This window comes from Pollicipes pollicipes, unplaced genomic scaffold, assembly GCF_011947565.3.
Source record: "Pollicipes pollicipes isolate AB1234 unplaced genomic scaffold, Ppol_2.1 Scaffold_4219;HRSCAF=4965_pilon_pilon_pilon, whole genome shotgun sequence".
NCBI classification, from domain to species: domain Eukaryota; kingdom Metazoa; phylum Arthropoda; class Thecostraca; order Pollicipedomorpha; family Pollicipedidae; genus Pollicipes; species Pollicipes pollicipes.
In genome coordinates, this window is record NW_023596448.1 from 541,726 (window position 1) to 613,814 (window position 72,089).

At 49.1% G+C, this 72,089-nt stretch overlaps 1 protein-coding gene across 1 annotated transcript; it reads right to left on the reverse strand.

Moving 5' to 3' along the window:
• Positions 1 to 24,246: 24,246 nt before the first annotated feature.
• LOC119095648 (uncharacterized) lies at positions 24,247 to 34,164 on the reverse strand. The gene is made up of 4 exons (XM_037218514.1): positions 33,832 to 34,164; positions 26,271 to 26,426; positions 25,347 to 25,445; positions 24,247 to 24,861 (listed from the first exon to the last, which is right to left on the reverse strand). The coding sequence occupies exons 1-4, from the start codon at positions 34,162 to 34,164 to the stop codon at positions 24,247 to 24,249; spliced, it is 1,203 nt and encodes a 400-aa protein (XP_037074409.1).
• Between the last annotated feature and the right edge of the window lie 37,925 nt (positions 34,165 to 72,089).

Below are 72,089 nucleotides of genomic sequence, written 5' to 3' on the forward strand. Positions count from 1 at the left end.
ATCCAGGTTTTTGTTTTGTTCTGGCTGCAAGGTAACTATGACAATAACACAAAGATATCCTTGTCCCTAGTTAACAACTAAGCTATGTCCGGCAATATTTTTTTAGGGGGTCACCATCAGCGGACTATTATCAACCCTGTGCCCCTTGACAAGGCTCTGGCTACACTCCTTACTACGTACAAAAGTAAATCGAGCCGGATATGTTGAATGAGGGGCAATTGGACCAATTCATGCCTGAGGCAAGCAGCTTTCCGGAAGCCTTTCCTCTGGTGATGTGGTGCTGGGAAGATGGTTGGAAAAGATACTGCTGTAGGTTTCCAACAAATGTTCACTATGGTTCAGTACTACGTAAAATTGTTGATCCATAAAAATGCAGCAAACCAGCGATACGATCAATTCGCAGTCAATCGTGGAAGGTGGGGGGGGGGGGGGGGGGGGGGGGGAGGGACAGATGGGCCAGAGCAGTGGCTGATGGTGGCGGACGGGACCAGTGTTCAGATAAGGAACATATGAGAGAATAACATTCATTCTGTGGCTTGGTTTCTCAAAGGAGAATCTCCAGTTTTACTGTTTTCGTCACATTATTTTTAGCAGTTTGTACTCGAAACTTCCGAATTTGTTTCCGCCTAAAATACTGCGAAAAATCTTATCTCTAGAAAAGTAGCCCACGACATCTAGGCACATGAAAGTTCAAACGCACTATGTGCCATCGATTCACATTCAAAATTCTGGCCAGCCTATGTCGACGTCGTATTTCAGTGTTCTAGAATTGCCGACTTCGGATGTCATGCAACACCCTATGAGGAGGAATTTTTCACTCCTTTTCTCAATAATTGGGGAATTTTTCACTCCTACCTGGCATTGTATAACCACACATACCAAACCCATATTTCCCTTTCAGAGGTTGCAAGATATCTTTCAAAACCGAGCTCACTTGAAAACAACAAGCATATACAAGGCCCCACAGAACATGGACACCTATTGCTATATCCTGTCTCGCCTATATATGAATGAAGCCTATGTATGCACAGAGCGAGGGCACCAGGTAACTTCAAGCTCGAGAGTCCCAACTACCCCAGCCGCTTGCATACATCAAGTTTGGTTTGTTTAGAAAATGCACCACAGTCTGCAGCTGTGTGCCAAATGCAAGGTTTTACACATCCTCAACCTTTTGGGTCACATAACACAATACCACACCAGCAAAGCAAACCCTAGTTCACACACCAAGAAAGCCTGGTAGATAATTTTACTCCACGCATTTTTGTTACCGGAAGAAACTTGACCATTAAACTGCAGCACTCGCGAAATGTAGGAGTGAAAAATTCAAGGAATGCCTTCTAAGTGAAATCGAAAGCCGAATATCACAATCTGGGCGCTCATTTTTACACATTTTTGGTAAAATAAGTTGATTGCAAAATTTGACCAAAAAGATCTAAGCTCCACATTTATCTAACTACTTGAGTTTTTCTTATTCTTATACCAGTTTCATATAACTTCATTTTTCCTTCCTTTCCCATTATCTGCAGACACCATCTATAGCTAAAAATGTTGACCGATTTCTCTGCAAAGTTGTCCAGCTGCAAACTAGAACATATTTTATACATAGACTGGATTAATTCGCCAGCCGCCCTAACATGTTTGATATGCACCGAAAAGTGAATAATGAATACGGAAGGAAGCAATTTGAAACACGAAGCCTATTTTTACCGGTTTTTTTTTGTTCTGTTAAACCCCTAGTTTTTTTGTTTCATGGTGTGGCTCAATAATGATAAATCTAAGCCATTCCAGTTCCACTAGCTCGCCACGTTCAAAATGTGGAGCCAACGTCATGAGCTTAAAATCATCAAGCACGAATGGCCAAGCCTAAACGCATGCCGTTGCTGCAGCTGAAAACGCAAGCAGCAAAACTAGTTTTGTGGCTATCTATAACCAAGTCTTGTTATGTTTGGAGCAGACATAATTTTTGTGGGGCATACCCACTATTGCCCTTGACAGAAGCTAAGCATGACAATCGAAATAACTTGTTCAGCATATTTGAGGGGTTTTGATTTGTGTGTTGTCAACGTTGTCCGGTGTCAACAAGATGACACAAGTGAATTGAAACAAAACACAATATGAAACCAGCCATTAGCCTTATCATGTTTTTATCACCAGTACGGTCGTCAAGAAACTGGTGAGGTGAGTTGAGATGATGTTGAACATGTAGGTTTCTTTAAATTAGGTTAAGTTGGTAAAATGTATGACAAGTGGCGTAGGAAATTCGCAACAATAAGTGACTGACAACTGCCGTTGTGATTCAAATGGGTTAGATGGGATGAGGTAAGGGATGAGATAAAGCCTCTTTAGGCTATGCTTAGTAAGGTTACTTGCATGGAAAAACATTGGTATTTTACAGGAAATAGTGCAATAATGATGTATTTCCTAGCCCTATCTACATAGCAGCCTGAGCTATGTCTGTTGTGTTTTGATTTGGCGATGTACAGGAATCCGGGGCTTTTTTGTTTCAGTGTTTTAAGCTCGTTGATTTTTTTGTTGTTCTTTTTGTTCTTGAAATTCGTTCCTTTGTTTAATGAAAAAAAATGTGGAAGGACAATGCAAAGTGCAGCATCAAAACATTGGTGTAGCCTAGTTTTTGGTGGTTATCACACTTTCATGAAATAGCTATCTTTTAATGTTTTCCGTTTCACCGTTATGGCCTAAGGCTTAAAAAAACAAAAACATTTTTGTCATGTTCATGATAAAGCATCCATGCCAACTCAAAATGTATGTCTTTGTTTGTTGAAGCATTTCGACTGACATAAGTTCTACCTTTTGTTGATTTAACTTTTCACCCCGTACGGTTTTTTGCGATGGAATTCTTCATTTCAACTCTAGTTCAAAAGCCAAATAAAAAAACAATTAACAAAAAGTCAAAGCACACCGAAGGCATCTGGCCAGGATTTCGCAGGGAGGGCTAAGATGGGTGGGCGGGGGGGGGGGGGGGGAGGATGAAGTACCCAACGCATTAAGCTAGTTGGAATAAGCCATTGATCGGCTCTGTAACTTCGCAAAAGGAGTATAGGCCGGGTTCCAGCTTTTGATCGAAAAAGGACCCCTCGCGCAATGAAAGTGCAGCGACGTAGTTTAATGGTTGGGGGCTGAACAGTTAATAATAACCCAACCTAGGGGAACTGTAGTCCAAGTGGGGGAGATGCTGAACCCTTTCCCCAACTGAATATGAAACCGCTTGCTTGGGTAAGTGTCTTAAAAGAGCATTCCTCTTACGAGCGGTGCCACAGATTTTGAGCTATGGAAGAACTTTTTAGGTGGTTTTTAACCTTAAGGTATTTTAGCTTTTAGGTATCGTCTATTTCGAATATCATCACTTGGCATCCGCAGATTCTTTTCAACCGCATAGCCAGTCCTAAAGGCATGACATTTTTGGTGTGGCAAGGGTGGCCTGATGAAAGTTGGAGGTCAGCTGTAAGCAGTTGTTGTAGCTGTCGGATGGTTTTGGAAATACATTAGGTTCAATATTGCCGTCTCAAGCCTTATAATCTTGCTTGAAATATCAGTCATTTTCGAACTACCTAAGGCCAACTGGAGTTTTGGGGTGTATGCTGGTTCCAACGCCATAGTGCTGTTTTAATGGCTCCTGACCATGCAGCACTCCTCCAAAAATGTCATCCCGGATGACATATATGTCATATGTTTAAAGTAAACTAACGGTTTGATGTTCGATTTTTGATCAGGCTCTGATTCCCACACCCCAAGACGTAGACGCCAAATTTCGTTCCAGATTCGGGCCTATTGATGTGCCTTCAGCTTGCATTAAGAGCACGTCTGATCACATGCTAACATTGTTGTTCCCCAAAGCAAGCTTGATAATTTTCAGCGCATTTTCTGTCGGACTTGTTGGCGATGGGCCCTCATCTAGAGGCAAGTGGCACGCCGCAAGCCCTCCTGCAAAGGTACACTGGGGTAAAGTTAACACCCGACCATGTAATAGAGGATCGACATGCACTTACTATGAAGCCCGTTTAGTTGTCGCAATTCTTCGCCTTTGAAGAAAGTGTGGTGCATCACGGATGAAGGATTTCTCGTTTTCCACATGACCTGGCAGTTCCTCTTCCACACGTTTAGCCAGGCGCTTCGTCGCGTAGTCTCCGACACTGGCGATGGTCAGAAGTGACAACGCCTTCCTGTGTGGTTTTGGATTTCTTCGGAGGTTGCCCGATCGAGGATTGGTTGCCACCATATCGCGCGTCTGGTGCCTTCCTATATAATCTTCTCTGAGCATCTTGTTGGCAAGGTGTTTCACTTTTGCTTGCACTTATAAGCTTGATCCGCGACTGCGCTCTGATAACTTAAGCTACCTCTCAATTCTACCTAAACATGCTCACTTCGGCCCTCTTGATCAATTATCACTATTTCGGGATCTGTATCCGTGGGCTGTGTAACTATTGATTGTTCTTCAATTACGTCACGAGGGGCTAATTTTTCTATTCTAAGCAGGCTATTGTAGGCTTTTTGACATGTTCTTTTGATTTCTCTTGTGACTCCTCCAGATCTATCTACTTTTATGCTAAAGAAGTGATGTGTGTGTGTGTGTGTGTGTGTGTGTGTGTGTGTGTGTGTGTGTGTGTGTGTGTGTGTGTGTGTGTGTGTGTGTGTGTGTGTGTGTGTGTGTGTGTGTGTGTGTGTGTGTGTGTGTGTGTGTGTGTGTGTGTGTGTGTGTGTGTGTGTGTCCGCCACTTCATTGGAATTACGAGTAAGTTAAACGGCAGGGACTTTTGCATAAAATGTTCACACGATTAGGCCTGCTGGCAGAGCGCAACTGAGTGACGTCAAAATTCTGCATCTCGCAAAAATGAGCGTGTGGTGAGCGAATAAATGCGCAAGAATCCTCATATGTTTAACACGGGCGACGCCAATTTTGCGACGACCGGCCGACGGCCAACACGCTTCGTTTCCCGGAGCCATATTTCGATAACAAAGGGTCGTAGCGACATAATGCTTACACAGCCAGATAGACTATCGCATAGGCAATCGGACTGGTATAAGTTTAAGGAGTCCCGTGGCACGTGGCACGTGTACATGAAGTGAGCATATTAAATCAGCCGTTTTTAAACGATTTCTACGTTTTGGGTCACATCTTGGCACCCAGTGGAAGGAGATGCGTGACTTTTGTTTCAAAACATTCACAATTGAAGCGTATACAATTTCATCCCGCATTTCAAGTTTGTGCCACGCTTTGTTACGCTGCAATTTGTAAGGCAAATTGCAAACGGCCAGGTTTTAAAAATCGGCAAAGATTTCAAGCCACAATCGTCAAAACTATTCGCGATTTAGCGTGAGAAACTACCTCAGCATGTTGTCCAATTTATTCACTCACTTTACCAGTATTTTATATCCTATCTCTACGGTGGTTTGCTCCGAAAGGAGCCTAGACTAATGGGTTGCACGGCGGCTTCTTACGCCGCGGCGGAACAGCACTGTCCGGTGTCTCGGTCGGCGCCGGCGGTTGCTTCAAGGTTAAACGGTCGTCTGATCGCGTGACTGGCTACCGTAATTCACTGCCTCCGACCGATTATGCCATCTCGCACCGACATCTCGACAGCGGTGGATCGGAGCAGCCCGGAAGTGGTGGGAAAAGATGTGCCATGCAAAGTGATATGGTCACACGTATCACGTGGCACGCGCTCAAAGGTGGATTTAGCTCTCTTCCACGGGTTTGCATGTTATGTGCCAAATCTCGGCGTCCAGGAAACGGACACACTTCGGAGTGGCACGCTTTGGTAAGGAATGGAAGCGGTAAGATGACAGTGATTGGTCACACGTGCTACGTGCCATGGCCTCCACGTGTTGAAACATAGATTTGGATATTCTTGAGTATTTGCACGCTTTTGCGATATCGCGGCACCCAGGGCATGAAGCGAGCCGAGAGTGTCATGTTTCGATAGGCAGTCTGACGGGTAACCACATGACGTAAGATGTGATGCCATACGTGCCACGCTCCATGTGCACACTAGCTGTGAAGACCCACCCCGGTGATATCGACGGTTTTTACGTTTTGCGTCACATTTCCGCACTCAGAGCATATAGTCACACGGGACTGGTATGCCGCGGTAAGGAATGAAATGGCCTGTCGTGCGTCTCCACGTGTACGTACGCAGGGGTTACGTGTCACACCCACGCGCTCCGGAAAGACTGAAGCTCGTATTTTTGACAGGTTTTACAGTTTTGTGGCACGTCGCAGCACCCAAAGCACGGAGCCACTGTGGAATGGCATGCATTAATAGGGATTCGGAGAGATAATCACGTCGCATGAATTGTCATGTCGCGCGTGCTGTGTGTAACGCGCGCACGTGCCAGCAGGATAGATTTGGCTGTTACCGGCCGCTTTTCACATTTCGGGCCACATCTCGGCAACCAGGGCACCTAGAACCGAGATTTAAACTAAAAATGGTAGATAATTGAAATTTCTGCCTTGTTTCATTCGTGCAGCGAAGCAAGCGTGCAAACACTTGTATAGATCTAACCAGGCGTACCTTCCCTCCGGTGCGTACACCTGGATTTTTGTATTTTATCTCTTGGTTCCAGCATTAGTATTCTCACCGACTTCGTCCGCCTCCCCTGCCAGTACTCCCGCAGCCGTGTCGAAAGCTCCCACTATTTTAGCCCGGCGAGCATGTTCGTAGTTGATGGCTTTTCGTCGGGACAAAATTCAAGGTAGTGCTCAATAGGGATAATTCAGCTGATGTTAATTTCCTCCTGGATAGATAAGTGGCATCCGCCAACTCTTGGTGCCATTGATGCTGGTGCTTCCGTTGCTGCCGTCGCTGCTGGTGCTCCTGGTGCATTCGTTGCCACTGATGCCTCGGCTGCTCGTGTCCCTGCTCCCGTTTCCGGTTCTGCTCACACCCTTGCTGCTGCTGCTGCCGCTACTGTTGTTCGCGCTGTTACTGGTGCTGCTGCTGGTGCCGCTGGCAATACTATATATATATATATATATATATATATATATATATATATATATATTATATATATATATATAGATGTTTCCGCAAGAAAGCTTTTGATTTTGTTGTATTTGAAGGGAGTATTGACAGAGACCAATGCTTGAGTTTCTTACTCACAGTTGAATAGATCATGCGCCTGTGGGGTTTCCAGGTCCGGTTAGTTTTAGTTTATCCCAGAGCATGTTGTATTTGAGGCCGGTTTTGGGAAAAAGAGACGTTGACTGTTTGCAGCTCATTACTGATACACCTATGGGTCGGGCAGTGCTGATAATCTGTGACATCGCTTCATTATTTATAGGCAGTACGCTCACTTACACGATACAGATGGTTTCGAGCTCCCTAACCGCTCTGGTCATTGACATGTGATATTAAGCGTGAAAACTGCATATAACACGGCGGAGTCATGAGGCTACTATTATGTGTGATAATCTCCAGGCAGGACTCACGCTTTGCCATGGCGATTGTCCACTTTCGTCTTCGTCGGCGTCGATTGGCATCGTGTTGCTGCAACGTATGACTGTGGCAATATCAACCTGTCTCAGAGGCTAGTTCTTCAGCATTTCCGCCAGAAAATTGTAGGTTCTTATTGTTGATCGAAGGGGGGGGGGGGCATAGAATGGTGCGATGTTGAAACGTTGCAGGCATATGACGACCCTTATTAAAGTACCCTGAAAATACAACGTCGCAGCGTCCAAAGAATTGCACTTCTCGCTGCTGGAAACCTCATGGCGACACGGTCAGTGACTACAAAGACAGAAGGAAAGTGTCTGTTTGAGCCGAGTCGCTGAGACCGCAGAGCTGCCGGTCAGCTGGCGCTCTGACTGACGCAGTCTCCTTCTGAGAGACGCTCTCTCGTTCTGAGAGACGCCCTCTCGTTCTGAGAGACGCCCTCTCCTTCTGAGAGACGCTCTCTCGTTCTGAGAGACGCTCCCTCGTTTGCGATAAGCCGCCCGGTGATGACGCTCAGCAGACATGCTGACCGTGAGGCGGAAAGTTGGTGAAGTGGCTTTCCCGCGTGAGCTCTGCTTTCCACGTTCTGCCCCGTCGTGACCGTCACTGAAGGACAGTGCGGTGCAGTCTAGCATGTCAGGGACGCCACCGGCTGGAACGTGGGCGCTTTTGGACCACCCTCACCGTCGTCGCCGTCGTCGTAATCAGGTCTCTACGACGCAGTCAGCTGCTGAGGCTACATGGGGCCGCATGCTTCTTACCCTGGCGGGAAGAGCGGGCGCCGTGGGAGGCGAACCCCGTACCTCTTGATCCTCAGAGGTACGGGGTTCGTTGTAGTTCACTCGCAACAGCAGGAAGCCTGCGCTTGTCATGCTCTTCCGAGACGAGGACAGAGTCAGAGAAAGGGGCGGGGAACTCTCTGCATGTCCCGCTGCCGTCATGGCCTCAAATTGGGGTCAGAGACGCGCTGGTGGAGGGACGTGCGCTGAATGGTTTGGAGTTTCTCCAGAGTGTACCTGAGAAGGATCGCATACAGTTCTTAGCCAGCATACAGTTCGCAGAAGGATCGTATAAAGTTCTCAAGGATCTCAAGAATAGTTCGCAAGGATCGCATACAGTTCTCAGAAACATACGTTAGGAGGCCGAGGTAGCATACATGAACGCGGTTAGTGGCGACCAGGCCGTGCTGTTGGAGTACACTGCATGGCCATGACCTACTGCTTGGTTCCAAAACCAAAGGATGAATCAGCTCGGTTTTAACACAGAAATGACCTCCGCACGCTCCGCTTCGGTTAACCTCGGCAACCTTCGCCGGTCTTGTCGTTTGGAGACGGCGAAGCTGGTACGATACCCTTGTCGATGCCACGTCCTGTGTGCTTAGTCAAAGCGGTCCCGCAATAGATTCACAACTATGACGGAGGCTGTTTTACTTTATGTCTGATGGTTGGCCCAGGAGCATGTCACAAGCCAAATGTGTTAGAGCAGATGTTCCATATTGGACGATATTGAAGAAGCGTCAGATATGATGCAATAAGTCAGTTGTCTCTGTTGGTCTATTTGTATTCGGAAAAGAGTGCTCTAGACAACACAGTTTCTACTTGGTAAATACGCTCCTCAATACATTACTGTTTGGCTGCGTCTTCGCACCTTACGCGACATTAATTGAAAGCCAATTCACGGCCGTTATATCTGGATATCTTGCTCACGAACGCCATATATGAACGATTCAGCAAATCCATGTTTCATTGGCATTGATCACCGTATGGCCAAAAGAGTGGCAGAATTCGGATGACGTTATTATGGTGTCATGAATGCCTGGGTGACCGTGAAATAATCGGCACGAAATAGTATGCACATCTTTACTCCGTGTAGCTCAGAAACTAGAGGGGGTTGTGTCTCAAGAAGGGCGGGGCAGTTAACTGTACCGATTGATCTTCAATATTGCTGTTTCATTTCAAACCCCCCATACAAATGTGGAACACTTCCCTTAAGCGAAGTCAGGTCGTTTGTGTGCAGTATCTGAGTAATTTGTCATGCCATAGGTGTAAAGCTGGCTAGAATCGAAGAATGTCCCCACTCGATCTAAGTAAGGAAGGCCTCAGCCCCAGGCTGTTTACAATATAAGTTCAGAGTTACAGTGCTGTGTTCTCGGCCTTTCATTTACCAGGAGTGACTGGTTAAACAGTGTTGTCGAATAAGTGATGATCGTATTTGCAATGCTCAGTGCTCAAATCCCCTAACAAGAACATTGAAAATCAAAGCAATATCTGCTATGCAACGCCGTTTAATGGATGCCTCATGGCATAATGAAGGTCGATAACTGAAAACAAGAAATCTGACCTCGCCATGGCATTACTTACAAGGAGAAACCCGAGGTCATCTGAAGCCATTAAGGGATGTTTCATGACCTGGACGTCAGATAGCCTTTGGTGTGATTTCTAACGCCAATTTTAAGATTTTATCTAACGTGACTCACCCTTTGAATGGTCTTTGCAAAGGCCACTGGCATTATATAGCCACTGTTCATTATAAAGCGACCCGGCCCTTCTACAATAGATCAGGCAGGTATCTGCGCGCAGCGCCGCCCCGTCTGACCGAGCGCACTTTCGCTCCACACGGCCGAGCGCCTCCTCGTCTCACGCGGCCCAGCGCCTCCTCGTCCCACGCGGCCGAACGCCTCCTCGTCCCACGCGGCCCAGCGCCTCCTCGCCCCACACGGCCGAACGCCTCCTCGTCCCACGTGGCCTAGCGCCTCCTCGCCCCACGCGGCCGAACGCCTCCTCGTCCCACGCGGCCCAGCGCCTCCTCGTCCCACGCGGCTCAGCGCCTCCTCGTCCCACACGGCCCAGCGCCTCCTCGCGCAGCCTCGTGGCGCTTGGCCCCCCAATGTCCCCCAGCGGTTGCGGATTTTCACTGGCTTGCTGTGCCGACCTCATGATTTAAGTTGCTGAGACAATTCAGTGTGGCGCTTCTGGTCCCAGGCGTCGAGTCTGGCTCGGTGTATGCGTTGCGTTGCGTTGCGTTGCGTTGCGTTGCGTACAGGCGCGTCAAAAGCTGGCTCGGCGGCCAAAACAAATGAATAATAAAATGAATTAAAAAGGCAGTTAGAAATCTTCCTGCGGCATCTAGCTGACCCTGACTTTCAGCTCGGTGTGACTGAGGACAGGTGGGTTGCTTAACCGGTTGTGAGTCGAACATTTCACAATGTTTTCGACCATACCATGTAGAAGGCTCCACTATGATCAAGTTTACCTGAACGAACCAGGAGACGAACAAAGCCAAAGCCGACGGACAGCAACGTCACCGCTTCCCAGTGGCCATTGGTGCTACTCATTCCAGTCATGCTCTAATGCAGAACTAACAGAACACGAGCTGCACCCGGACGACTATGTGAACAGAAATCCACTCGCACAACGTGCAAGCAGCCTGTGTTGGACGGAAACCCCGAACCCCGTGGTTTCTCATTTTAACCACTTACTAAAACACTCAAAGGGAGCCTGGGTAGTGCTGAGGTAATTTTGTGTGCTTAAGGAACATTTTAATGTCAGATGGGCTCAAGATGGCTACAAATCCCCCCCACGGCTTTAAGTCATGGGCGACCGGGATGGCCATATGGGACCTATTGAGCCAGCGGTGTATTTGCCACCGTCTGAATTTCTATCCCGATATTTTTCCTCGTTCAGTACGGCCATTTTCTTCATGATGCGCAAGCCAATGAAAACCCCAACATGGAGCACATGTTTCTTCCCTACTCCCTCTTCGAAACTCTGGATACTCGCACACATTTCAGGTCTCCCAAAGTCCAGGATTCCAAATCTCATACATAACAACCATAGGATCTTCATCCATGGATAGCCAGCTTCTACCCATATGCTGTTAGATATACAAGATAATCAGCAGCCTCTGCAGCTGTTTGACATATGGTGTTTCCTTGTTTTGTACAAATAAATGCCAGCATTATCTGACAAAATCACAGACACGTAAAACATGAGTTACGCATGCTGAAATTCAAACAGGATTACAGTGTTCACATCTCATCACAACCGCATAATTTAGGTTAGTTTTGGTACATTATTAATAACACAGTACATTGTGACTAACACAACATGGCTTTTATTAACATCATCAGTCCATAAAACGCCGTCGCTAAGTTCTAGGGAAGAGATGTTGAACTAAGAATCCAGCGGCTCTAGGTACGAGTCCCAGAGCGGGCGCATTGTTTGGCCCGACCGAAATGGGCAGGTCAACTAGCAGCTGTTCAACGAGGCTTTATCCAGGCCACGGGCGGCCGCAGCCCTGAGCCGCGCAGCCTCACAGCGTGGCTGGCGAGTTCAGGGCGCACGCAATAAGCTACACTTAGCTGGCATGCTGACCTAGAGCCCCATGCAAACCGTTCGGAACATCTTTTATCCACCCGCATTCAGTGCTATCAGTGTAGATCAGAACAGGTTACCCCAGTCAGCTGCCACTAAAACAGGTCTCTATGTACCTCACCCAAAATTTTGTCACATACAGCTGCCACAAAAAAGTGAATTACATTGAATTTGGTAATAGCTTCACATCAGACTGCTAGTTCCTTCTGAACTAGCAGTCTTATGTGAACTATCAGTCTGAACTATCTTTGCCTTCGCCCTAATAGCGGGAAATTGATGTGCCCCCCCCCCCTTTCCTTCCCTCTAAGATTTTCTGTAGATATCATCGCGAAATATTGTGCACTCGCGCCCAAATTGGTTGTAGCCTATGAGGCAGCCATTGCGCATGCTTTGAGATAAAAACGCGCTCTCAGCGTTTATCGTTCATGGGAAGCGACGGTCTTTTTAGAAGCGCTACAAGATGACCTACGCCGGGCGAGTGGGAGGCGGCAACGCACGATTTCGCAGACTGCACGCAGAGGGCTGACACTGTTATATTAACGGAGCCCTACTGCATGGATATAGACTCAACTCAGACCAAACTATATACCATTGTGCTCAAAATTAAGCAAGGTATACGCCCCGTCATTTTGCATGTCGCTACGCAGCATGCTTTCGTACATATGAACATACCAAGCTGAAATAGTCGGATTTTCAAGAAAGTTTTTACTTTGATCTGGTCTACTAGGGTCGATTAGCAGCATAACACTTATCGCAATCGCAAAATGTTATTGAGAGCAATCTAATTTCGTTCATTAGTTTGTTTTTTTCATTACCAACATTCTTAAACTGACACCAATTTAATCCGCAAGCCAAAATGGCCCTTAGCACACCAGCCTGTCATATTTGTCATGCTTGATACAGAAGTGTCGATTCAAATTCTTCTCGGGGCCCCTGACCCACCCCAATGCAGATTTGAAACCCCTCAGTTTTGGTCCCCCACAATTTCTCTACCTGGAAGTTTGCAAACGAAAAAAATGAGGAAAGCTGGCAATAATATGAAGCCGATGTTCTCAGTAATGAAATGCTATGCACTCGCATTGATGCAAATGTCATGCGCCTAGGCGCAAAGAAAATATGCATATGAATGAGCACTGCACAGCAAACAAGTCCCAGAGCTACGCCTGTTACAAAAGAGGTGATATCATCAGCAAATGGACACAGCTGCACTCACAGAGAGCTAAGAGTCAGTTTGTATTCAACTCCTTTGACGATTGGACCTAAACGTCACAAATCACCTTCAATTTGATACATTCCTCTTGCTTCAGGGAGATGGCAAAAGAACGTGCGCTCCCATCATTTCCGACATAAACTACACCACTTCACTCCTCCCTGACTGTTCAATGCCTATATTCTTGGCTAATATATCGATTTCTGTTATCCAAGACTGATATTATCAAAGGTTGAGCTGGGAATAATTGTCATTTCGGTGTTAACACAAGTTCGGGTGGAGGCCAAATTGACATACCTAGGGTTTTTCCAAACTGATTTCCGAACGGCGCGGCGTAGCCGCGCCAAATGTTGCATAGCTGTAGGCGATTCAATATCAGATCGTTTGGTATCAATAACTTAGATATACATTGTAAGGTCGCTGACCTACGGCAGGTCAAAGTCAGGTCATCGATTCTGCGAAGTCAATTTCTGGGAACGGAGTGTTAGACGAGGCCATACATCTCTGAAATGCTTTCTTCGGCGACACAGCAACTGAATGAGCAGTTTCACTGACCTATGGTCAGTTTTGAAAGCCAGACGAAGGCCAAAACCAACCTGTTTTATTACCCTAGGGCTCGCTGCATGGAGTAGTTTCCTGTGCTCATTTCGAAATTATTGATGGCAGGAACCGCATTATGATCTCCCATGGAGTTCTTAAAGGTCAGAACAGTTCACTGGACCAAAATTACCCAGGTCAACATTTTGTTTTCGGAAACATACTGCCTAGCGTAATCTTTGTCTCAAATTTCAATTCAAAACTCAAAGAAGTGTTGTATGAGTTTGTTCGCGATGAACTTTGAAAGGTCAGACAAGTTCATTGACCTTAAATGAGCGACCTTTTACTTAGAACATGCATCTAGGTTCTATGAGCACTGGAGACCAGCCTGGAGATTGACCTTGTTTGACCTTACTTGACCCAAAGGTCATGATCAAGGAACCTCAAACTTTGACCTAAGTGAGTTCAAGTACAGATTAACATACCCCGTAATTTTGGTGTCCCTCCTGCCTCCTGAGATCTCAGAGGAGTCAAATTGACCCCCACCCGAGCGAACGGTATTCAACCGGCTAGCCGGGTGCGTGTGAACAAAACAGGACTTAAATCATTGCATGTTAACCAGGGGAATAGTTTTCAACGTTGAGCGGGAGCTGAGCGGTGAAAAGTTATGCAGGATACCCCCAATAGGAGGATGTTTGCCCGGATTGGCACACGTTTTCAATCTTTTCTTCTTTTTTTTGGGTGGTGCGGGAGGCTGGAGCCCTGATGTGGATAGGAAAGAAGCACATCTCTGATATGAAGATATGCGTGACTGGTAATCATCCTTGATCAGGAACAAAGTAAGAATGCAACAAAATTCGGTTTTGAACCATTGTCCCCTCCTCCTGACGTTCCCTTTCACGAGTAGTGTCAGCCTCCAAAACCGAATCCACGGATCTTTTCAAAGAAGGAAGGGCTGGGTGCTTGCAACTGCTACAATGAGTCTATAGCCTTGTCTGTCTTGATAGATAATTACAAAGTCTAGATAATTACAAACCAATGCCTACCTTGATGGGGTCATTTCGCCTACCTTCCTTGAACTGACAATGCCTCTCGTCGCTGAGGACAGGATACTGAAAAGCGGTATTGCCAAATGCGTCCACAAGGCCCCAAAACTAAACTTAGGTAGGTAGTCATGAAATTGCAATGCAAATGCTGGCAGGGCACTGCGCATCACATGAAGTGAAGCATGCTCTTGCGGTCAGATGAATCCCCATTTCTAGACCTTTAGCATTTTGAACTGCCTGGTTTGGGACACTCAGAGTGGGCTGGTAAAAACAGCAAATCTGCCGACCGGCCAAAGCATGAGGAATACACTGAATCGTCACCGATCTGTCACCGAATCGAGCGACCAACTAAAAATCCTGGGAAATCAATGGCTTGTATTCAATGTCGAGCTGCACGTATGACTGAGAGCAGGGACAACACTGCTGCAGGCTAGCTGTCGAGACTGCGACAGGACAAGGACGCTAACGTAATGCTGGTGCGGCTGCTGGCACCCACCGCTGCCATCTAATGATAGCACCAGACCTGGCGACAAAGAACAGAACTGCATCAACCCTGCCGAAGCAGCTCTCTCACGTGCGTAACACGTCGGACTCCCCAGCTCAGGACTTGTGAGAAAACAACACGAGAAGCTCATGTATCACAAAATCATACCTTGTACTACAACAGCGTGGCCATTCAGAGGTAGTCATTGACCGTCTCTACTGGAAATGACCCCCAATGCATTCACTACCGTGCAATGTTAGACACACTGCCTCCAATTACAGGCTACCAAATGTTGAGCTGGACTCAATTTCTAATACATGATTGCACACCGAGTAGACTCCTAGTATTTTACAGCGATTTGCCCACTGGGCTCGCTTCTCATTCGCTTCCATAACCCTGGATATGGTCGGCCTTTGGTCAACGATGTAAAGCGGTATGCTTGTCTCGAACCCAAACTGTTGCAATCAGCACGACAGCAGTATTACAGCAGCATTACAGCAGCATGTAAAGGAGCATGCCATATGAGATTTAACATCGGATGGATCGATCATCTGTGCCATCCATGACCAGCCGCGCTAGGTCGATGCCTGCGCGAGCAATACCCTTATGGTGTACGTGAAACAACGCCAACTTATATTCATCGCACTGCAAGCTGACACCAGTGCCGGTGCCAGCTAGTCTTCGCCTGACCTACACTGGCGCCAACGGGTTTACACGATTGTGCCGGTGCCAGCCAGTCTTTGCCTGACCTACACCGGCGCCCACGGGTTTACACGATTGCGCCGATGCCAGCCGGTCTTTGCATGACTTGCGCCGGCGCCCACGGGTTTACACGATGGTGCCGGTGTCAGCCAGTCTTTGCCTGACCTACGCCGGCGCCCACGGGTTTACACGATTGTACCGGTGTCAGCCAGTCTTTGCCTGACCTACACCGGCGCCCACGGGTTTACACGATTGTGCCGATGCCAGCCAGTCTTTGCATGACTTGCGCCGGCGCCCACGGGTTTACACGATGGTGCCGGTGTCAGCCAGTCTTTGCCTGACCTACGCCGGCGCCCACGGGCTTACACGATTGTGCCGATGTCAGCCAGTCTTTGCCTGACCTACACCGGCGCCCGCGAGTTTACACGATTGCGCCGGTGCGTGGGCGCTGCCGGTCGTTTCTCAACGGAGACATTAAACCTTTGTCTCGTTTTTTTTAACTATGTGCAAAACCAGAAGACGCTGAGTCGAACTGCGTAATCTCGGTTCCAGCGGATGCTCAGACACTAGCCGTTTGCGGACGGATGGGATCGTGGCTTGAAGCCAGCATGCAAGGACGGCGAGGTTGAGGATGCTCGCAGCAGCCAAGGCCAAGGCCTGTGACGGAAGGATGCCCTGATTTTGGCATAGGATGACGTTCTCTCGTGTGTTATTGGCACAGGTGAAAACATGGTGCGACTCATCTAATGCAATGACATCACCCATTGCACTAGATGAGTGGTGTCAGCGTAGTGACGTCACTCACGGAATGTAGTGGAGAAATGACGACCGGCTGCCTGTTGCCGAAGGAATGGAAATCACTGTGACTCATGGATCCGTAGAAGTGAAAGAAAAAGGATTAAACTATTACGACAGGCTATGAAATCTTTGTGCTGCATATTGTCAGCTTGTCTTCAGAATGATGCGCCAAGGAGCCAAACAGCAAATCGATATGCAAGTACCTGCCATAGACTGATAATGCGTTTTATGTTTGTCCACACATATTGAGCACACCATCATGGCAAGTGTCATTTTTGACAGACTGTTATGTGCTCCATAGACTGAAGATGCGCATGATGTTTATCCACATACCTTAGACATAGCGTCATGTTTAAATGTGATCACTTTCGCAGATTTGGGCTGATGCCAGTGTTGGTGTGCAATGTTTGTTTCGCTTAAGGATGAGCCCTATCTACAGCTGGATCCATAGGCGAAGCCATCGAGTTCAGAGGGATCTCAGCCTGCCTAGCGTTGTCATCGCCATTGGCCACCATAGGATCGGGGCAGATGGGTTGAGAAAAATAATGTTATTTTATTCTGGCTGTAAGCTCTATTATTGGCAGGCGGTGCCGGGTAGTGTAAAAACTTTGGTTATCGAACACAGTGCCTTACAATTGCCGGGTTTGGGTGTGAAGCAACACTCTATGAGGAGGAACTCGTCACTCCTTTTCCTCATAATTTATGTGATCTTTTCACTCCTACCTGATATTGCCTAACCACACATACCAAGCCATATTTCCCTCTCAGAGGCTTTAAGGTGTCATCCAAAACCGATCTCACTTGCAGCCATCAAGCATAAACAAGGTTACACGGAGCCTGGGCACCTATGGCTATATCCTGCCTCACCTACATCTGAATCATGCCTATGTACGTACAACACAAGGATACCAGGTACCTTCAAGCCCGAGAGCCCCAGCGACTCCAGCCTCTTGCATGCATCAAGTTTTGTTTGTTTACAAAATGCATCACAATCTTCAGCTGTGTGCCAGATTCCAGCAATTAGCAAGCTGCATAGCAATTAGAATATGAGGTAGATATTGGTTTTAGCAAACGTACCATTCCATTTCAAATGTGAAGCCAGCGTCAGAAACTTTGCGTCATTAGACATTACTAACCAAACCTTAATGGATGCCTTTCTGCAGCTGAAAAGACAAGTACCAAAACTTGTTTTGTGGTCATCTACAAACCATGTTTGGAGGAGAGACACTGTTTTGTGGAGCATACGCACCATTGCCATTAACAGTGGCTTACCATGACAATCAGGATAAGCTGTTCAAAGTGATTTTAGCAGTTTTGACTTGTGTTTTGTTGATTGGTGTTAACCAGCTGACACAAATGAATTGAACCAAAACGGAAGTTGAAACCAACCAAAAATAAAGCTTTATCATGTTTTTATCTCAAGTTCTGCTGTCAAGAAACAGGTGGGATGAGTTAAGGTGATGTTTAGCATATGGGATACCCCAAGTTAGGTTAAATTGGTTTATTACATGACAATTTGTAGTAGGAATTTTGCAAGAATCAGTGACTCATAAATGCTGCTGTGATTTAAATTGGTTAGACAGGCTGAGATAGTCAGGTTTCTTCAGGTTAGGCTTAGTTGGGTTACTTTCATGGAAATAGCATTGGTATTTTGCCAGAAGTAGTGACGTGTTATTTATACTTCCTGACCCTATCTTAACGGAAACCAGAGGTACGGCTGTGGTGTTTGATTCAGTGATGTGCTGATATGCGGGAGTCTAGGGTTTTCTGTTTGAATGCTCTCTGCTTGTTGAATTTTGATGTTGTTTTTGTTGCTGAATTCCTTTGCTTTGTTTTGTGTTAAAAATCCTGTGAAAGAGAAGTTCAAAATGCAGCGTCAAAGCATTGGTGTAACATTGTATTTTATGTTCATTACACTTTTATGAAATTACTATTCTTTGATGTATTCTGTTTCACTGTATTGACCTAAGATGTTAAAAAACATGCTTGTCGTGTTTCTAATATTACATCCGCGCCAACCTGAAACGCAAGTCTTTGTTTGATGGAGCATCTTTCACTGACTCGTTAGTCTCAACTTGTGTAACTAGAATTTTTCACTCCTGTACGGTTTATTGCGATGGATTTTTCACTCCCACTCTAGTTCAAAAGCGATTCTAGCTCACTGGTTCAACCCCCCCCCCCAAGTTCTAAACTGCTTTGTCTACATTCGCTGCAAACCTTTTTGGGCGCATTATTTTTGGGTCTCAAGGTTAAAAACAGACATGATATGATTTGTCATACTCTGATTTTCTGCTCTCTGACAAACCATGGTTGTCGCCTACTGGGAGCCTCAATTTAGTTTCGTATAATTTCGACACCCCAACCCAACGCAAGCTCGTAGAGAGTGAAACTCTAGGCATAGCGTGAAAAAGCAGAACTGTTCCTAAGGTGCCGAACGGTCTTTCGTTGAGAAAAATTATCCGTATTCCTATCGAGTGCACAATTAATGAGCTTTTGACTTTCTCACGCACTATGCATTCCACAAAACATCGGTCTTCCCTGTGTTTTGGCGGCGAGAAAGCTGCGCGAGTGCGACAGACACGATAAAATACAACGCGTGTGTTTCTTTATGCACAGTGCTCTTATGCTGGTGGTGAATGATTAATGGGGGTCCTCGTGATAGTAGTTCTTCAGTTGCCTCGCAAGGTATAGGTCAGTTTCGGCGGCGTTTTACTGTCCTGCACCGTACTGCAAACCACTAAATGCCAGTGCGATGATCTTTTACGGGCTTTCACTGCAAGGGTAGATGTGTAAGGACTGAGTAGTCAGGTGTAGTGTATAAGACTGAGTAAAGTCAGGTGTATGTGTAGGGACTGCGTGAAGTTGGGTGTAGATGTGAAAGGACAGAGTGAAGTCAGGGATGTCGTGTATAAGGACTGGGTGAAGTTAGGTGCAGTGCGTTCTGAGTGAAGTTAGGTGTAGTGTGTAAGGACTGGGTGAAGTCAGGTGTAGTTTGTAACGACTGCAGTTTCATGATGTAAGGAGCGCAGCTTGCATTTTCAATGGGGGGGGGGGGGGGGAGGGTGAGCTTCAGCTCCCACCAGCGTTGAAAGCAAAGTTTGCCAAATCCAGGAAGACAATTGCATGTTAATGTAATGTAGCGAAAAGGTTTATTGATTTTTCACTGCTTAACCCTCCCCCTCCTACTTTCATTAATTTGGTAAAGCTGCGCCCCTGCTTGACATGATGCTTTCACTATGGTTGGAAAACTTCTGTACGGTGTCATGAAATGCTACCTTTCCTACGGTTTTGTACTCAAGTGAACTTGGTATTGTGAAACTGTGATTGCGTCAAATGCGCAATATTATCACCCCAGCACAAACTTACTTAAGGATAAAACTTTGTCTCGAGTAAAATTTATACTTAACTTAGGTTTAATATTGGGATAGCTTATTATTTTCTATTGTGGGCAGCCTAGGAAGTATCAATTACAGATATCAGTTTGTCAAACCCCGCTGGTGCACATGATTCCTATGTCTCACAGCTCAAAAAGAGTGCTCCACATTTGAAGATATGGAAGCAAGCACCAGATATGACGAAATAAGCTGACGTATAGCTATAGGTATGCAAGTGGAAAGGCTGCTCAAGACAACACAATATCTCTGTTAAGGAAATATGCTCATCAATACGTTATTGTTTGATTACGTCATCGTACCTTGCGCAGCACTGACTGAGAGCCAACTGATCGCCCTTTTATTTGAAAATCGTACACATGAGCACCAGATGTGAACAACTCGACAATTATATTTTTCTTGGCGTTGATCGCCACGTGACCAGTGGAATGACAGGGTTTCGTTGGCGTTATTATGGCGTCATTGATGCAGGCATGAGATATGAAGCCTTGAAAAGGCATCATATATGATGACATTTATATACTCTCCACGAAGAAGCCTGTACGTGTTCGCGGACGTGTAGCCCAGGAATTAAATGGATTTAGGTCGTAAGAAGGGCAGGGCTGTTAACCGCACCGAATGATCCTCACGGTGGCTATTTCGGGTTAGGACCCGATACAAATGTGGAACACTTTCTTTAACACGCACCCGGGTGGCCGGCTGGATACCCTTCGCTCGGGTGGGGAAGGGTCAAATTCACACCGCTGAGATCTTCGGAACTAAGAAAACCAGAAACACCAAATTCACGGAGTGTTTTGACCTGTGAGTAAGTTCATCTAGGTCAAAGTTTGAGGTTCCTAGGTCATGATCTTCGGGCCAAATGCCAGGTTGTTCTCCAAAGTGCTTCCGGAACCTAGATCACCGTTTCTGAGCAAAAGGTCGCATGTTCTTTAAGGTCGGTGATCTTTGGGTCAAATGCCAGGTTGGTCTCCAAAGCGCTTCCAGAACCTAGATAACTGTTTCTGAGCAAAAGGTCGCATGTTCTTTAAGGGCAGTGATTTTTTAACCTTTTGAAGGTCATAGTGACCAAAATCATAGCAGATTGTTCTGAGTTTTGCATTTAAATAAGCGACAAAGATTACGCTAGGCAGTGTGTTTCTAAAAACAAAATGTTGACCTGAATCATTTTCGGTCAATGATCTATTCTGACCTCTAATAAGTCAGTGGAAAATGTATAATACGGCTCCTGCTATCAATAAATTTGAAATGAACGCCAGAAACTATCTCATACAGCAAGCCCTGGAGTAATAAAACAGGTTGGTTATGTCCTTGGTCTGCCTTCATACCTGACCTTAGGTCACCGTAATTTGCTCATTCAATACTTATGTCGCCCTAAGAAAGCATTTCAGAGATGCATGGCTTCGTCTAACACTCCGTTGTTGCATCGGATTAAACGATTCCCGAGAAGTGGACTTCGCTGGGGCCACAGCCTGATTTTGACCTGTCATAGGTCAGCGACCTTACAAGGTACATGCAAATTTGTATGTCAAACGATTCGCTATTTAATTGTCTACAGCTATGTAAAATTTGGTGCGGCTACGCCGCGCCGTTCAGAAACCATTCTGGAAAGACCTTCGGGGGTTCAATTTGACCCCCACGCGAGCGCGTATTAAGCAAAGTCAGATCGTTTGTGCGCAGCGATTACCTGAGCGATACCTGAGCGATTTATCATGTCATAGCTGTGAAGCTGGTTAAAGTCTAAGCATGTCCCTACTTGATTGTTTTAGCTTCGAACTTGAAACTCCCCAGCCCCTAGTTGTTCAGCATGAGTTCAGGGCTATGATACTGCTTTTCGGACTCAGCACCCTTTAATGGACGTGTTCACATTTCTATGTGGTTTTGAAGTAAACCTGCTATCTTGAAGATCAATCAATGCAGTTCATAGCTCTGCTTTTCCTTAGATCTAAACCGTAATGTTTGGGGAACAAGGCCTTAAAGATGTGCAGACTTTTTCAAAATTACCCATGCATCCATGCCGTCATAATAACTTCATTCAAATTCTGCCATCCAACTGGTCATGTGGCGTTCAAGGTCAATATAAATACATTTGTCGAGTTGTTCCTATCTGGCGCTTATCAGCCGGACTTTCAGATACAACTGCCGTCAGCTGGCCCTTAGCCTATGGTGCAGGCTACGCAAGATTAATCGTTAATCACGTTTTGTACTACACAATACAAACGCTTTAATTCTTTCGAGTTACTGCAGAAATAAGACTTGTAATCAAATCACTCAAGAAAAACACTATAACCTGGTATATCAATGTAAGTAAGCACCTCAGCCTCACGGGGAAAAAATATGTAAAAACACCACCAGCAAGGGCCAAAACACGAGCAACTAACGATATTGAGTTCAGCACACATCCGGAGCCGCCGCGGGCCACCTCTCAGGAGATCGAAGAACTATCAGTGAGTGTTATCCTACACATGCTCCAGCACGCAGTCAGACTATGGCGTGTTGAGGAGCATGCATAGTACATAGAGAAATTTAGTTGTCTAGAGTAGTCTATTCCACTTGAAAGTATAAAAATGTTCATTGGTGAACAAATACTTTTAAGCAAATTACTGTAAGCCTGGCAATTTCAATACGCATGAGCTAATGATTTTAACACCATGTATTTATGACAGTATCCTGGACTTCCACCGTCTATGAGTGGTGGAGGCAGGGTGGAAGTAGAGATGGGTATGTCTGACCAGCAGATAACCAGCAGATGGCGACAGTCGTGTGCTTCCCACCATTTTGGTAAAAGAAATATCTGTGTTACAACATACACTACCAAACCACTTCCAAACCAAATCTAACTCCTGCCCAGATCCTCAGCCTGTTATAACGCATCGTACTTGCCATAGACAACAAAATTTATGGTTAAAGGTAGGACACGTTACTATTGGTATGACTATTGACCACGTAACTATCGTCATGTTACTGAGTGCAGGAGGCTCTTCTTAACAACGCAATTCCCCTTTTTAGTAAATACTCCTCTCAACAGTTCATGTTTTAATTACGTCATGGACATCTTTATGACGTCAAAGTCCCTGCCAGATTGTCGGCGTCAGAATCGCCGCTGTAGCGAAGAGGCCGACTCACTTGTCGCACTTCAACTTACCGCACGGTGACTTGTTGAGATAAGCGTGTTTGATGAAGCAGACGATCGTTTTTGAAGCGTGAGCATCGCAAAGCACAGCTTGGTGAGCCGCTGGGCATTGCCCGTGACGAAAATAGCGTTCTCTCGTTGTGGTCATTTATTATGAAATATATGCAATGAATGGTGTTGTGAGTGCATTACTATGAACAACATCAAGACACAGTCTCAATACAAATCAACAGGCAATACTAGGACGGCGACTGCCGGTCTCTGACCACGGCCACCGGCAGACGGCGGCTGACAATCTCCGCCCGCAGAGCAGCAAAACGACGTGGGAAACAATGCCAATTGTTAACCGTAACACCTCCGGGACACATTCACTGCAAAACTTAGCGTAGATACCTTATGTGTAGTTAAAATATCAGTGAAACGTGCGAATGCATGGGGGTGTTGGACAGCAACAGAATGCTATACGGAAGCAACCAGACGCGGAAGACGTGAGCTAGAGTCCGGACAGGACCCTTAAAGAGCGTGCCAGCTGACCAATGCGCCTTTTGAACGCGAACGATCCAATGGAACAACATGTCCACCCTGAGAGAATTTGGTGAAATTTGCCCACAATCGTTGAAACGTGCTGTAATGTACAGATCACGGTAAGCAACAGCACGATCACCAAAGCATGACTGCAACAAGTTGCGAGAAGATTTGTACTTCACATTTTACGTCACAAAACCCTCAATTCCTACGCGTTGAACTGTGTGACTCGTTATCAATTGGCACATACACTGAAAAACCTCGGCGACTCACAAATGCAGCTCGAAATACACATCATCACAAACTCCAAGACTCAAGAGCGCGTTAATCACCCCAAACTCTTCCTACGTACACAAAGAGTAGAGAATTTGCTGCCAGCCAGGGTGCACGGGCACACTCAAGCAGCACGCGCTGGGTCCCGGATCCATGCAGACAGGCCATGGAGTTCCCCGAAACACCTACAGCGAAGGCTTCGACACGAAGACCGCGCATGCGCAGTACTGGCACATCGCGCCGGGGCAGCCCGGCCAAGTCCCTTGAGTCGGTCACGAATGCCCTTCGGCGGTCGTCGGCGCGGCGGCGCGCCGGTGACCCGACCTCAGGCCAGGTCGTCCAGCAGCCCGAGAGTGTCAACCTCGATCGCCAAGTCTACCGTGTGCTCCACCCAGCCGGGCACGCGCTCCCAGAACTGTACGGCAGACAGACACCACACTAGCCCGACCAGCTTGGCGGCGGTGAAGTCGAGCCTCAGCTGGTCGGCCGAGTAGCGGCGCGCGCAGCCCAGCTCGGCCAGCTTCTGGTTGAAGTGGTGGCGATAGGCGGCCAACACGTCGGCCTCGACCTCGGCCATGAGCCGGCGCGGCAGCGAGAACAGCAGCAGGTAGAGCAGGTCGAGCGCCGGCCCGCCGAGCCGCGACGCCTGCCAGTCGACGGCGCGCAGCTGCCAGTCGCCGTCCGGCGTCTCGCGCAGCAGCAGGTTGCCGTCGCGGAAGTCGCCGTGACAGAGCACGCGGAACGCAGGCCGTCGCTGCAGGAAGGCGTTCAGCAGGCGGATGCTCACCCGCTGCAGGTTGGTCAGCTTGGTCAGCAGCTGGCGCTGCTGCAACTGCTCCAGCCGTTCCGATACTTTGACGATGCCGAGGCTGATAAAACTGATCAGCTGGTCGCCGTCTGAGATCGAATTCTTCAGCAAGTACGACAGATCCGAGATGCCCTGGAATGGAGCGGCCAGTCAGTTGGGCTGCACGGAGGGTGACGGTGGTCGCTAGGGGACTTAGTTGCTTTCGTCATAATTTCATGGCAGTATTTCATAATTTCATGGCAGTAGGGGACGAGTTTTCGATGAAATGCGACACGGAACATTTTTCCAACTTTTAGGTCAGGCTTTGCAATGGGTGTACCTCGAGCCTGCAAGATCACCAGAAGCTCACTTCATCTAGCTTTGACGCTGGTGACATCCCATTCACCCTGGCTCGTGCTTGTCTCGCTGATGATGGACCCGACCGGCGCAATGGGAGCCGCACTGGCGTCATTCCCAGCCGCGCCGATCTCGCGCGGCCCCGATTCCCTTGTATTCTTACCCTGGCCGGCCCCCAACCGTGAGGATCGTGTGACGTAGTTTGCAGCTTTTCAAGAAACTGGGTTTCAACTGCCATCCTCCCATAAGAGCAGCAATAGCAGCTAGAATCATGCACTCACCGTCTCCTCCAGCCAGACATGGGAGGTGGCGGCGAGCCGCGCCAGACTCCGCACCGCCACGTTCAGCTGCGGCTTCTGCAGCTGTAGCGAGTCGGTCGTCTGCACAGAAGGACACCTGCAGTTAGACGCGCTGCTGCCGTGCAGTCACCGAGCGCGGGGGCCGACAAGAACACGCCGACGACGCCTAATCGGAGCCTCTCTAGGGCCTCTCTGCGCGCGGGCGCTGCGGCCTCTGCTGCGCCGCAGAGGAGCTGCCGGTGCATAGTTGATCACAATATGTATGCATAATCAAAATATAATATAGCAATTAAAGTATGCATTAAATGGGCGGAGGTCTGCTGAGGAACAAAACAAAGTAAGACGGCAGCCTCGGGAAACATGCGTGGTATGCGAACTATGGCAGCCATGTTAGTCCGGGTACCGCTGCCAAATACCCGACGTTTCATGGCAAGTATTCCCTTTAGTTCCAAGTATCCCTGTAACTTAACTAGTCTCTCTTATAATAAAGTTTTACGTAAACGGGCGATATTCTCCCTGCACAACTATGCGACCGAATACGTGGTCAGCAACAGCAAGGGCCGATACAGCAGCTGTGTTTTGCATGCCACTGTGCTCTTTTTCGTGCCCATGAAGGGGTGAAGGCACGGGGTTTCTTTGACCTCCGTTGAGATCGCTGGAGATTTTACACGCGATCTTTGGCTTTTGACCTGTGTATGCATGTATGTGTGTGTGTGTTTGTGTGCTCGTATGCATACATGTACTCTGTCCTTCCGCGCAGTTACTGCTTCTTTTACGGTTTGGGTGCGAGCGTAGCCGTACTGCCCATGGCTAAGCGCAGACTATATGACGATGATGACGGTGAGAATGATAACGATGCTGATGATGAGTTCTCGCTGACCAGCAGGATCTCGCAGCGTCACTCACCCAGTAGCCGCGTTTCTGGACGTTCTCGAGGACGATGGCGCAGTCGGGCTCGTCGAGCACCTCGGCATAGAGGCAGGGCACGGTCATCTCCTGCACGTCCTTGCTGCCGTGGCGGCGCTCGAAGGCGCGCAGCGCCGGCAGCAGCTCCTTGTACACCTGCGGCGGAGGGGGCGCGGCGTCAGCGCGGCGGCGGCGGTCGCGGTTCGGGGGACTGGAAGGCGGGGAGAGGGGGGGGGGGGGGGGGGTAAGGAGCTCAGACACTGTTCAGGCGAGCGTGGCAGGTGAACGCGAGAACACGTGGATGGCGTGAGATGCATATCGGTGTAGCCTGGGGCACAGCTGCGCTGCACGTTGAGGTAGGCGAGCGGTGTAACGTGCAACGAGTGGGAGGGTGAGGTGTTACCGGTGTAAAGCGAGTGTGTGTGCTTTCAGTAAGTCGCTGCGGGTGGTTGCACTCATATCACTAACTACTTCTGGCATGTTCTATGCATGTTTCTATGCTTATATTATCAGTAGCTGCACTATACTTAAAATTGAAACAAGCAATACAACCCAGCACAGACAGGGAGACTGTCCGTGAGGAAGTGTTTACGATCCTAGCAGCCCCGATCCTAATGCACTGTAATACGCGCGCCACGTTGATCAGCATATAAACCACACGCATTGTATAACAAAATCGGCATCGGCGCTTAAAATCGCAAACATTGATGTAAAACAGATGACTGAAGTCAGACGTCAGGTCAGGGCGCCGTATGCGCCGTGTCTTGGGTCCGCCCCGCCCCTCTCCCGCCTGGACATGCCTTCCTGGTGTCCAGCCGTGACCTCCAGCCGGGTTCTTGTCCCCTGCTTCCCAGAAGCCGGCCGCGGCTGGCCTCGGGCGCCGGGGCTCTCCTGGCTCTCTTCCCGATTTTCGACAGCCCCCTCCCGCGCCCCCTCCGCGCTCGGCCACAGGCGCAGCCTCCAAATCGTACCACACGAGCATCTGGACCAGCGAGGAAGTAGCCGCCGTCTTTTTTTGTTTTTGTTTTTTGGCGGGAACCCGGCCGTGAATGGCGGGGAGATTCGGAGAAGTGGCGCGGGACACGTCTCGACGAGCACGCGCTTGGCGCCGAGGCCACGGGCCGGCGGGAGGCGAGCCCTGCGCGCACGCGACCGACACGGCGAGGCCACTCTGGAGTCCCTTCCGAGAAGCTTCCTATGTGGTTCCGTACGCTTGTTCCCGACACGTTTTCGGGAGACTCCCGACCCCAGTTCTGGAGACAAGGAGGGATCCTGAAGTCGGCTACGAGAGTACACGTTGAAGCGATTTACAGAGGGAGGAAAGGCCCTGCTTCAGGAGCACTTAGCCCGGCTGGTGCCGTCCAGGTTCCTCCGAGCCTCACGCGGTCTCAGTATGGTCGGACCGAGCCCTGGTGCGCCCGGATGCTCCGCGTGCCGGCACAAAGACAGCCTTGGCCGATGACCGAGCGGAGTAAACAGGGATGACCAGTGGGGGCTGAGTGACAGCGGCCGGCCGGGGCCCAGCCCTGACCCGCAAGCGTGGCGAGCTCTGCTGCGGCGCTGGCGCTCGGCCCGCGCGGGAAGCCCTCGACAAGGTCAGGGCACTCACGGAACACGGGCTCACCCGCAAACACAGGGGCACACGAACACGAACTAACGTTAATTGGAGAGAAGTTCGCATCTTGGAAAGATCATCCATACAAGGGATGCAGCGTGGTGCGACGGCATGTAGCTAGTGTCCACGGTAGCGGCGTCAGTAGCTGAGCAAAGAGATCCCACGTCCCTGGCTCAAAGGCAACGACAAATGCATGAAAAACTGCTTTGCCAATTACTCTTCCAGATTTATGCGTCCATAACCTTTTTGCAGTTATTTCACGTTCAGGTGGGCAGACGAAAATCTGCGCGCTATTTTAGACGAAGGAACGTCACACACAGCAGAGGTGCTGAACTCATTTTGCAGCCGATTTTTTCCACGCGTCGCCGCAGCTAATGTCCAGCATTGTCGAAAAGTGGAGGAACCGCGGTAATCACAGACTCCTTACCTTAGTTCCTTCACCTGTAAGCGCAATGCGGCAATTATGCACACAATGCACGTAAAGCTACATTTACAAGTCGACGCATATCTTAGAAGTCGGCGGGAGCCTAGGCAACATCCGGCGACATGCCGTTATCCAGGTTGGAAGCGATGCAAAACGCCGCAAAGACAGCAGATTTCGGTCCGCTTGTTGGGAATGGCGTTGGATATTGGAGTGCTGCTACCGCCCGAAAGCATCAGAGAGCGCCGCCGGGGCACTGTGGCGAGGTCAGGGGCGGTGGCCGAGGTCAGAGGTGCAGGCAGCGCAGGCGGGCCCCCTCGACCGGGGCGCCAAGGTCGCCGACGGACCGCCGTCCTCCCCCCCCCCCCCCCCCAGGGCGGCCGCCAAGGGTGGCCGTCTGTCACGGCCGGCCACGTGCCGGGGGGGGGGGGGGGGGGGGGGGGGGGGCGGGGAGGAATGACCTGATCAGTACCTGTGGTGGCAGCTGCGACAAGACGGGGCCGGCCCTCCGCGGCCTCGTTTCGCCAAGGCCGCCGGATGGTACGCACTTTTTCACGCGCAGCGCGCCGGGCTTTTTTGTGGTGTGAGGTGAGTGAACTGGTCGTCTCGTCGGCGGCGGCCGCCGCTGGCCTCGGGACAGGCCAGGGCCGGCTGTCGCAGTCGTGGCACCTGTAGCAGCTGTGGCAGCTGTGGCAGTGCCGCCAGCTGCCGCCTGGAGCGCGCCGCAGCCGCAGACGACGTGGCCGATAAAAACCGTACGCGAAAAGGCACCGGCGCCGCAACGGGCGCCACGCCCGAGGAGCTGTCGTGCGCCCCTGTGATTGGTCGGAATTCCGGTGTGAAGTGCCGCCGTGATCTGCCGACAAGCGCAGAACTGGCCCGGCCTTGCTGAGGTCAGTACCCGCACCGGATCTCAAAACAACAAAAAACACACCAACTGCTTTACAAGAGCTGGTAGAAAAGTTCGGGGACGCGACATGTTCACCAGATGAGTGCCATTCCACGCTGAAAGCGGCTTCGAGCATTGCGGTTGGTGGCACGCTGCCAGGTTTAATCCGCAATGTTTCCTCATTGGCCAAGTCCGCCCTCTAATGAGCAGGCGGCAGTCGGCATGCAGCGCCGAATAACAAGCGTCAGACGAAGGTCCTGGCGGGGCCACCAGACCCTGGGATAAAATACCAGACAAGGGGGCCCCCCACGAGGCCAGCAGCTGCCGGTCTCAGGGTCATCCGATGAAGAACGTCGGTCGGCCGGCCGGTCGGTCGGCCGGCCGGAGCGGCGGGTGGGGGGTGGGGGTGGGGGCTAAGGGGCAGAAAACAAGGCGGAGTCCGGCTGAGGTAGTCCTGTGGAGGATTGCAAGGTTCTAGAAGGGAGGCTGATCGAAGGTCCTGGAAAACTGTGACACCTGGGCTGATGCATTGGAAACAAAACCTCCGTGAAGCCAACATATCAATAACGCCCCTAACCAACGGCTTACGTGGACCTGAACCCAAGAATGCTTCGCTTCTCATTTGCAGATATGACCATTGCTGAATAGGTGGTCCTTGGGATGGTGTGAGACGCTGAGTGTGGGCCTATAGCATCAATTCAATGAATCTGTGAGCCAATTAATCTGTTCGGTGGCGTCTGGAAGACGTCCATGAGGTTGAGCCCATGCTTGTATCTGATGGCCTTTGTGGATGGCGTCTCGCCGATTTATGAAATGCTCCTGTCATCTTCCTTGAATAAATTTGATAGCCATGTTCGTGCACATGGCACGTTCACGTGCTTTTATGATCTGTCTCGCGTGCAAGACCCATTTTACTTGCAGGCATATCACCGTTGCACATCACGGAATTAATAAGAGGCGCCGGACGCCACCAAACGCTGCCCGCGGCACGCCAGCAGCTGCCGCCGCGGTGCGCGAGTGCCGACCATACTCAATACTCCAAGCCACGGGAGGCATTGTCGCACTAATCCGCCTGCTGCATCCAACTTATCGCAGCCGACAGCGCTCTAAACCCGGACCGCTGTAGCGGCGCTGGCCGTTAACAAGTAATCCGGCGCCACGGCTGGCCAAACTGGCCGCGCGGCGAGCTTCCGAACCAGGGCACGTGACATCGCCGCGTGCTTATGACACGGCACGGGACATCGCCGCGTGCTTATGACACGGCACGGGACATCGCCGCGTGCTTATGACACGGCACGGGACATCGCCGCGTGCTTATGACACGGCACGGGACATCGCCGCGTGCTTATGACACGGCACGGGACATCGCCGCGTGCTTATGACACGGCACGGGACATCGCCGCGTGCTTATGACACGGCACGGGACATCGCCGCGTGCTTATGACACGGCACGGGACATCGTCGCACGCCGACCGATCGCGCGAGGCGGGCCGACGGTGGCCGGCCAGCAGCGAACCAGTTCCACCCGCTCGTGTCCAGTGCCACGAGGCCCCACCAGAGGACATCGGCCGCCGCCCAGGCTGCCGGCTGGAAGACGAGAGGGGGAGCGCCCCGCGCGTGCCGCCGGGCCGGCGGGCTGACCACTGCGCCGGCCACGGCCCCCGCAGTTCGAGGACCTTGGCCGGGGTCAACCCACTTGGATGACGCGTTCAGACGTGTCGCCGCCGCACCGGCAGCTGGCGGCCCAGGAGCCCCGACTCTGCGGAATGCCGCCCTTGGCGCGCGATTCATTCGCACGTGCGCGGCGGGCGCGCCGAGGGGAGGGGCGCCGGCCAGACAGGTGACGTCACCGTGTCTAGGGGAGCCGACGGCGGGTGAACGTCTGGCGCCAAGGTCGACAGGTGCTCGGGCAGCGGTCGCTCCCCTCAGTCTGTTGCACGGCCGCGGGGCGCCGACCCCAGCTGACGTCACAGCCGCGGCGTCACCGAAATGCCCACGCGGTTCGCCGAGTCGCGTCGCTCGGCCGGCGCGTCAGGTTCGTTGCCCCGCCTCGCCGGGACGCTGACCGGCCCCCGGACACTGACGATGGGACAACGGCTGTCCGTCTGCCGACGTGGAGGGCAGGGCACCAGGCCGTGCACCGGCCCGGGTGGCCGACGACGGCGGCGGCGCGGCGCCAGAAAAAGTCAGCGCCTGTTTATTCGGCGCCGGCGCGTGCAGCGCTGCGATTGAGGTCAGCTCTGGGGGTCACCAGGTGAAGGTCGGCCGACGGCAGACGCCGAAATGAGAGGCTGCCAACGCGAAACGGAGAGATGAGAGACGGAGAGGCGTTTGACCAGAGACCGACCTGTCTCAGGAGAAGTCACGGGCAGAAACCGCAACAGCGACGGACGTGTACGTTTCGGGATATCGGGCCAGAAGTAAGATGGCAGTTGTTAGTGAGGTGGGTTTTAAGCGGAAAGGGGCGGCAACGCACATATTATGACCGATGTGGGGACGATGAGTGTCCCCAACTGCCCAGTGGTTAGCGGCAAAGGGGAGCCGACAGCGGCTGCGGACAGGGCAGGAAGGACAAGAGCGAAAGACGAAGCGGTGGCAGCAGAGCGACGGAAGCGGTACGGAGACGGTGGCGACGGGAGATGGGACGGAGGTCAGTCAGGGGAGCAGCAAGAACATCGCGAGCATAGAGTAACACCATGCCATGTGAGGCGAGGGGGGAAGAAGCGCGAGAGCCGACAGGAGAGTAGCGCTTATTGGTGCTTACTAACAAGCCGATGACTAGCCAGGGCATGTGATGACGCTAGACGATGTGAAGGCCGACGTCAGCGCTGTGGAACGGCGAGCCATCACGGAGCCCACAGCCCGCGCGCTACACTGCGTCACCCTGTGCGGGGGCACGGCCGACTGCCAGGCAGCCCGGCGGCGTCGGAACCCAGACGGAGCGCGCCCGGCCGCGCCCGGTCAGAGTGGGTGTGGTCAGCTCTGCCGCCCGGGCACGTGTTTTTACGGGAGTCTGTTTACAAACAGACCCTAGTAGCGGCCGGTGGTGGTGACCCCCGGCGTCGCGCACGGCTGTGACGTGTGCCGTACGATGGGGCACGGCGCCATGACGGCCATGGCCATGGCCAGACGGCGTCAGCCGCACTGGGACCGCCGCAAAGTGAGGCACTGTCCATTACTGTTTGACGCGCGCGGTGGCTAGGGTGACCTTTTTCTCGTGCCGGCCAAGCCCCCCCAAGCCGTACACAACAGGCGTGCTCGTAATTTCTAACCAGGGCCGCGTGCCCTTGGGGTCATGAGACCAGCCCTGTCGACTGTGACACGGGCTGCTGTGACGAACATGACTGATGACAGTCAGAAACACTGCACCTGCAGCGACATACATGACCGCACGCGTCTCGGTCGAGGCACTGTAAACCCGTGCAGCATCGTAGCCCAGCCGCAAGCGCGAGCACTCATCCCTGCCTTGCCGCAGGATGGGCGCCGATGGTGTAGTGGTTAAGGCGTCTGCGTTTATCACAACACGTTTGGGAAACCGGAGGTACGGGGTTCGATTCCCCGCGGCGTCCGCCCTTCCTCCCCCTTCCTTCCCGCGGTGTCCGCCCTTTCTCACCCTTCCTGCCAGGCTGAGAGGCAGGCAACGCCGTATAGTCTCAGCAGCTGAGTGCGTCGTAAAGCCCCAATGGCGCGCGCCTTGCCGCAGGGAGCCGGTAAAAGTGAAAACACGCCGTCGACGGGGCGGCGGTCTCCGGCAATCGTGGGAGCGTGCCGCCGCGTGTGAGACGCAGCGGCCGATGCTGCGGTCATAAGCGGTCGAGCGGCGCGCCAAGCCGGCCATAAGCGGCGCTCAAAGGCTCCGGCTACACGGCGGACGCGCCCGTTACGACGGCGGACCGCCGGCGACGCATCGAACGGCGCTCGTTTCGTGGCGCCGCAGCTCCCAGGCAAGGTTGTCTCCCAGGCAAGGTTGTCTCAAGGCCCCGGCGCGTGCCGCGCGGAATGCAGGCTTTCGCCGTCCACGCGAGGCGCGGTCGGACGGTCGCACGGTTCCGCCTCGGTGCCAGCGTCGCGGCTTCGGGAGGGACCGCGTGGGGAGAGTACCGGTGCGCTCATTCAGCGACGTCCAGCGCCGAGCCACGGACGAATGGCGCGCGCCGTGCAATCGCAGCGTCGTCGGCCACCGGCCACCGGCCAGCGGCCACCGGTCCCGGCCGTCGTCGGCCACCGGCCACCGGCCGTCGTCGGCCACCTTCCTCGGTCGTGTTTCCTTGGCCGCCTTCGGTCGGTTGTGATGCGTAAATTGCAACGAGGATGGGATGTTCTGGGGCCCAGAGCAGCGCTCCACGATCGCCTCGTTAAGCAAGATCGCTCGCCGGCCGCTCAGCAGTGTGTCGCCACACCAGCACCGCGGCCGGGCTCTCTGCAGCACCACTCAGGCTCGGTGACCTGCACCCCTCAGCAGCACCCCCGACGTATCGCTGGCGTGGTAAGCACACCAGAGCCTAACCCTGCGACCACAAACAGCGAGTCCGTGCCCTCACACCCGTCACCATCCGCCGGCACACCTGGCAGGTCACTTGACCCCTGACCTCGTCCGAGCACAATGGCCGCGGCGACGAGCCCGGCTGGCACTCACCATTGTCTCGCAGTGCGACATGCGGTGGTCGATCACAACGCGTCGCATCAGCTCGTTGACCGGCAGCAGTTTGACGATCACGTGATCGATGACCTCGTGACCCCGCACGTGGCCGCGGGCGGTGAAGCAGCGCAAGTCGCTGCAGGCCGCGATCTGGTTGCCTTTGAGGCCGTAGCTGTCGTGGGCGCCGATGCTGTAGAAGTCGCCGTGCTTGCGGCGCAAGATCGCCTCCAGCCAGCCGGAGGTCAGGTCTTCGACTGAGTAGGGGATGAGCGTGGCCGGCGGCGCCAGGTCAACCCGCATCGGCTGCACGGCTTGGCTGGCTCCGGACATGGCGGCGGCGTCGAGCACGTGCTGGGCGCGTGATGGGTGGGATGAACGGTGCCTCCCCGACACCTGCCCGGACGGAACTGAGTTGCGCGCCCGGTGGCTCGCTTTTATCAGCCGGCGGCGGCAGCGGCGCGCCCTCTTCAAAAGGCCCGCCGCGCAGGCCGCGCGCCTCCGGGGGCGGAGCCTGCACCCTGTCCCCGTTTTACGACCAATCAACGCGCTTGCTGGCTGCGGGGCGGGGCCTACCCGACGGCGGCGCATGGCACTCGCCGCCAACATCAGCCGGCAAAAGTGAAAGCGGCTGCCCGCGCGCCGCTCCCGATGGCGCCTGCAAAGGCTGCCCCCGCCGCGGTCAACGACCCCGAGGCCGAGAAATACGCCCGGAGCTTTAGCCAGGTGAAACGCGGTCCCGAGTGCGGAGGACTGGCCGGGGAGGAGGCCAAGGGACGGGGCGGCAGGCCCATGGGAGGGAGGCAGGCACTTGGCAGGAATCTCAAAAGATGTCCCGTTCGAACGGAGACGAGAGCATTGAGAATGGTGAGGGGCACTGGGGCCGCACCGGCTTGAGCCATTCCTTCCCATTGGTTGCCATGGGCCGACTGTAACGCCTTCTCTATATGCTCCTCTGTTTAACGCATATTGTCTCCAGTTTACAATTAAATCCTCTATATTTGAACTACTGAAACAAGTATCACATATGACGAAATAAGCTCACTTTTAACTATTGGCATACTTCTAAATGGAAAAACTGCTCTAGGCAACACAAGTTCTCTAGTTAGTAAACATGCTCCTCAGTACGTCCTTGTTTGATTGCGTCATCGCACTCTCACACAACATTGATTGAGAGCCAATTTACTGCCGTTATATCTGGAAATCGTGCTCACGAGCATCATGTATGGAGGACTCGACAATTATACTTTTCTTGCCCTTGTTCGTCGCATGGGTAAAGAAAGACGCACGAATGTCAGGATTTGAATGACGTAATTACGGCGTCATGGATGTCTGGGTGACCTTGAAATAGTCTGCACAAAATAGTCTGCACATCTACGCGGGTGTGTGGATAAAAAACTGGGGGATTTCTGAAAAGAATGGCAGGGATGTGAACTGCACCAAATGATCTTCAGGGTGGCTATTCCAGTCCAAAACCCTCTACAAATATGGAACACTCCCTTTGAAGGGTAGCCGCCTGTATCCAGTGTCCTTGCCCTCGCCCTGGCCAGAGACCCGCCCCGGTGGCTGTGCAAGCCGCACTCCTGGAGGCTGTGGCCTGGCCTCCACCGGAGCGGCGGGCCGGGCCTCCGCTGGGGGAGGGTACGTTCTCGGCCCGCCCCTTTTATTGAGAGCGGCTCCTCGAAATGAGGCCACCGATGTCGGTCGCGAGCTGACGGCGTTTGGTCCGGCTGATCCTCTTCAGCACTGGCTGAGGGGCGACACGACAATATGGAATGTGTGTGTTGCGATCTGCGGTTTGTTCGCACGGACGCATGCGGAGGAAAGGCGTGAGGGATGTGACATCGATAGCGCCCAACAAGCCCGAACAACCACCACGCCAGGAGACGAAAGGCGTGAGGGATGTGACATCGTTATCGCCCAACAGGTCCTTACTACCGCTACACCAGCAGCCGAAAGCATCGATGCCAGTCAGCCCACTGTATCAACATACCACTTTGAAGTTTTTTTTCTTCTCAAATTTCAGATGGCAAGAGTGCGTTTAATATGAAGCGTTACATAGCATGCTAAACAAACAGAGGGAAACGTTGCGCGAACCAACTGAGGTGTACGTTCTGTACGCATTCACACGGTGATACGAAGCTCAAACATTGATTTCCTTTCACTCGCTATCAGCTCAAAAACAATTATGCAGTGTGCATCCACGTATCCAAGGGGTCACTAGGCCCCATGCCTCTCTCCTCCGCTCATCCCTCCCCCCCCCCCCCCACCCCTCACCCGCTGCCTGCGTCAGGTGATTTCCGCTTGATTTCGAGCAATTTCGCAGGAATTTGGTTCAAATCTGCTTCAGTTTCAACACAATTTTACGCCCCAAAGAATATACCTACGGACCTGGAGGCACCCGTACTACGAGAACTTCCGATAGTTTTGAGTAAGCAATGTGTGCCTAGTGGTGTGTCTAGGGAGTCGCATCGATCACAGGGGTCATTTTCTACGACCCTGTAGAAAAGAAACGCCAACGATAATAGTTGTTAGCGCCTGACGTTAAATTTAACGTTGTAGTCACCTAGCCTATTGATTCAAACTGACGTGCTCTTTTCCTCTCACTATCGTCAGCTACCAAAGAAGTTTGCTGACATCTAGCATGTTAACCAGCTAGGGCATGATAATGAGCGATAACATGATAACTAGCTATGACATGACAACTAGCTACGACATGATAACCAGCATCAGCTAAGAATGAAAATTACCTGTTCCGACCCGCTTTCTCAGAGAGCGGATGAGGCGGCCTGCTCGGTGGCTAACTTCAGGGAACAGAATTACCGGGTTCGCAGACTGGGAACGCAGAGCGATGCGGGGATACCGGTGCTGTACTTGTTTGGCTGTCAAAACCGAAGGCGCGGGGTTCGATCCCTCGCGGTGTGCGCCCTTCTTGCCAGAGTGCATGCGACGCCATATTGACTCAGCATCTGAGTGCGTCGTAAAGCCCCAATGACGCCGGGGGGAGGGGAGCAGGTTGGTGGGCCATGCATCATCTTTTCAGCAAAATTCAACAAAAGTGCACGATGCAGCGAGATGGGAATACCCACACACTTCTGGACACACCCTTAGATGGTATCAAAACGAAAAATCGTGGATGAGTGGGTCGTACATAAACCCTTAGATGATTACATGTCAACAGCCCAGGTGTCAAAGAAAAGTAAACCCCTGATGATAATTCCTTGGGAATGGCGAAGTGCGCACAAAACTACAACGGAATCGTTGCGCCGCATGACCAGCGGACAGGGCATGCGTGGATCCATAGAGCTAACGTATAATGAAATTGAAATGATTGAATCGGCCTGAAATGCCTGTACGTGATTTTCAAGGTCGTCGTACTATACCACATGCCAGTGTTTTGGTCTCATGTTTAAGGCAAAACTGGCGTAAATGACACACTAATGGACAGGTGTAGGTAGCCGGGGACACACGCTTGTGGACAGCTGTTGCTAATGAGAAACGTGGCCCTCAATTGCCAGCTGCGACGCCCAAGTGCCTACGTCACACTCAAATGGCTATACTCCAATGCGTAAGAACTGTTGTGACGTATTTACCGGTGAGGTCTTAGGTTGCGATTTGTGGACGACGTTTGGGGACAAGGGACGCGGCCCTGGGGTCAGATTTGGGCTGTAGCTTTGACCTCTCACTCACAGACGCGACCCTGGGGTCAGATTCGGGCTGTAGCTTTGATCTCTCGCTTACAGACGCGACCCTGAGGTCAGATTTGGGCTGTAGCTTTGACCTCTCGCTCACATTTTAGCTAAGTATTCTAGATGTGCTTCTCGTGTGAACCTTTGTCTGAAATGTCACCCTGCGATTAGTTATCATTTGTGCGCTGGGATGGCCATCCTCAGACTAGGGGATGGGGGAGGGGTTAGATCCCCTCGAGTTCAGGATACCTGATGCGTGCACCTTAGTCTTAATACTTTACGTCTACAACATTGGGAATCCTTTGGCCTGATCCCCGCAGCTCCTCTCGTCTGCTGCCCATGCCGTGCATCAAGGTGATCAAGGGCTAACTGCTCATGAACAAGATACTCATGAATAACCGGCAACTGACAGTCGTGGTTGAAAAGCATTCCCGCAGACGTCATAAATAAGTCTATCATGCAATATGGCGCGATGGAACATCTAGCAGCCACCTATCAAAATACGTCCGACAAAGCGCTTGCTATGCTTGGATCTGATCAGCACTTGCGCGCCATTAGTTCATACTTAAGTTCCCAGATTTCCTTTCTGTGGACCACCGTTAATAATTTCTGAGCCTCTTTTGCATCATTTTTATGTAGTGCGTAAGTTGGTTTAAAGTTTATTTAGTCAGGGACACTCATACGGCATGACCCCTCGGTCAACACCATGGCTGTCTTATAAATGAAGATGTGTTTGTGTCTCTTTGGCAAATAGCAACGTAAAAATGTCATTGGGAGACGAAGGCAAGCAAGCAAGCACCGAGAATATGTGTTAAAAAATCACCAGAGCAAATCATGCGCACATCCTAACACTAGGAATGTACAAAGCAGGGGTCCAGCTTGCTTTGCAAGATGAGCTAGGGGAGGTGGCCTAGGTATGAAAAAAGGACACTTGAGATGTTACTGGGTTCCATTTCCAGTTTGGAATCGTCGTATATGGTCATTGCCCAGAAGAAGTCTAACATGCACGGAAGTTCCTGGGGTCCGAAGCCCATCGACCCCGGCACTGGTGACGCCCTTGACCATGCCTTGGGTGCCAAGCCACCAGAAAACCAAACATGGTCAGCCAGAAGTCAAAATAACTCGCTGCATTATTACGTTTTGTACTAAGAAAGTAGGCAGGTAAACGCTAAGTATGAGATATTGTGCATGTTTTCCTTCATCTACGACCTTCACCCGCTGTGTAAAACCAGGGGTATTGCTGACCTACACACGACGGGCTAGGCTGGAGAGACACCTGAGGACAACTACGGGTGTGGGTACGAGTTTCGGTAAAGACTTCAAGAAATCTCGGGCAGATGCCTCTGGAAAAATCAGGAAACATAACTGGTCTTGGAAGTTTGTGACGCGGCTAGCACTGGAAAGAAGGCTTTATAAATCAGCAAAGAAAATATTGCATTCAAGTGAAGTAGAGTGACTACTACAACTACTACTACTACTACTATCTGCTATCTACTATCTACTATCTACTAGGCATTCATGCGCTGCGTCGTGCCAAAAACTTATCTGCAATCCATTGGCTCAATACCGACTCTTACGCTGGCATGGCATCATCCAGGATGCATTTGTTTTGGTCCGCCCCATACAGGCAGCGCCAGGAGCTCCTCCCAGACGGCTGTCTTTGTGAGCGACAGCGTCAGGAGCTTCTACAAGGCGTTTGCCTTTGTCTGTCTGATGGCAGCCGTGCCGGAAGCGCCTTCTCCAAGGCGTTTGCCTTGATTTGTCTCGTGGCAGCAGCGCCAGGAAATCCTCCTCCAAGGCGTTTGTCTTGGTCTGGCTATGTCAGCAGCACCAGGAAATCCTTCTATGAGGCATTTGTCTCGGTAAGTCTCGTGCCATCAGCGCCAGGACGTCCTTCCAGGATGCTTCTATATTGGTCTGTCTCATGGCAGCAGCACCAGGAAATCTTTAAGGCGTTTGTCTGGCAAGTCCCATGGCATCAGTGCCAGGCGCATTCCTCTCAGCTGCGCTACAATTTATCGGCGAGCATTGGTGCAGCAGCAGACGGACTGCGATTAGTATGCGGAGCATTTGAAGCCCAATCCATGACCATGAAGGAGCCCGACCTCTCACAACCCACGGGCAACGCGGACACATGAAATATACCCAATGCGGACCGGAGGCCTTCATCAGCCGGGCATCAGAGGTCATCGCGGCAGCGGGCCCTGGTGGTGTAGTCAGCCGGGCAGTCAAGAGGCATGTGCCAGGGCTGCCTCGGTGTGGTTGTACTCAGCCGGGCATCAGATGCATGTGCAGGGCCCTTGTGGTGTTCAACTCAGCCGGGCATCAGAGCATGTGCAGGCCCTGGTGGGTGTACTCCAGCCGGGCATCAGAGGCATGTGCAGGGCCCTGGTGGTGTACTCAGCCGGGCATCAGGGGCATGTGCAGGGCCCTGGTGGTGTACTCAGCCGGGCATCAGAGGCATGTGCAGGGCCCTGGTGGTGTGCTGGCAGGCGCTGCATCTACCACACTGACAGCAGGCATGGGGCAGTGTTGAGCCACTTACACCAAACATGAGACATTCCTCACGGAGCGCGTTGTCACGGCCGTACGCTCGTTCGTCTGTGGCTGCTTGGCGGAGCGCGCCTCTCGCTGACACCGGTCCGGTGTCACCTGTCGCTGACGCCGGTCCGGTGTCGCCTCCCGCTGACGCCGGTCCGGTGTCACCTTTCGCTGACGTCGGTCCGGTGTCACCTTTCGCTGACGTCGGTCCGGTGTCACCTTTCGCTGACGTCGGTCCGGTGTCACCTTTCGCTGACGTCGGTCCGGTGTCACCTTTCGCTGACGTCGGTCCGTGTCACGGACCGGTGTCGCCTCTCTGTGACGCCGTACCGTGTCGCCTCTCTGACCACCTGTCGCTTCCCGCTGACGTCGGTCCGGTGTCACCTTTCGCTGACGTCGGTCCGGTGTCACCTTTCGCTGACGTCGGTCCGGTGTCACCTATCGCTGACGCCGGTCTGGTGTCACCGACTCGTCGCCGAGTCATCTGTTCTCTGGAGCAGAGATGAGGGCGAGCCGGGTCTCGCCGTCAGTCCTGCAGCGGCGGCCGCCTCCCACGTTGCCGTGGGCAGGTGTCGGGTACACGTGCACCGACCAGCGACCGGGCCGACACCATGTGCATACCGGCGAGCGCCGATGAGGCTTGTATTGTCGGGCCATGAACTAGGACCGGGAAAGGGGAGGGGCAGGGGTAAAACGGCGCGGAGCTCTTCGAGGCGAGGACACACATGCACCGTCGCCCGGGGGGCCTGCACTGAAAGGCTGGTACCACTTAGCGCTACAACAAAAACTCAGCGTCAAAGAATTGCCGACTTTGGGTGTTACGTAACATCCCATGAGAAACAATCTTTCACTCCTTGTCCCCATATTTTATACGAATTTTTCACTCCTATCTGATCTTGTCTAACCACACATACCAAACCCATATTTGCTCTTCAGATGTTCTAAGGTGTCATCCAAAACCGCGCTGACTTGAAACTATGAAGCACGAACAAGGCTTCCAGGAATCTAGACAGCAATGGCTATGTCACACATTGCCTACATCTGAATCATTTATGTGCATGCACAGAGCAAGGGCACCAGGCGCCGCCAAGCCCAGAGCCCCAGCGACTCCAGCCGCTCGCATGCATCAAGTTTGGTATGTTTACAAAATTCATCGCAATCTGCAACTGTGTGCCATATGCAATGTTTTCACGCATCCCCAATTTTTTGGGTTGCAACGCGCCAACGCCACAGAAAGCGAAGCAAAGCCTGGTACAAATACCTACAAAGCCTGGTAGAGGATTTTACTCCGCGTATCTATTTTACCTCAGCATTGAAGAAATGATTTATTTTTTGGTCTCATACGAGTGCGATACAACTTCATTTTTCCTTCTATTCCGATCATCTTTAAGGACACCATCTATGGTTTAGAATGTTGATGCATTTCGCTGCAAAATGTTCCAACTGCCAACTTGAATCTATTTCATGCATAACTTGGATTCATTCGCCAGCCGCCCAAACATGTTTGATGTGCACCCAAGAGTGAACAATTGACAGGGAGTGAAGAAGACAACTTGAAGCACGAAAATAATTCTTACCGCCATTTGCCCCGTTAAGCCCTGGTGTCGTTAGTCGAGTTAGTTAGTCGAGTTAGTCGTTTCTTGGTTCACGGAGGGGCTAAATAATGACAAATCTAAGCCGTTCTAGTTTCACTTCCTCACTGCGTTACCTTATCTGCCGCGCATGGCTTCTTTAGGTGAGGCTCACTAAGGTTGCTTTCATGGAAATAAGCATTGGTACTTTGCAAGAAACAGTGGCATAATATTTGTATCCCCTGACTTCATCTTTGCAGAGGCCAGAGGCATGTCTGTTGTGTTTGATTTGTTGGTGTATTGATGTTCAGGAGGCCAATATTTTTTAACTTGAATGCTTTATGCTTGTAGACTTTTTGTTGTTGTTACTGTCGTTGAATTCTTTTGCTTTTTTGCGCTAAAAAACCTTGTGGAAGGGAAGTACAAAGTTCAGCATCAAAACAACGCCGCTATATAGTTTTTGATGTTCATCACACTATTCTCAACTTGCTATTCTTTAATATATGTTGTTCCACTGCAATGACCCACAATGTTAAAAGACAAGAGCAGTTTTGTCACGCCTGTGATATTACGTCCATATCAACTTGAAACGTGCGTCTTTGTTTGGTGGAGTATCTCTCACTGGCTCCTAAGTTCCAGTTTTTATGAATGGAGTGTTTCACTCCCGTACGGTCTTTTTGCGATGGAATGTTTCCCTCCCACCCTATGTCAAAGGCGGCTCTAGCTCAATGCAAAAACTCCTAGCGACAGGAGGACTACGGCATTAGCTACACACCACATAACTCGTACTGCAAAAGCTGATATGCTCTTTACTTATGCGCGACGTCACTTCTACCGATAAACTCGTACACGACCTGAGTACTGGACGGTGGCGCTTATGTTGTGAAATCATAAGCCAGCCATTATTTCTACAGAAGAGCCTTATGCAGTTTTTACTAACACGCGACATTCGTGAAGTTTTACCAACTTCAACAGCAACAAGTTATAGATGACATTAGCGTTGAAAAACTTGAAAAGGCGTGGCAAACTTGTGGGAAAGCAAAAGCTTATCAAAACCTATGTCCGTCATTATGTCTGCTGCAGAAAGCTATGTAACTTTTGCTTGTCAGCGATCTTACTTCTTCGGCCAGTATTTCTACGTGACAATTGTGAAACACGATACGGGGCATAGCCCACGAATAGCAACCATCAGTACTCCAACCCACAGCTTAGGCCTCGCCAAAATCATGGAGGGGTCGTATAAGTTTGTGCAGTAGAGGTAATGACGAGCATAAATTTATAACAGTATGAGGTTTGTCGCATAGCATTAATGTCGTGTGTACGTGCTTGCAGTAGAAGTAAAGTCATATACAAATTATAACGGCAAAGGCTTTTCAATCGAAGTAACAACGAGTGTCAGTCTTGTAATTACCTTTTTGTCGTGTGGAGCCAATGACGCGTATAAGTCTTCGCAGTTTAATTAACGCCGTGTATATGTAATAGCTGTAAAAACGTTTGCATTACAAGCGATGCCGAGTATGAATTTTCAACCGAATGCATTTTGTTGCGTAGCAGTAACACCGTGTGTCAGCGTTGACAGCGGAAGTAACGTCCCAGCACTTCTGTCGGTAGGATTTTTTGTAGCACCAAGGTCGTGGAACTCACCGGGAGAGGAGTGGCACAGGCACCATCCAGACGGCCGAGCCGCGGCGGATGCTCCGATCAGCCAAACAGCTCCGCGCCAGGCGACGCGTACATCAGAGTCGTGACGCCGGCGCTGGTGAGACACACCGCTGCATACAGTCCGGCACACACATCTGGCTGCATATGGCAAGAGGATGCACGGAAGAAACGTTTGATCCTGCCGCACTCGGCCGAGTCTCCCAGCGGCAGCCGATTTGCATGCGTTACGAGAATCCCAGCTCTGACATGATACCTCCCAAGGGCGAGACGACAGCTTATGCAGAGAGGCATCACAGTGCTCGGCAGGGTATTCCATGGACGTTCGACATCCCACTGGACGTCATTCGTATTCTGCTGAGCACTATGCTCGTCTCATGGATTATATTCATATCCCAAGCATATTATGACGTCATTGTTTGTGCCATTCACCTCCAACCTCACACGCGTCATCTTTTGTTTGGATGATGTTGATGCTGATGTGTAACACATCAACGCGCATGGTCGAGCATAAATCAGTAACTTTGAGGATCCATCACTGTGTGATTCACATTTGGACATGTTTTGCACAGAAAGCTGCCTTATAACAGCCCAAAAATATTGCTCAATTATTCCACTATTTTCCACTTAATATCAACAAGTGTCGTTAATATTCAATTCATGCATATTTTCTCTAAATCGTGACATCTTTAGAAAATTGAATAGATGTCTTTATCGTTAAAAATAAACTATACATCTCAAGACCACTGGCCTGAAACGGTGTAACACGCGCCCGGATGGCCGGCTGGATACCCTTCGCTCGGGTGGGGGGGGGGGGTAATTTGACCCCTGAGGGCTCGGGAACTAAGAGAGTTAGAGACATCAAATACAAAGGGTGTCTTTACCTGTACATAAGCTCTCTTAGGTCAAAGTGTGAGGTTTTTAGATCATGACCTTCGGGTCAAATAAGGTCAAACAAGGTTAAATTCAAGATTGGTCTCCAAAGGTCCCCTAGAAACAAGACAACCGTTCTAAGCAAAATGTTACACGCTCAGTGAAGGTCAGCGACTTTGGTTGACTTTTTGGAGGTCATTGTGACAAAAATGGCGTAAGAGTGATTTGAGTTCTGCATTTGGATACGCGAAAAAGATAACGTTAGGCAGTATGTTCCTAAAAAAATGCTGACCTAGGTCATTCTAGGCCAGTGACCTATTCTAAGCTATAGAAGTCCATGCAAGATTATTATACGGTTTCTGCTATCAATGTCTTCAAAATGAATATCAGAAATCAGCTCATACACCACGCCCAAGAATAATGAAACAGGTTGGTTTTGACCTTGGTCTGACCTTCAGTCTTGACGCTAGATCAATGCTATTTGTTCATTCAATTGTTGTGTTGCCTAAGCAAGTATCTTAGAGATGTATGACTTCGTCTAACACTCCGTTGTTTGATCGGATTGAACGATCCCACAGAAATTACATTCGCCGAAACCATGGCCTAACTTTGACTGTCCATAGATCAGCAACCTTACAATGTACATCTAATTGTTTGATGTCAGACGATCCGCTATTCAATTGTTTACAGTTATGCAAAATTTGGCGTGACTACGCCGCGCCGTTTGGAAACCATTGTGGGAAAACCTTTGGGGGTCAATGTGACCCCCGCCACCCAAGCGCGTGTTAGGTCAGATTATGGTTGCCAGGAAACGCACTCATTAGGGCAGCTTTCAAGCTAATGCGACAAAGCAGTTTTGGAAGCTATGCAACTTCGCAATGGTTTCTCAATCACATGATTGGATCAATGAGTCTTGGTATCAATCATATGATAGGATGACAGTGACAGAGGGCATACATCTGTTCTTACGATGAGATCAAGGTGAAAACCAAGCAGCCTTTTGATAGGTAAGCGGGTTATAAGGTGAAGGTCACAGACGGTCTTTGATGGTTATTTAGATCAGTAACGGTCTTTGACGGCAATTTTGATTTTTTCACAAAAACGGTATTGGAATTCTTGTGTTGATTTTATAGCAGTGAAGTGTGTCAGGTGGCACTGACTTATTATGACCTCGATTAGCCTTTGGTTTGTTGACCTTTCTACCTACGATAATCAGTCACGCTGACTTCAAATTCATGCGTCAAAATGATTTTGGAAATTTTCGTCGCTTCAGTCTTCTACAGGTCATATAATGTTACTGACCTAAAATGATATTGGATGTACTCTTGCTTTTACAAACCATTTAGGTTGAAGTTGCATGGCTGCAGCGTTCGGCTTCCGGCTCTGATTTCGAGTTTGACACGGAGTTTGACTTTCACGAGTTTGATTGCATATCTCCAGGCCGGATTTGGGCCTTGCTGGATCCCTGTATTCCCGGCTGGATCTTGTCCTCGCTCCATCTGCCGGCGTAATTTGGATTGGTCTTGGTTCTCGCTGGATTCGTGTGCACATTGCATCTCTCACTTTGTTTTGCCAATTCCCGGCTGAGTAGCATCGGGCCGGCTTCTGTTTTTTTGCTGTTTCCCTCAGAACAATTCAGCGCTAGATCCCGGTTTCTGGTGAATCACTGGTACTGTTCCAAACCGGTTCTTAGGTTATTCCTGGTTTCAAAACTCTTACCTAGAAGCTCGTTCCTGAAAAGAGATCTCAGGAACCATGTGCATGTCTTGTCGTGGCCGATGATAGGGTAGGAAGTTCAAACTGTCACAGGTGTCAAAACGTTGACAGGTTTTTACTCAAAGAAACTCATCTCTGGTCGTCAGTGGATCTAACAGGATTTCCATAAGACCTCAACGACGAATGTATTCTTGTTCAGCGAAGGCTAGGTTTTGGAAGATGGCCTAGCGCAAATGACGTTCTCAAAAACTAGAGGGCCTTAGGTCTTAAAAAGGGCAGGGCTGTGAACTGCGCCAAATGATCTTTAAGATGACTATTTCAGTTCAAAACCCAATGCAATTTGGAACACTCCCATTAACTTAGACTCATTTGATATTGATGAAAATAAACTAGAACTATGGTATCAACTACAGAACAAAATGCCCTACGCTCTTGTATTTTTCAGCAATTTAGGTACCTCTGCCGGGTGAAATCAGGCTTCAACATGCCTGGGGCTGCTGTTTGAAATAAGGTGTCAGCTGCTGTTAAAATAAGACCCGTGCTGCTGTTTAAAAAGACGTCAAACAATCACTAAAACAAAAACAAAAAAAACATCGCACGTTCGCTGCAGCATTCATGGTTACAAGCGTTCGCGTCCACCTAAACACATGTTTGCAATTGCAAGTAAATTTGACCAGCACCAAGTTCAAGGATCTTAAGCTGTTCCGGAGGCCCGCCAGTCGAACAGTCTCTGAAGGGAGGGATTGCAACAGTGTGATCAGGCTCGTTCGGCCACGTTGTCAAAAATTTCGACAACAGTCTCGATTTGGACGCGTCATTTCCCCAGATGCCGCGTTTAGCTGGTTTTCATGTACAAAACTTGCGACAGCACTTTTTCCGTCCGTGCACCTGTATGCGTGACGCACAAAAATGGTAAATCATGCCAGACACGATCAATAAACGATAATATGAAGGCCGGACAACGTTTTCTTGTCGCAGCCGAGGCGCGTGGTGTGTGAATGGGACGCCAGGATCAAATATTGAGCCCAGGAAGTCACTTTTTAAAGTAGATCGTGAGGTAACAGCATGGGGCAGGTGTTCATGCTCTCCCCAATTTAACAAGCGGGAGGCCACGGGTCCACCTCCGTTCCCACCTCTACAGGGTGGGATCATAACAGTGTTCTAGAATTGTCGACTTTGGGTGTAAAGCAGCACCCTATGGAAAGGAATTTTTCACCAATTTCTCTATATTCTGTGTGAATTTTCCACTCCTGCCTGATTTTGTCTGATCGGGCATGTTGAACCCATATTTCCCTTCACGAGGCTTTCAAATGTCATCCAAAACCGAGCTCACTTGAAACCGCCAAGCATAAACAAGACTACACCTAGCCTGGAAACACATGGCTATGTTCCGCCCCACCTTCATCTGAATAACGTCTATGAATGCACAAAGCAAGGGCACCAGGTTTCTACAAGCCTGAGAGCCCCAGTGACTCCAGCCGCTTGCATGCATCAAGTTTGGTTTGCTTGCGAAGTGTATTACAATGGCAGCTGCGTGCCAAACGCAATGTTTCCACGCACCCCTTTTTTTTTGCTTTACCACCACACCACCAAAGCAGAGTCTGCTGCAAACTCCAATGAAGCCTGGTAGATAATTTTACTTCACGTATTTCTTTTACCCGAAGAAACTTGACTACTACATTGCATCGCTCCCGAAATGCAGGAGTGAAAAACCCAAGAAATGTCTTTTAAGTTAAATTTGCAAGCTCAATGTCCCAGTTTGATCACTAATTTTCACAGGTTTTAGGCCAAATCAGCTGATTACAAAATTGTGCTGAAAAATTTTGAGTCTTTATATGTCTTTGATTATTTTCTATATCATACGAATGTGATGCAATTTTATTCTTCTTCCCTTTCCGATTGCCTTTAAAGACACCACCTGTGGCTTATAATGTTGACCAATTTCTCTGCAAAATGTTTCAACTGAAAACTGGCATATACTTTAAGCGTAAATTGGATTAATTCGCAAGTCGTCCAAACATGTTTGATATGCACCCAAGAGTGAGCAATTCACGGAGAATGGAGGAGACAATTTCAAGCGCGGAACTTATTTTTACCGCCATTTCTGCGCTGTTAAACCCTCAGTTAGCCGATTTTTTTTTGGTTCATGGCGGTGCTCGATAAATCTATGTCTTTCCATTTTCGCTACCTTACCAGGCTACATTATCCTGCCATATATAGCTTTGGGACAGACCTGACGCAGCTACTACAGAAGTGTTTGATGGCGAAATTCTGCCCTGGCGCTGTTTATCATGCGCGCTTCTTACTTGTTTCGCGTTTTAATCTTGTAGGCTGGTGGACATGATTTATATTTATATTTGTGGTGGGTGTGATGACCCTGTCTGTCAGCAAACCATTCGAAATGTATTGTCTTATTGTTCGGGGGAGCAGGAAGTCTGCATTTAAAAAGCCAGTAAGTCTCCTGTGAGGCAAGTAGCTGCTTACCTAACCTGCTTTCAACACATGATTTGTCACCAGAGTTAGCCATTTTCTGTTTTAATCCATCGAGCTTTGTCATATGAAAAATTATGACGTCACAAAACATGTAACTGACTTCTTTTGTTCGATATTCTTGATTTTTTGCCTCAAATCTCTTTAAGTGCTCCCTCATGGCTGCTTTATCCAGATTTTGTTCATAGCTATCATGGTTTGCCGACTGCCAAATGAGTGTACTTGATATATGCATTTATTTTTAACACAAGGATACTCTAAGCTACAAGTTGAAACCAGCCAAAGATAAGCTTTATCATGTTTCTATCACAAGTGCTGCTGTCGGCAGATAGGCCAGGTGAGTTGAGATGATTTTTAACATATGGGCCACTCTAAGTTAGGATAAGTTGGTTAATTTCATGGCAAATGACAATAGGAATTGTGCAAGAATCAGTGACATCATCAGTGAATCAATGACGAATAGGTTAGAAAGGATGACATGAGGGAAGGCCTCTTTAGGTTATAGTTAGGCTACTTTTATGCAAATCAGCATTGGCATTTTGTGAGAAACAGTGACATAATGCTTGCTTTCCCTGACCCCCTCTTAAAAAACCCAGAGGAATGTCTATTGTGTTTGACTTGGTGATGGGCTGATGTACAGGAGTCCAAGGTTTCTTGTTTGAATGTTTTATGCTTGTTGAATTTTCTGTTGTTGTTTTGTTGTTGAACTTCTTTGCTTTGTTTTGTGTTAAGAAATACCGTGGAAGGGAAGCGCAAAGCGCAGCCTCAAATTATTGGTGCTACATACTGCTTGATGCTCATTACGTCCTCATAAAATTACTTTGCTTTAATGTATACTGTTTTGCTTTGATGGCCTAAGATGTTAAAAAACCAAAACTTTTTTCCAGGTTCATTATATTACGTCTATGCCAACTGGAAATGTATGTCTTTGTCTGCTGAAGCATCTCTCACCAGCCCATAGGTTCCATCTTTTGTGAACTGAATTTTTCACTCTCGTACGGTCTTTTTGCAATGTAATTTTTCACTCGCCGTAGTGCAAAAACGATTCTAGCTCACTGGACTATAACGGGTGCAAAAACATCGTATGTAACCCAGGTCAGCTTACAAGTGTCCCAATCGCAGTTACTGGGACATGTCAGCACTGGTCCAGGTACGCCTTTTGCCCACATTCCTAAAATAAACTAATTAAACAGCGGGCATGTTTCCGCCGACGATACCCATATACTGTGCAAGGAAGTTAGATTGTATAAAACATGGCATTGAAGAAAATTAGGGAAGCCCATAAACTTTAGAAGGTGCTTTTACCCTTGCGCTTTCCGCGTACAAAAACACGTACCTTGAATGCCATTCTCTTTACTTACGTTTTGTTACTCATTTTTTAAAAACGGTTGCTTTAGTTGTTGAATTTTCGTTCATTAGGAGCGTTAAATCTTTGCATACATTGTAGGGAAAGCGCTACCAGATTTCAGGTGATAAAGGCAAGCCCAAACCGCACATGAAATACGCGGTGATTTGCTGGCGACAATGGCGACGTCTTTGCTCAAGATGAAGATAAAATCGAAGTGGTCGTTACTTCTCTCGTGAAGGTCGCACTGACTCGTGAGAAATTGATTAGTTCTACGAATTACGTATCCGGAGCCGGGCAGTTCCTAGATTTCCTCCCACATGCTCAACTCCCAGATCCGAGTCGATCTCCATAGAAAATGGAGGTTCGCCTAGTTATTGGCACGCAGGACTCATACTTCCAGAAAACCAACCTCACGGCCTAGAAAATCTTTCACGCGGTCTTCGCTGAGCTCCAGCACCCTGTTTACACGTCTCGGCTGTTCCCCTCCTGCGACCTTTGAGCGTCGGTTGTCACCGCACCAGGCGCTGTAGGCTTCAGGCTAAGGTAAACATGTCGTGCGTGGCCACCGTCCTTCCTCCAGTTCGCGGAAAGTGTGGCGAAACTTCTTCAGGCAGACGGGTTCACGGCGGGGCGCCGGCGGTGCCAGAAAAACGAGGACCCCTGATGCGTCATCTCGATGTTCGGCCTGCGCGAGCACGGTGTTGTGGAGCGTCGGCGGAGCGCCCGCCGAACGCCAGGAAGTGCCGACGAAGCGAAGACGTGCAGGTGCCAGCTGGGGGATGAGACACCTGATTGTCGGCGTGTAGTACCAGCAATGTCCCAGCTGCCAAGTTTTCGCAGCACACTAGCGAGTCGCCAGCCTCGAGGCGCTGGCAAGGCACCAGCGAGACGCCGACAAAGGGAGCTAGGACCAGCACGGCGGGTATCGGTCTGTTAACCGTATTCTTCATGTAGTTCAGGACTTTGTACTCCCGACTTTATGGGAAAGCTGTCCCGTTGTAGTTTTTTTTAATCATGGGAAAAATTGTAAAGCTCAACGTTTTCTCCTATGCATTCCTGTTACACTTAGAGACGAATTTCATCACCGCAATCGATAACGCATGGAGAGGGAAATTTAGAGGAACATGCACGGAGAATCTCCGGGATTTTGCTTGTTACACGGTAGTCCTAAACTCCTACAAATATTTTCACCGTGATGTTCGCCGGAATATGCCGGGCATATCATAGCCACACTATCACAATATGTGCACTGTATTCGGAGTCGTGCTCATATTAATGGTGCCTCCCTTTCAAGTACTTGTTTTGGATGTTTCAACCGTTGACGTTCCCTTTCCCTTGTGAAGATTTTTGGCACTTTGTGTAGAACCCTTACTGCAAAGCTCGGGACTCTCGGGACTACAAATCTCGGGACCCATGCGATGAAAACAATTGTCCCCAGCCTGTGTAATAACTAAGCAAGACAAAGCGATGCGGTAAAGACCAACAAAATACTTGTCATGTAAGATTCTCAGTGGTGCCTGTTTTTTAAAAATAATTGTCAATGGATTGCCTCCCAGGGCACCAAATTTCCCTGAAAGCGGGTAAAATCAAGGTAAATCGTGAGTTTGCTACCAATTTCGCTATAACTGCATTTATATTTACCTCGCTATAACTCAGCGTCACAAAAAGGACACAATAGCCTTCTTCTGTGTCTTGACATAAAATGACGCACCGACAGACGGAGTCCGGCCGTCCTAGGACATGGAAAAATAGCGTAGATTTTCGCGCGCCGAACAGAAATGACTTTAGTGATTGTTTTGGGGGACGGGGTGTTGGGAGTGATACACTTTGGTTCAAATGAATCAAAGACAAGCTTTGAATCCATTTAATATAGCTTTCGAGCCGGGGACAACATTTAGCCAAAAAAGTCATCCAAAGCCACTAACTTTACAATGGAAAAGCGTGTCATAACACGTAGCCGTAGGCCCGGACGTGTTGTATGATAGATGGTCACCAGAGCCGCCAGACCTGAACTACGTGCTTCAGCGGGACTCCGAGACCTTACTTGACCTCATCTACATGCTGGTAATCATGTTCTGTTTGCACGACGTCATCCTTCCGCCCTTATGTAATCCTGATGCTCATTGCATCTACGTTACCTGACATGACCAGAGAATCTCAGGTCGAGGCTCTCTTGACTTATCAAAATGTCAAGATTTTGCCCAAACTTCGATGACTTTGGAACTTTCGGAGAGCCGCGTTTCTCGGTCTCACCATCTGTGTCGTGTTACGGGCGTAGTGGCGCTCTGAAGGGTGGAGGGACTGAGGCATCTCGGCCCGCTCATTTGCCACACCGCCCCCGGGTCACTGAGGTCACAGGTTGCGCCATGCATGGTGGAAATTCCTGGAGACGGACTGCGCTGAAATAAATTACTTGATTTGATGATGAAAGGATCCCTGCCGCCCTCAGTAGTGGGTTTAAAAGGGTGGCGCTGTTGACAAAGGTCAAATGCACAAGTGTTGCTAGTTGCTGCATTGCCTTCAGATGTACATCTCTTCGCCTTCTATATGTAACGCTTCTCTCGCTTACCCATCCAAAACCTCTTTACGGCGCAAAATGTCCTTACCGTCCTGGACTAAGCCTTCTCTGGACAGGCAGAGGTGGATTCGCCCGGGTTCATCGCTCGTTTCCCCGAAGCGGTTTGGAGCAGGTCGTTGAAGCTTTCTTAATTCTGCTAAGCAGCTTTTGTCGCATATCAAATGGAAGCATGTATAGTATGCGCAAAAGCGGTCACAGGCATTGGCATTGGGGTAGGTCTTTGGTGCTTTTAGGAGATCATGCCAGGATGATGGCATCTCCGCAACGCCTCCCTTACATTTACAGCGCAACAGATGTTTCCAGTGAATAATAGGGTGGCAAAATGTAGGTGGTGTTTACAATATAGAAAAAGGAGCATAGCATAATTCTCGGTGGACGCGTAAAACTTGTGCAGTGAAAACACTTGGACAGTAAAAACAAGCGGCGCCGTTTTACAGCATGTAATATATTCTGTGCGTCGGTGGCGCTAACCTTGCTCTTCGGCGAATATTTTCGGGTTTTCTTATCGCAAAATCCTGCACACCTTCCTGTTGACAATATTTTCCTTCCGTCGCTACCTCGTTCATCTCATGCCAGAAAAGGCGTTGTGCTGACGAAGGGTTCAACGTAGGCCTCTATGGACCGCATGAACAGAAATTAAGCAATTAGATGAATTGGTTTTAGAAAAAATTAAAACAATGCAAAATTATTAGCGTAAATTGCAAGGCAGCCTCACTGTAACGCAGGGCCGTATTGCCAGCTGTTTGCGGTCTCCGAGCCGCAAGACCCACGTCACTGGCAGTCTGTGTCCGAATCCTTACGGAGCGTGCCGAGAAACTACCTGGCTGTTTACTTGGAAATGTCACGTAAGCGTTCTCTGAACTCTGGCGTCTTCTGCCAGAAAAGTACGGCCTGTGTCTATGCTACCTATCTATTTAAGAAAAAAATATTGGAGGAAGCTGTGAGTGAACGTCTTATGCAAGATTATCGGACTGTTCTTCTCTCATGCACGCACGGATTCCGTCCAAAAAACCGCATTAAGCCCTTTTATGCTGTCTGGAACACTGTCATCAATCTCAATAGATAAGCGAATGCAGCCTACACAGATTGCTCTTCAGCATTAACCATCGCCAGGCGCCTTCCTCTGTCATATAAGCTCCGCAATTCATAGTCTGCATCACTGATCGCTCGTGTACCTAGCTGGGCATGTGAGCAATCGTTCACAACGCGCGGTACTGAAGGCAGGCAGTCAGTCTGTGCTCCAGCGCGATGTTGTGTTCGGAAGGCTGTTCTGCCCTGTCCTGTCCTGTCCCTTCCTGGCATCGTTCTTGTTGGTCTGCTGTCTGGCTGATGTTGCCGACCGTATTGAGGGTGGTCGCTTTGTGTACGTTGATGGATGAGAATTTGTTGTCGAATCAGCTTAGCAGTTTACTTCACTTATAAGGCGAACATGGATCGCCTTTTAAAATGGTTAAAGCAAAAATGAAGAACAGAACACAACCAAGTCGAGTGTAAAATCATCCCATTCACTGTTCGCATCTTACCTGATCTTCACTGTGCGTAAACATCAGACGGCTTTCGCTTAGATAAGTGTGAGGAGATTCGCAACCATACCCATGATCACTAATCTTGCCTTTTACAATCCCGCAGACGCGAAAAACAGGATGCTGGACCTTCCCACACCAAACATATAAATGCCGTCGTTTCCGCCAAGTACAGCTCAGTCCTAACGTTTTGCTGTGTGCATTCAACGCTCTCGTAAGGCCATTGAGTGAGGATGGTAGCGCTATTGACTGCCATTTGCCAGAGGTGCTGCCAATTTTTTTTATTTCGCCCGGTTCGAACGTCTACATCAGCGATTCTTCAAGTGGCTGGATCACAGTAATCAGTTCTGCTGTCCTTCATTGGTTTTTGAGCGTCCTCTCGTCTACTAATTACGGCATTATGATTGTGAAGACCATCAAAGAAGACCGCGCGATATTTGGTCGCAGGGTTACATGACTGGATTCAGTGTGTAAAACAATTTCATGTCATAAGAAGGAAATCATTGGTATGAGTATGTGTGAAATCTATGAGTGTTACATGCTTGATATTGGCAAGAAGGCCCTTGAGTTGCTGGCTTTCCGGCATGATGATTTAAGGGTCCGCATGCTGACAGCTATCGACTTCAGCATATCAGGGGACATTGATTCGAGGACGTTATCAACCAAGACACTAGGTGCATTGTCAATACCCGACGCTTCAAAGTGCACACATGGTTTCATAGCTCAACCCATGCTCGTGGCTTAAAATTGTGGTCAATGGCCGCGGTAAACCTTGAAACGTCGAACATTCGCAATACACCCGATACTTTAAATCACCAACATCGTTTAACCAGTGCCTCCCGGTATATTGAAGGTTGGTAACTGTCAGCATAAAAAACACTGCTTATTTCCAAGAGCACCACGTCTCCGTACATTTACCGCGGAGTGCCCACTTACAGAGCAGAAGGAAAAAAACCTGTAAACGACACACACGCTCGTTTTTGGCGCCGTCTTCGCCGCTTCCAGCGGATAGGCATCCCCTTGTTATGGCAGCCCACCCAGTGGGCGCCGAGAGGAGACTGCTTCGTCTCATTCGGCTTTCGCAATGAGGGGTGTTAACGTATATCAACAAATAATGCTACCTATGATATGCACGCTGGTAGGCTCGGCGCGTCGTGCAGGCTGTTTATCTGGCTTTACTGCACAATTTTCAGAACTGTTATTAATTGCGTGATAAACAATTTTTTGTGAACGGTGGCGATAAGCTGTGACAAGGCTCTTTGCGAGCAATAAATGCGGCTTGTGGACCTGCAAACAATTCATAACAAAATCGTATTTTAAAGGCATACACATGTGTACACATGGTTACAACGTGAAATGCAGGTGCAACACGCCGACCATGAAAAGCGACGCGTATGGACCCCGCAACGGCGATGAGGGGTTTTTATGGCACGGTAGGTATGTAATTTATTACACAGTGAAATGTATCACGCCTTACACAATCATGGCATGTGATATACCACTGCAATCCACTTGTTTCTCACACGATCCCGTGGTTTCTAAATCGCGGAAAATCTTTTTAAAAATCGATCACAATCCATAAGAAGCTCAACGCAAATAGTTTGCACTTTGGTTGTTATCTAACCAAAACATAGCAGGTATGTACCGTACAAATGCGCAATGGACTAATACAACTTCGTGAGTTAATTTTAAATTCAAAATGTCATTTGTAGAAGCCTACCCACTGCCGGTCAACGAGGTCAGCACCTCAGCCCATGGCGAGACCGTGTGGTAGTGATCCAGTTCGCAAACCAGCGCTCGCAAAGAGTAAAACAATTGTACAAATACACACACACACACACACACACACACACACACACACACACACACCACACACACACACACACACACACACACACACACACACACACACACACACACACACACACACACACACATACACACACACACACACACACACACACACACACACACACACACACACACACACACGCACACACACACACACACACACACACACACACACACACTATATGTATATATATATATATATATATATATATATATATATATATATATATATATATATATGTATATAAATACAATGTGTGGGTGTGTGTGAGCGTACGCGCGTGTGCGTGCGTGCGTAAGCGTGTGCGTGCGTGCGTAAGCGTTTGCGTACGCGTGCATGTGTGGGTATATGTGTGCGCAAGCGTCCATGCACACGCGTGTGTGCGTCCATGTGAGCTGCGTGTGTGTATCTGTTACTACTATTTGTGAATAATAGTACTAGAGTACTATTATTACTATTTGGGAAGGTCTGACCGTACAGATAACATTCTTGCTAGCCAAAGCCCCTCGCCCATCCAAAGTTATATATGTATATATATATATATATATATATATATATATATATATATATATATATATATATATATGACTTTGGATGGGCGAAGGGCTTGGGCTAGCAAGAATGTTATATGTAAGGTCTTCTTGTCATTGAGAGATTCTCATTGCCGAAATTCCCCATCACGTGTTCACCACATGACGTGGCAGACACGGTGCCTGGGCAACATGTCACTGGCTTACGCCAGCCCGGGACGTCCACGTGGCCCTTGTATGAAGAGCCTCCCGGGAGAGAGCTGTTTGGCAACAGTCATGCTCGCTGTCCGTTCATGGTTGACATTTGTGTCCTGATCGCGCTTTTTGATCAATGGTTTACAACTTCCAACGCGTCATGCCGATACTCGAAAGACACACCTGACTTTCGATTGTTTGCGCCACCAGAGTGGAAAACGTCTCGAGCTAGATGCCACATGTACAGGTGGAGGGTGAGGTAATCTTTTGAAACACTTAATACATTTCCGCGCGCTTTGGACTAGTCTCTCGCTTTACACGGTTCCAGAAGCCTCTGGCCTTTGCTGCCGGGTGTGCTCCGTCCATTGAGAGCACAAGATGACGCGCTCGGAGAGGCTTCGGTGTATTCCCGCCTCATCCGAAGGCGCGCCCCGGCTGATATCGTGCACGACGGTACACATGGAGAGGCTCATGTTTCCTCCGCGTGTGTCCAATAAACCGAGCCCCGGTCAGGCGTGAGTCAATGGCATGTACTGAAGCAATCACTGGCGTCAACATGCATCCAGTTATTGAATATGCAGCGCTCACACGCTGGGCGAAATCGGTGATGCAAACAGAGGGGTAATCTGAAGCGACTTTTCAAGAACAGGTGCTACGCTCTGCTCCAGGGGTGGGAAAAAACGTGCTTTTTGTCGCCGACCAAATTTCTAGGAAGAAAATTGCTGCCAGCAGCGTAATCCGATGTCATATGACATGAAATGGTAATGAAGTGCATGCCCAGTAGCGTCGTAGGAATCAGCATATCATCGAAAGCCTCTTTCATCACCACAATATTCAATACCATGCACACAACCAAAATGCTCCATTTTACAATGCCCTTCAACCAATGTCAGAATAACTGCTGCTGCTAGGAAAGCAGGCGCACCTGCCCTAGACTTGGGATACCTAAATCACAACAGCAGTCTTCTCCCACCCTCGGGACTGGCCGGGCCTCACGTTTCAACTCGATCTACGGCTGGATTTGCCGTCCTCGACCGCGAAAAAACGACAACGAAGGATCTCGATGGCCGGGGCGGTGGAACACGTGACAGAGTTCGAACCGCTAGCAGGCAGCACTGAGAATGACGTCCAATATGCAGGCCTCTTCGAGGCCATGCTCCTGTATGAAAATCACGCGTGTTCTTCGAGCCCTATCTCAAACACCATCAAACTATTCACCATACCTTAGGCATGCTCCAAGCCTGGCGCCACATGTGTTGGAATAACTTAATGTCAAGCTGCTAGTTCTTTTTAAACAACACAGTCGCCCTGGCACGAGGGGATGGGGAGGGGGTGGTGCGAAGCCCCCTCTCCCAAGGATTTCTGAAGATACCAGTCCGGCATAGTGTGCAGCCTCACTCAAATCTTTGGTAGCCTCTGGGACATTCACTGCGCGCGTGTTAATTCCAAAAACGTGTCCCTTGCAATTCTGGTAGTGATGATTTTTTTGGAGCACTGCAAGACGATAAAAAGGCCAGGTGGAGCGGAGGGCGGCAAGCGACGATTTTGCGGACCGAGTGCGGAGGGACACTGTTATATTAACAAAGCCCTGAATTACAATATATGCTCGAAACAAATAAAACTTCGAACCATTATACTCATAATCAAAGAAGAAACGAGCGTCCTTCATGTGTCTGTATCTACGCTGCATGGTTTCGTACATATTAACATACGAAACTGATATAGTTTGATTTTCTGGAAAAGTTGACCTTAGTCTTGGTCCAGTGGGTTCAATCAAAAACTGTAGACCTCTTGTCAATCGCGAGATCTGGTTAAAGGCAGTTCACTCCTGCTTTTTTGCGAGGTTCTACCTTTCTTACTTTGCAAACAGGTACCCCCATTACAAACCAGGAAAACATGGTAAGGGTTAAAAATGTTGGCTGCCATTTTTAAAAATGTTCACATATGCTGGCGTAAAAATATGCATATCAGTTCATGAAAAAATTGGCTGGTACAGCAGAAAGACACGCTTCTTTACCAACATCCAAGCATTACTTAAAAATTAAATCAGCAAACCCGAATTACCCTTTATATGATAGGCAACATCCAAATATAAGGTTACCTGTCATGCTTCACATGTATAATGTAGGAGTTTCAATTCAAATTAACTTCTGGCGCCCTAACCAGCTTCCATGTTGGGTTGGACCCCCTTAATGCTGATTTCTCCCCCCCCCCCAACACTTTTGGCTGAAAGATTACAAAAGGAATGAGAAACAGCTAACCATAACACAAAGCTATGTCTTCTGGGCTCGATTCGTTGACCATTACCAATGGGCTGCTACCTCGCCCCAATTACGCATAAAAATTGACACTCCTGTCATTGTGTTACTACCACACAAACAACATTTGTTTATACTGCCAACGTAGGCTGCGTATAAGGTAGGCTGTCTGCCTTCACAACCTGCGCTTAATGTATACCGTGATTATGCTAAGGGTTCCTTCGGGGTAATTTTCCACCCAACCTTAGCAAAACTAGCAATGGAGTATACCATGTTTGCATCCATGCAAACAAGTGCAAACAAGTGCAAAGAAACTACGCATAGAATGGGCGCTGAAGAATGAATCACTTCCATAGCTTTCCTGTTACAGTAGTATTGTCACCATCAGCATGCAGCCAACATTGTCCACAGGGACAGCGAAATGCCAGTCTTTCACTGACCTGATAGGACAGTTGGACCAAAACAGAACCTCCTCTCATTTGCAGTAAAAGTGTGGGTAAAGCGGGAGATGACAATGGAATGGCAATATACCCCTCCCTCTCCTTCCTGATTGTCTATCTTTGCTACACCACCTCACTTTTCCTCACTTTTCTCTGCCTCCCCACGTCCTACATTATTGACTGCCATATAAATTTTCAGCAACCAAGATTCATGTCAGCAAAAGGTTAAGCTGTGAACAATTGTTTAAATGCTAACAAAACACTGATGAAATAAGAAAGGTGGGGAGCAGCGACTTGTTTTGCAATATTTCCCTAAAATATGAATGCCTCCTAGATTTGCACACTTCTTCACAACCTTCGGGGGATGAAGCCCTGAACTGACCAGGAAGCTAGGTACATTCCTGGTTTGTAGATCTATGTGATTAGCAACCATTCTCAATCAGGACAAGAGCAAAAATGCCAGAAATTGGCGGTTCAGAACGTTCCTTTTCATGAGAATTGAAACCCCTGACGTTCCTTTTCATGAGAGTTGCCATCAGACTTCAACATCGAACTCATATCCCATGTCAAAGGGAGAAAGGCTGGTCGCTTGTGACTGCTACAGTGAGTCAACAGCCTATTCAGTGCCATGGAAAGGTGGTTTGGATAAGCGCGGGTCAATTTCTACCTTGATCGGATTACCCCGCCGACTTACTCTGACGTGTCAATGCCTCTCGTCGATTAGGACGCGATGTTGAATCGCGGCACCGCCAACGAAGTAAACAAAACCCAAAAATTGAATCCTAGGCAGGTATTCATGGCACCTCAACGCGAATGCCGTTTGCTTAGTCGCAGTGCGATGAAAGTCACCGTTCACCTCATATCCGTCATATCATATGATTTGCGGCCAGATGGATCCCCATGTCTGGATCTTTTTTAGCATTTTATGATATCTAGTTTGGAACCCTGAAAGTAGACTGGTAAAAGCAGCGAAACGGCCGACCGGCCGCGCCATAAGAAATACGCTGATTTGTCGCTGAACTGTCACCGAAGCGAACGGCCAACTAAAAATCATGTGGTTGTCGATTGATAGGACCCATTGTGGCCGGGTTGGGGTGAATCCCCAAAAAGACGCCATGGTGCCATCGGGCGCGGTAAAGACTCTACGGAAAGGTTTGCTTATGTTGCGTCACGAAAGGTATTAGCATGGAGGCATAATATCTGGGTATAGAGATATCATGTTGGTTTTTGCAGGGAATGCTGTATTATTTTGGCAGTCGCGGCGGAATTGGTCGGCGCAAGATTGGGGATTGATTAGAGATTTGGGTCAGACTTCAGTCAAAGAGCTGCGGCCTGGTAGGTGATCTTTTGACCTGCAATCTCTCAGAGTCCAAGTCAGACCAGTGAACTCGCATCTGGAAGCATCGGTGGCTGAAACGGCGGCTTAAGCGCCCGGATGGCCCTTCCCTGACATCCTTCGCTCGGGTGGGGTTCTAATTGACCCCCTCGAGATTTCAGGAACCAAGAGGGTTAGAGGTACCAAATTTACAGGATGTGTCGGCCTGTACGTGAACGCACTGAGGTCGAAGTTTGAGATTCCTAGATCATGGTCTTCGTGTCAAATAAGGTCAAACAAGGTCAAACTCTAAGGTAGTCCCAAAGTGTCCCCAGAACCTAGATGCCTGTTCTAAGCAAAAGGTCCCATGCTCATTCAAGGTCAGCGACCTGTTTTGTTCTTAGAAGGTCATGGTAACCAAAATAATACAAGACTGCTTTGAGTTCGTACTTGAATAAACAACAAAGATTACGCTAGGCAGTGTGTTCCTAAAAAGGAAATGTTGACCTGGTCATTTTAGGTGAGCTCCTATTTTGACCTATAAGAAGTTAACGGAAGATTGTAATGCGGTTCCTGTTATCAATAAATTTGAAATGAGCACCAGAAATAACCCCACGCAGCAAGATCTAGAGTAATAAAGCAGGTTGGTTTCTATCTCTTAGGATGTGTGGCTGCGTCTAACACCCCGTCGGCCCACAATCTGATGGGTCTAACACCCATCAGATTGAATGGTTGTCTTGAAATTGACTTCGCTGAATCAATGGCTTGACTTTGACCTGCCGTAGATCAGCGGCCTTACGGAATATGTCTAATTTTTTTCGGTACCATATGATCTGCGATTCAATTGCCTACAGCTATGCAAAATTTGGCGTGGCCACGCCGCGCCGTTCGGAAACCACTCCGGAAAAACCCTCGTGGATGGGTAATTTGACCCCCACCCGAGCTTGTGTTAAGCATTGGTGACGTGGGGAGCGGTGTGGGAAATGAGCTGAATGACACACTCCACTCCCCGTCCGCTCTCTGAAACGTCATCACGTCCATAGCGTGGCATAGTTTTGCGGGAGCCGGCAGCAACAGACCGCGTGCGGTTCTGCACCGCCGCCTTCGTGTGACATCGGTACTGCGCTTATCTTGAACTGTAGTGTGCTGTCGAGTCCGCTTACGTGCAAAAGCCCTCGTCGTGCGACATGGTATCCGCTGACAGCGGATGCAACATGACATCCACTGACCACGGATGCGACATGGCATCACTAACCACGGATGCGACATGTCATTCACTGACGATGGATGCGACATGGCATCCACTGACGACAGGTGCAACATGACATCCACTGACGACGGGTGCGACATGGCATCCGCTGACGATGGATGTGACATGGCATCCGGTGACGACGGATGCGACATGGCATCCACTGACGATGGATGTGACATGGCATCCGCTGACGACGGATGCGACATGGCATCCACTGACGATGGATGTGACATGGCATCCGCTGACGACGGGTGCGACACGGCATCCACTGACGACGGGTGCGACATGGCATCCACTGACGACGGGTGCGACATGGCATCCGCTGACGGTCAAGTGGTTTGGTTGGGCCGGCCTGACGCCCATGTTGTGGTGTGCTTAAGGATCGGTTGAAACATATTTTGTTGGGAAGTTCAAGATAAAACCATGGAACTATCATGTCTGGACCGGAAATTCCAGCGTTTTAGCGCCATGACCGCTCTTGCGCATGCAGAACCGCTGGCAAGGACGGACAGCCGTCATTACGTAAGGTCACGATAGCAACTCGTGGTGCGGGGCAATACATCGTCTGAATTTGAACAGCGAAACACCGGACTTGGCATTCCACCGATTTGTAACGAATCCTGTCGGACAGGAGGGTATCTAAACTGCTTGTGATTAGCGATAGCCCGCTTTGCAAATCACTAACATGCAATCCTCCGTGCGCTAATTTTGATCGTCATTTTTCACCGTGTTGGTTTGCTTGCGCGCCGAAAAAGGGTATGTATACCTACAGCCCTTCGTGTATGGAACAGAGGCTTATAAGAATACATCCGTTTGCCCCGCTTATTTGATCAGAACATACATATACGGTAGGAAAATTTTGGTTGGTGGGATCAAATCTCATTCAGTCATGTCAAATACCCACTAATTTTAGATGGAAAATATGCGGCCCCTTCGAGGTCAAAGCGAATTTTGCTAGTGTAATTGGCTGTGCGTACAATGTGTCTGAGTCATAAATGTATTGGTCTGCCCCGGTTTGTAACACGGTGTATACTTTAATTCCAGATGCAGCCGCTGAGTCATCACCTGTTAGAAGGCAGATTGCGTCAGTGCTGTCAAATGACCATCTTTATGACAATGTTCGCTCGTGTAGCCTGCACTTTGAGTCCATAGAGTTCTTCCCTGATGGCAAACGCTCGCGCATGGACGCCGTCCGGGAAGTCTTCTTTGCACCAGACCCTGTTGTTTCTATTACCATCAAGCGAGCACCGGCTCAGAGGCAGGGCATTGGTGCAGCTGCTGCCAAAAGCCAAGGATAGGTGAGGTCTGCTGCAGCTTGAGTTCCCCTGCCTGTTCAGCACTTCATTGAAATGCTAGAAATGAAGAAAGCCAAAATGGTGTCAACAGTGTAAGCCGTCCCACCTTTGAAAAATATTTCAAAAACCTACTGTGGTGAAACCTCAGTACCAGTTACGTCTAATAATAGCACTGGGTAGTGCCACTGTAGCACCATTAAGACATTAAAACGACATCAGTTTGATTATTTCTTACTCAAAATTGCGCTATCAACACTTTGTAACAGCACTACACCTCTTCCCTGCAATTGCAACCGCCGTCGTCATGACAATGACCGTGCGTACCTCTACTGGTGCGAATAAAGAATCATTTAAGATGGGGTAAATGTCAGGCATTCCCCTGGGTGGAAGGAAAACGGCACTTGCAACCAGCAACAGACAATCAACAGATATCGGACCCCTGTAAGCCGACAGAGAGCAAGGATTGAAAAGCTTGAAAGCGAAATGGCTGCTATTGAGGATGAGGCAAGTACTAGCGACTGCCTTGAACCTATGGTGAGCCGCTCGTCAGAGAAAGTGGAGTCCTCTTTTAAACTGCAAGTCAAGTGCTCTTAACGACAGCCCTGCGGCGGAAGGTACACCTACGGGTGTCAATTTGGTTTCTTTTTGGTAGGCAACTGCCCGCCCCCCCCCCCCCCCCCCCTCTTTCCAATGCCCAGCTTGTCCCAGCCCCAGCGGTGTTCGGCCGCTCCTCAATCTTCTGGAGTGCAAGTACAAGCACAAGATTTAAATTATGATCTGAAAGTTAAGTCAATATAAAGACGAATTGTATTCATAATTTACAAGGCAAAAGGAACAAAGCAAATCAGAACAGCGATGTCGTGTCAAGTTCAGTGCAGCTGACTGACAATGTTGCGCTTTAAGATCTCCTTGTTCGTGTCGTGCTTAGTAAAGTGTTTCCGTTCTACATGCTGCGTGCTTTCCTTTCACGACGCATATGTCTTGTTGATCTTGATGGTTTTAAGTCATTGTCTGGCTCTTTGCCATTATTTAGCGGTGCTCCAAGTTCTCCAGATTGGAAAAAGTTGCTTTGTTCCGTCACATTGTCTGATCGGAGGAATGAAAACACACCGGTCGAGTTTAACCCCACCCCCAAGAAAAAACGTGACAAATGTATGAGCCGTCCACATCCGGAAGAACCATTCCCGCAAGAGCGCTGAAAATGTAACCTTTGCCACGTACAGTGTTCAGCGCGTGTGCAGTTATTCAGAAAATGGTGGCGCACGCTGCGGAGGCTCTCCGTGGCTGCTGCTCATACTGACTACCGCTTGCTAACGAAGCAGCTGCCACAACTAGGACGGCTACGCGTGGGCAGCTGAGCAACGTCGGTGTGGCGGCGGAAGACGCACCGCAACCGCTGAAATGACAGCATACCACCGACCGACCAGGTCGGAGGCGGCGGAAGGGGCACCGCAGCCGCCGTACAGCCGTATAGCCAGTTCGAAGGCAGCGCGCCCGAGCGAGCAGGTAGAGAGACGTGGTAGGCGCGGAACTGATGGTTCAAGTCAGTGCTAATGCTTGTTCAACTGCCGACGGCTATCTGTCAACGATAAACTAGTACATGCCGTGCCCGATCTATGTTGAACTATAGAACTATCAGAGTTGCTATAGATAGAACTATAGATAGAACTATAGAACTATCTCTATAGAACTATAGAATTATCTTTATAGAACTATACAACAATCTCTATAGAACTATAGAACTATCTCTATCTATCTATAGATAGAACTATAGAGCTATCAGAACTATCTAGCTGAACTATCAGAGCATTGCTCTGCTGTTTGTGGACGGTGTGTAAAACACCCGCTGGTCACTGACACGAGCTCGTTGACCTCGGCCGTTGGTTCAGTGCGGGCCGGACGCCACTTCGTGTGTCTGCGGCTGTTCCGGTTGCACTTCCATGAGTTATATGCGGATGTGTTGCTAATGATAAGTTGCATCAGTCGGATGTCGTATTGGTGCGGTACACTAAAATCCAACACTTCACATTGTGGGGGCTGGCGGGGGGGGGGGGGGGGGGTGGGGCACGGAATTTCAGCTGCAATGATAACGTCGATGTCCATTGTTGGAGATCAAAATTGGACTTAGGCAGCTTGTCTCTCGACAGCAAGCCAAGACATGGCAGAGAGGTGTCATGCCGGACCGAGCGGATAATAAAACTTACTATTCCGAGCCATTGGAGAGTCCGGACACATAGCCCTTCCCTCGCCCTGTAGCCACGGCTCGGGTCGAGGCTCGTACGATTTAATGACGAATATTGCTGCAAAATCACTCTTTCGTGAAGTGTTCCTCTGCCCAAGCATGTGCGCAACTGCTCATTCTTACCTTCAATGAGAAATCTAGCGTCTAAGAGACGAAGACCAGGGGACCTTCGACGTTGCACCTGGGCGGCCCGGAAGAAGCGATGAGGACGGCACGACCTCCAGCTCACGTCTGCTACCCGTGACTACGTCCCGTGATAGCCGCCAGCACAGAGCCAACCCTGCACCTTTTTTTCTCGCAGGGGGTCACGTGGAAGGCTCAAAACATCATCCTTTTGCAATGTGCGTTCGCTGTCTGCCTATCCATGATCCCCCGTCCTTGTTCCGGATATTTTCCCTGCGAGATGGCGAGTGACATACGCCGACGCGCGCACCGAGCGCGCCGACACGGAGATTGCAATCCAGGTATATATGATTGATGGTAAAATTAATGAAATTTTTGCCTGACGCCTTCAAATGAATGGACGCAAAATTGGAGACATCTGATAAAGTTAAGCATTTGGTGAGAATGGTTCGGCATCTGGTGATGAACTACTGCGTGGGTTGAGCATTCCAATCTCCAACGGTGCCCATTTCCACGTTTTCAAGGTGTGTGAAGTAAAGTTGTTTTCCGTGACTTTGCAAGTCACATCTGAAGGCTCTTCTAGCTGCAGTCTCAGCAGCTCTATGATGTGAAAGCGGTGAGTTGTTCTACTGGTGAACCTGGAACGCGCTTTTATGCTGAACCACATAGGGCCGTAAACCTTTCGTACGCAAGTCACTAGCTGCTTCAGCTCATTGATACAGTCCCTTGTTACGGCTTACAGTACATGGGCCACACGGTTGGTGTTCCCCAGAAAGTGTGATCGACTGCCCAGATTCCTTCTTTTCTTTTCCTTATCTTCTACTTCGCTGATGCCTGCACTGGCCTGGTTTTTACGGCCTGGCAGCAGGCGTGTCAGAAGCGCTGGTCGAATGGAGCTTGTAAGCAGCCTCGGGCAGCAGTTCTTCGACAGCCGCGGGGCTAGGTTGAAATTCGATCACAAGTAGTTGACGAATGATACGGATATTTGGCCAGAGAGAGAGGGGGGGGGGGAGGGGCTTTGGATGAGCTTGGTCCGCTGGAATACCCTGACCTCCGCCTCCACGGGTGAACAGGTGCCTGAGAAGGAAAACATAGGGGCCGTGATTGTTAAATACCCCTCCCCCTGCCCGCTGTTACCTCGACGGAACAAGACAAGCGAAATGGCGCGAAACGAATCGTCCTTTCGTTTGCTGCAAAACAAAATACGCAAAAAAACACACAAGGATAACAACGCTTCGTAAAAGTTTTCACCGACTTCCTGTCCTGCTGCCTGCTTTCCGGTCCCGGAGCCTTAACACTTCGGGGAAATCGGCTGTGAGAAAGTTAAAAAAGCAGGAGCTCGCTTCACTGGAGGCTCGCGTGAGAAACAGCTCACCTTCACGAAGTCGACACGCCTGCCATTGAAAAATATGCTAAAGCTCCCGCTCTATCTTGACCAGATCTTCATTTCACCAGATGGTGTTCACGCTCGTTACATCCACTAAGAGAGCGGCAAACGATTAACCACGTGCAACCAGCGATTTCCCACATGCTGCAGTGGACTGAATCATTGACACCATTGTCACACTTGCCTCCAGGCTATTCAAATCACATTTCACAGCACAGAGCTCTCCGTGTTGAGCGCGTCTCAATTCAAACACTGCTGCAGACCATTTCTTTTTTTACTAACCTTTCCCTCGAATAACCGAAATAATATTTTATTTCCACGGATACGACGTACCTCTCTCTAATGAGCCTGACTCGCGTGAAATCTTCGCCGCAGCATGTCTGTGTGCTGCGGTGGTAGTTACACTCTTGTGCAGTCCACAAAACATCGGCCCATGACTCGTGTCGGTACACGGCGCATCTGCAATCTTGAACTGCTGAGCCCACGTGCTCAAAAATAGAAGGCCGACGACGATAGCAGACGACCGCCTGCATTTACAACACTCCCGAATGAGGGCCATGGCCCAGATGTCTACTGAGGGACCTTCGCGCGGCAATGTTGACGGGCCGGATGCGCATGTCTAGCATGGGGTGCCTCCGTGTCGACTTCGGCCCACCAGCTGTATTTACATTGGGGGCCTTCATGGGCGGAATTCCCTCTATCAAGCCCAGCCGCTTCAAACGGAAGCCTGCGTTGAGCTGCGAGGATGGCGTATCGCCGGTACTGGTGCGTGTTTGGTACCTGAGTGATGTAATGTACACCCCCCCCCCCCCCCCCCTCCTCACGGAACTTGGAGAGAAGGGAAGGAAAATGGTGGGAAAAAACTGAAAGGGAGTCAACCATTAGATGGAGAAAGCCGAATTTACGGAGAAGGCGATGACAAGGGGGGGGGGGGGAGTACCTGTGATGATAAAAGTTTGAAATAATCGCTTCTGGCTACCGCCTCATTACAACTGCGTCCATCTCTGCGGCTTTCTCCATCCTGCGGCTGATCCTCAACAAGTCTTCGTTCACCACCCTCCACACCCTCCCAGCCAGTTCCATCACGAGGAGGCTCCCCACATCCTTGAAGACTCAGCCTGGGCACATTCTAGAGGACACTGTTCTGGGTGGCATGGTCCGTGATGGACCACCTCCGATACTGACCAGTTGGAAGATCGTCGCGAGTTTCGTGCCACCAGCCATCTCTGCAGATTTTCACTTTTGAAGTTTCAAGGCCATTTTACACTGCTCTCAAGACGATTGTTATAGGTATCATATGTGTGGACGGATTTCTGCTTGGACCCACTACACACAAGCAGTATGCAGAACAAGACCACCTGAGAGTAATGTTGGACGACCTGCCTATGTCCTGAACTCCATTGTTACGTTTGGGTTGCCGTGAGTGTTTGAATATGTCCTTATTTAAAGGGTATGTTCCACATTTATGGGGCGTTTTGAACAGAAATCGCCATCTTGAAGGCTCATCTGTGCTGTTCACAATACTATCCCTTTTAAGCTCATAGTTTTTGAGCTACACGCTCGCGAAAATGGGGAAAGATACATCGGGGAGAGTACTTTAAAGTCACCTTGGCATTCATGACGTCATCATAAGCAATTAAAATCCTTCCCACGACGGCCCAATCAAGTCATGACGCACTGGGGAGGAAATTTACTTAACAGAGAATTGTGCTGTCTAGAGCAATCTTTTACACTTAAAAGGTACACCATAAGTAAAAATGAGCTTGTTTCGTAATATCTGATGCCTTCTTCTATATCTTCAACTGTGAAACGTTTCCTGTAAGGGCCTTGCGCGTCTTCTTCGATCTGCGAACCTCAAACCATACAAATTGACGTTCTGTTGTCGCGGTAACAGTTTTTGAACCACTTTACAAAAGAACGCTGCACACGAGTTTGGTAATTCGCCCAGGATTATCACAAATCTATCGGAAACGGCTGTTCTTAACACCTTCTGTTTCTCCAAGCGTGGCGAGACGTAGCCTTAATTAACACGCGCCCCGGGTGGCTGGCTGGATACCCTTCGCTCAGGTGGGCGGGGGGGGGGGGGCAAGTTGAACCCCCCCTGAGATCCCGGGAATTAAGGGAGTTAGAGGCACTACACTCACAGGGTGCGTTTATCCGTACGTGAACTCCCTTAGGTCAAAGTGCAAGGTTCCTAGATCATCACCTTCCGGTCACACAAGTCAAACGAGGTCAAATTCCAGGTTGGTCTCCAAAGGACCTCCAGAACCTAGGCGACTGTACTAAGCAAAATGTCACACGCTCAGTTGAGGTCAGTGACCTCGTTTCATCTTTTAACAGGCCCCCGGGTGGCCGTTTGGGTACCCTTCCCTCGGATGGAGGGGAGCAATTTGACCCCTCCCCTGAGATCTCAAAAACAAAGAGAACTATGGACACCAAATGCACAGGGTATGTCGGTCTGTACGTGAACTCACTTAGGTCAAAGTTTGAAGCTTCTAGGTCATGACCTTCGGGTCAAATAAGGTCGAACAAATTCAAATTTCAGATTGGCCTTTAAGGCCCCTAGAACCTAGGCAACTGTTCTAAGCAAAATGTCACACGCTCAGTGAAGGTCAGTGACCTTGTTTGACTTTTTAAATGTCACGATGACCATAAAGATATAAGACTGCTTTGAGTTTTGCGTTTGGATAAGTGACACAAATTACGCTAGGCAGTATGTTCTTAAAAATAAAATGGCGAGCTGGTTTATTATAGGTCATTTACCTATTCTGACATATACAAGTCCATGGAAGGTTATAGTACGGCTTTTGCTATCAATATATTCCAAATGAGTACCAGAAATCAGCCCATACAGCAAGCCCTAGAGTAATAAAACAGCTTGGTTTTGACCTTGGTTTGACCTTCAAACCTGACCCTAGGTCAATGCTACTTGTTTATCCAATTGTTGTGTTGCCTAAGAAAGCATCTTAGAGATGCATAGTTTTGTCTAACACTCCGTTGTTTGATCGGATTAAACGATTCCCTAGAAATTGTCTTCGCAGAAGCCATGGCTTGACTTTGACCTTCTATAGGCTAGCAGCCTTACAAGGTACATCAAATTTTTTGTGCCAAACGATCCGCTATTCAATTGTCTACGGCTATGAAAAAATTGGCGCAGCTACACCGCGATGTTCGGAAACTATTCTGGGAACAAGTTTGGATGGGTCAATTTGTCTGCCCCCACCCCCCCCACCCCCCCCCCCCCCCCCACCCCCACCCCACCCGAGCGAGTGTTTAGGCCCAAGAGCTGTTTTGATGACGGAATTCTCCATTAACATATTTAAACCATTAAAACGTGCATTGTTCAAAATCCATCGCATCGAAACGTGTACTTTACAAGCTGTACGCTTCAAAAAGATGCTTTGTTTTCGAAAAGCGCTCAAAATTTTAATAGAGAAATTGTCCCTTACTGGCCAAGTAGTGTGAACCAGGTGAACAGCTACTGGAAAACGAATATTGGCAAAACGTTACAGCTATGATCAGATTTAGAATGCCACTTTTGACAAGCAGTTGAACCATAATTGAAAAAGGAAGGGCCTGAGGCTTATAGAACTGGCCTCATTCTTTGCTGAAAAGTTATTTTTAGAATGATTTACAGACAGCGCAAAACGCTGTGCTTTTGCTGAATTACTGAGAAACAGCAACAGCCGGCAAATGCTCAAATTGAAAACCGGTTGGGCAAATTGCTTTGACTTGGGTTAAGCCCTTCTGCTGCCTTTGTATTGGTTGCAACCAAAAAGGAAAAAATGCATATCCCTGCAAAATCGTGTTTCACTTCCTTCGCCACGGCCTAGCCGGCATGCATCGCCGCTGCTAATGATATGTTAATGCTTTGCATTGGCAAGAGCTCGTCAATCTCTTCCTCAACCTAAAGGTTAGATGACCACAGAAGATTAATTATTTTCTGACGTGGACTGGAATGTGTCCAAAATGTGGGCGCTCAGATATGAAACAACTTCTGGTGATGTTTGTCACTGATATGCATACCGTTCTATGTTATTTATATTGATGTGTCTTAGATGGTTGCACGTCACCTGTAGCCATCTGCTTCTTCTGGGCAATGGCCGTGTTTAGGGGTCAAAGAGTGCAAGGGACGATTTGCTTATATTGGGCGATTGACAATCGAGACCAATTTGGACAACCACCGCATGCAGAACAAGTTATTTGATACCAGCTACAAGTCATTCACCATGTAGCGGTATTATTCCCCGCAAATTTGGTTCGTTGTGAAGCATATCAACGAAAGCAGGTGGATAACATGCTTGACACAATTTATACTATATCATGATAACGTAGGACACACCCATGCTCCAAAAAAGCTGCACTGCCGCAGAGTTTGATCAGTCACACGGTTACCAATTTTGCTTAAAACGTTCGTATTCAATTACCGTTGGCTTTGCAAATTCGGAGTTGGAAATTATGCAACTACGTTTCGAAGGAACGAAATCACCGTGAGTCTATGTGGCAAGGCTTGGAATGCATCCGATAATGGTACCTTACCGCGTACCGCGCCTGCATCTGAATTGGTGCCACTGCAAGCTAGGAAGCAATTTTGCAGATGCATTTGCTGGTCGTTTTTTTGTTGCAAACTTACAGGTCCTGCAAAGTCGATACCACTGTCTGTAGTATCCACCTGATGTCGGCACATTTACAACTGTGTGTTTGTTTGCGTTATGACATTGATTGTGGACTGAGGATGAACTGCCCCTTGATTTTGTTTTGAGGCTCGTTAGAAAACAAAACTAAAAGAGGCACAAACGGTAATATTATATGGAATTTCGTCAGGTTTCTAGCCTGTCTTGCCAGGTTGATCCGATTGAGAACATCGTATAAGCCGATGCTGATTTGCATGCTGACACAACGGCCGAAAACTGACCGATTTGATTTAGAATCAAAATGCCTGCACGAATCTTTAGTTTAACCGCATTTTCTATAGATATACGTAACTAACAATTTTGTGATTACTTTTTTGCAAAAATGTCGTAAAAATGACGGAAAAGTAAATATAAATCATCCACAGGTGCTTTTTCAAAACACGTATCATGTAACAAGATATTATCTTAAAAGTACAGAGGCGTTGGTGGAGCTCCCCAGATCGCTGTCCAGTTGCGCTGATTGCATTTCTATTGATTCTGAAAATTGGAGATGGAATGGGCTCAGCACAGCTAATTGGCAAAACGACCTTTGTTTGAGCTGAGGAGCGAGCACAACTTTCCATGTTTTGTGGTTTTGAGAAAGTATTTCATGATGTTGATATGGTTGACTGGATGCATTTTCAAAAGATAATAGTAAGATTTAGCGCACCAACTGTCAGGAGTAGGTAAGTTAACTCTGGGCATAAC

Coding starts and splice junctions, on each gene's coding strand:
- LOC119095648 (XM_037218514.1), bottom strand. CDS start 34,164: ATGTCCGGAGCCAGCCAAGCCGTGCAGCCGATGCGGGTTGACCTGGCG. Junction 26,427..33,831: donor TGTCGCACTGCGAGACAATG/GTGAGTGCCAGC, acceptor CCTCCGCCGCAG/GTGTACAAGGAGCTGCTGCC. Junction 24,862..25,346: donor ATGTCTGGCTGGAGGAGACG/GTGAGTGCATGA, acceptor GCTCCATTCCAG/GGCATCTCGGATCTGTCGTA.